Below are 58,316 nucleotides of genomic sequence, written 5' to 3'. Positions count from 1 at the left end.
CGTTCCTTTGTTCAACAAGACTGACTAAAACCTTCCCAAGTTTTAAACTTCTGCACACAAACTTACTGATTTTATATTCAACATGTCAGTGGGTAAGTATGTGACAAACATGATAATAATAATAATAATAATAATAATAATAATAATAATAATAATAATAATTATTATTATTATTATTATTATTATAAGGGTTGTAATAAAAACAGATTTCAGGCTCCAAACTGACATTTTTCATGATGTGTTATAATTTTATTTTTAGTATAATGGAGAAATTTTTCTCTGAACATAAAGAGAATTAGTTTTAGTACAGACTCATGTCAGCACATTATTAGTTATAATAAAGGCTCTTGTTTATGTTTTTCCACTACCAATAAGATTTCCTTTATTTTATTATTCTTGACAGGGGTTTTCTCTGCTTCCAGTTTTACTTTCCTAACTGGAGCCTTCCTCCTCCTCCTCCTCCTGCTGATTACGTGTTGACCGATCAGACCTCCCTCCCTCCCTCTCCTCCCTGCCTTGCTCTTTTTCTCTGGCTTTTTCCAGGCTTCATGTCATACCACGGCTAATTCCTGACATTCCTGCCTTCCTCTCGCTTCAAACAAGCAGCTCCAGGAAGGAGACGAGGCAGCACAAAACAAGCAAAGAAGAAGAAGCGAAAAAAGCTCACGGAGTTACTTTTTAATTAAGAAATAATAATAAATATTAACTCTGATATTGGTCCACTTGTGTGCAGCCTACCAGGACCTGGTGTTAGACTTTAATCAGGTAAGTTCTCCTGAAGACTCCAGGGCAGATTATTATTAATATTATAATAATAATAATTATTATTATTATTACTATGATTTGAGTTGTTGTGGAGGATTGTGTCTCTGACTCAAACCTCACATGTTGGTAACATACTTGGAATACTTCACATTTCTTTGCTTGAATACATTTTTGTCTTTATTTTAACCCGGAAGGAGCAGCTCAGACTTCCCAACACCAACAGCTGAGTGAGCAAACATTAACACCGTCCTGGAAACTTTCACTCTAACACTGACTATTGATTAACTGGGATTATTTCAGTGTTAATCTGCCTCCTTTCCTGCTTCAACAAGTGTGAGTGGACGTTTGCTAACATGAATTTCAGGGCTAGCTTTAGATTTAATTCATGTTTTCACTTTAATAACATGTAATTTATTGGATCTTGAAGCTGAAGATTTTGTCCTGATAAGTAAAAGTTTCATTAAAGTATCACTGATGCCCGGCTATTTAGCCGGGCATCAGTGATACTTAGCTGCATGTGTTATTTATTTTTTGTTCTTAAAATATAACTTTAAATGGTGTAAACGAAGCAGGTTTGTAAATATAGAATATTTTGACATAGAGAGTGCTTGTAATGATCCGAAATGGCCATTTTTCTGCATAATGATCCAGTCGGGAACTTTACTGATTATTTGGTTTAAATTTGGCCTGTGAATGCACCACTATGTATAGCAACAAAAAATCACAAATTTTCACGGGTCAGTGAACTCCCCATCACTTAAGGACACCACTAGCAGCAATAGACCTTTCATCTGCCCGTTTTTACTTCCATAATTACAAATTAAAATTAATCTGAACTGGAAAAAAGTATTATTTTAATTTTTAGCAAAAAATAGAATGGGCCAAAATCTGCATCAGCAGGTTAGATAAGTCAGGACTCAGAATCTATAACTTGACATGTAATTGTGCATTTGATAATTACTGGAACCTGCAGTTTGCACAAAATATTCTTTGAAATTTATAATCTGCAACAAATGCTGCAGAAAAGACCAGATTGTTTTAGTTTATTTTGCACAAGGCCTTTTAAACTGGTTTACGTGATTTAGATTAGCAAGGTTAGTTTGGGGGACGCATCTCACACCGTCTCTGGCTCCAGCTGTTGAACTGCATTAATAGGGTCAGAAGCGCACAGTTGAATGTGAATAATGTGTTTGAATATAAAAGCTGATCCGTGTGGACTTTATATGGCTGAAGGCGTTTGCTTGAAACCAGGCTGATATTCAAAAATTTTGGTGTTTCATCTGACAAAATATAACATGAGGAAAATGGACTTTACAATAACACTCTCTCAGCTTGCCTTAATGAACTTGCTCCCGTTATAAAAAAAAACATCTGTCTCTTTTAATCAGTCTGCCCCTTGGTAGTCCTGAACTACATAAACTAAAAAAACTACGCAGAAAATTGGAACGCCTCTACAGGAAAACCAGACTTTCAGTGCACAAACAAGCTCTTGCTGACCATACAGAACTGTACAGAACTAAACTCACCGTGGCCCGCACTTCATTTTACTCCAACACCATTGTCACTGGCGCTCTAAATCCCTGCAGACGTTTCTCCATGAATACTTTACTCAAACCACAGGACAATAACCTACAATTTTTCAGTAATTAAAAATGCAACATTTTCATGGAATTCTTCAAATCCAAAATTGACAATATCCACCAGGAGCTTTTTTCCACTGCTCTGTTTAATGCTGACCTTCCACCCGATCTTCCTCTGTCCATCCAAAATCAACTCTCTCTCTGATGACAGTTTTGGAACTCAACAAACAATTTTCCAAAATCCATCTCTCCACCTGCCCCTTGGATCCAATCCCACCCCCACTTGTAAAATCATGTCTTCCATATCTCACTCCACTTATCCTGGATATAATCAACTCATCAGTTACCTCTGGTACCGTCCCTTCGGCCTTCAAACTGGCTGCCATCAAACCAATATCTAAAACACCCGGACTGGACCACGACAATCCTCAAAATTTTCACCCTATCTCCAACCTTCCTCTAATTGCCAAAATCCTGGAACGTTCAGTGGCCTCTCAGCTATCTGAACATCTTCATTCAAATCAGCTTTTTGAGACTTTTCAATCTGGATTCCGCTCTCACCACATACAGAAACGGCTCTGATCAAAGTAACGAATGACCTCCTGGTGGCATCAAACTCTGGATCCCTCTCCATACTCCTCCTCCTTGATCTTGGTGCTGCCTTTGATACCATTGATCATTCCATCCTTCTACATCTTTTGCAATCTCATGTTGGTGTTACTGGTTCAGCCCTCTCCTGGTTCACATCTTACCTCTCCGACACATCCCAATTCTTCTCCTTAAACAACTGCAGATCTGATATCAACCCAGTAAGTTAGTAACCCATGTAATGATTTAAATTACGTGTTATTTAATAAACAATAAGGCGTAGGATTCCATAGTAAATATGAAATCAACCTTATGGATCTGAGAGGTTATTTAAACCAGAAGATTGAAACTTTTTATTGCAGGGATTAGATAGCAGCTTCGTGTTCACTCAGAGACAACAGAAGAGAGAGAGTCAAGTTTAAACGTTTAAAAATTTATTACTAAACAAATTAAACTAGACTAGCTTTAAACACCAAATGTATGGTGTAACTAGGGTGGATGAGACGGTGAATGGGGTGAGGTGTAATGTTGCTCAGAACCTGCAAATCCGAAGAAACGATTAGTTCTGATGGGAACTGAAGGCGATGTTTTCGCGTTAAGCTTTAGTTAGGAGATTCATAAACACATTTGACGTCATTTGTCAGTCTGCATACCCTGAGCGGAAGTCCCCGTCTAGATCAGGAGGTGTAAAGGTCCAGCTTGACCTCATGGAGCAGGAGCCGGTAGAAGCAGCCACGGCAGCCGACCACCCGTCTTGAGATACTTCCGGGTCACGACAATTTGTTGGCGTCTGGTGAGACCCGCCTGGGTCTTGATGGTTCAGCTTTTATTCTGAAAGGAACCGTTGCAGAAGTTGGAACAGCAACGAATTTTCCAGCTTGCCATTGGTTCTTTCGGTTGAAGAGGAGGGTTACGGACTGGCCACTCCAACAACTTCTCTAGAACGCTTTGAAGTGGTATTAGAAATAACGTGGCATAGCTTTATACTTCGGATGTTTTGGTTTATGGTCGAATGAAAAGTTGACAGACTTACCAAACACCACCAAAACCACGCCCCCGTCAGATCTGGCTGATTCTGATTGGATCAGTGAAAGCAATGTGTGATATCTTTTAACGCTACGTGAGATCAGTCCTATTGGAACATTTAAAGGGACTTTACGGAGTTTTGAATTTTTATGCTCGCTATTGCCCCCTCAGGCCAAAAGCGTAACGGCAGCTTCAATAGTAGGCTCATGCACGAGGCACGCATGCTGTACGTGCACACTCCTTAACGAAAATAACAGCTGAGACAGTCCCGTGTGTGTGTGTGTGTGTGTGGCCCGGAGGACAGAGGACAGGAGAATGAGCAGCTAATTAATTAAATAAGTTGGTTCTGTACCCTTCTCTTCAGCACAGCCGACAAAGGTTTATGATGGGTCAGTCCTCCTGCATGCTCAGATCATTCCCTTCCCTTGCTTGAAAAATTGTTCCAAAACGAAAGTTGAACCCACATCTTTTTTATCTGTGAATTCAATGCCATTCGGCGAGTCTCAAATAAAAATTTGGGCATCTTACTGTAACAAAATATACCATTAATGTAAAAAATAAACTCTAAATAAACTATGTTCACATCTAGAACCGAACTCGCGTCTTCTACACGAGAGTCCGACATCTTACTAGATGAGCTAAAGCGCCAGTGATGTCTTTTGCATCTGTACCATTTATATCGTTGAGGACAGCTGAAACAACGTTCAAAGAACGGTTCGGAGCAAAAATGGCTATTTTGTTGCTAATTTGCAGGAAATAGCTAAAAGAAAGTAGCTAAGGGTCCTCAGAAATGTAGCTTGGTTCATCACTAGGCGTTAGGAACAGCAACAAAGTCGCTGAGTTGGCATTCTCTCTCTGCTGCTAAAGCTACTGCAAATGCTACGGGCTATGCCTGAGCGTGAACACGCATGAAGCAGCCTGCTCGACCCGAGCAGCTCTCTTTTTCTGTGATTTTACAGAAAAACAGGCAATCACAGTAAAAATGCCAGGGCTCATTCTACAGGACCAGGGCATTAGAGGAGAATGTATGAAGAAGAATTGTATTATTTCTATACATGTTTTGGCTGTCAAACTTCCATACTGTCCCTTTAAAGTCATAGTACCTTTATATTCTATAGGATTATAATAAAGTAATTAATATTTTGATTTCACAGTTTGGTCACATCTTATTTATCTTATTATTACCTATTAAATATTATTATTAAATTAAATAAACGTCCTTTGTTGAGGCAACCGACCGGAGCTGTGGTCACAGGATAATTGGTGTCTGTCCTGGTGGCAACCCCCGAACCCGCTGGTGGACACTGGCGGTTAGGGATGCTGTCAAGCTGAAGACAGAGTCCTGTCAGGTCTTTTTGGCCTGTGGACTCCAGAGGCAGCTGACAGGTACCGGCAGTCCAAGCGGAACGTGGCTCGGGTGGTCGCCAAGGCAAAAAACTCGGGCATGGGAGGAGTTCGGTGAGACCATGGAGCATGACTTCCGTGCAGCTTTGAGGAGATTCTGGTCCACCATCTGGTGTCTCGTGGGGGGGGGGGGGGGGGGGGGGGGGGTTGGGGGGGGGGGGTGCTGCTGACCTCTACTCAGGACGTTGTGAATCGGTAGGCAGAATACTTCGAAGACCTCCTCAATCCCATCGAAATGTCTTCCAGTGAGTAAGCAGTCTGGGGAATTTGGGTTGGCCTCTCAAATCTCTGGTGCTGAGGTCACTGAGGTGGGTAAAAAGCTCTTGTGTGGCAGGGCTCCAGGGGTGGATGAGATCCGCCCGGAGTTCCTTAAGGCTCTGGATGTTGTGGGGCTGTGTTGGCTGACACGGCTCTGCAATATCACGTGGACATCGGGGGCAGTCCCACTGGACTGGCAGACCGGGGTGGTGGTCCCCTTATTTAAAAAGGGGGACTGCAGGGTGTGTCCCAACTACAGGGGGATCACACTCCTGAGCCTTCCTGGTAAGGTCTGTTCAGGGGTTCTGGAGAGGAGGGTCCGTCGGATTGTTGAACCTCAGATTCAGGAGGAGCAATGTGGTTTTCATCCTGGTCGTGGAACACTGGACCAGCTCTGTACCCGTAGGGGGATCCTGGAGGGTGCGTGGGACTTTGCCCAACCAGTCTACAGGTGTTTCGTGGATTTGGAGAAGGCATTTGACCACGTCCCTCGGAGGGCCCTGTAGGGGGGTACTCCGGGAGTATGGGGTACCAGGCCCTCTGATACGGGCTGTTAGGTCCCTGTATGACCGGTGTCAGAGCTTAGTCCACATTGCCGGCAGTAAGTCGGGCTCGTTCCCAGTGCGAGTTGGACTCTGCCAAGGCTGCCCTTTGTCACTGATTCTGTTCATAACCTTTATGGACAGGATTTATAGGTGCAGCCAAGGTGTGGAGGGCATCCGTTTTGGTGGCCTGAGGATCAGGTCTCTGCTTTCTGCAGAAGATGTGGTACTGTTGGCTTCATCAGAACGTGATCTTCAGCCATCACTTGAGCGGTTCGCAGCCGAGTGTGAAGCAGCCTGGATGAGAATCAGCTCCTCTAAATCTGAGACCATGGTCTTGATTCGGAAAAGGGTAGAAAGCCTTCTCTGGGTCAGGGATGAGGTCCTGCCCCAAGTGGAGGAGTTTAAGTATCTCTGGGTCTTGTTCACGAGTGAGGGAAAACTGGATCGTGAGATCGACAGGCGGATTGGTGCTGCATCTGCAGTGATGCGGGCGTTGTACCGGTCTGTCGTGGTGAAGAGAGAGCTGAGTCAGAAGGCGAAGCTCTCGATTTACCGGTCGTTCTATGTTCTTACCCTCACCTATGGTCATGAGCTTTGGGTAGTGACCGAAAGAACGAGATCGCGGATACAAGCGGCCGAAATGATTTTTCCCCGAAGAGCGGCTGGGCTCTCCCTTAGAGATAGGGTGAGAAGCTCAGTCATTCCGGAGGGACTCGGAGTAGACCCGCTGCTCCTCCACATCAAGAGGAGCCAGTTGAGGTGGCTCGGGCATCTGGTCAGGATGCCTCCTGGACGCCTCCCTGGTGAAGTTTTCCAGGCACGTCCAACCGGGAGGAGACCTAAAGGTAGACCCAGGACACGGCGGAGGGACTATGTCTCTCACCTGGCCAGGGAGCTGGCCCAAGTGGCTGGGGAGAGGGAAGTCTGGGCCTCTCGCCTTAGGCTACTGCCCCCGCAACCCGACTCATAAGCGTATGAAAATGGATGGATGGATTAAATAAACAAAAACTAAACATAAAAGATCATGTTTGGATGAATGTTTGCTGCTTTTTTTCCTTTCTCCTCTGTTACCCACGCACAGATAGGACCAATTATTTGCGATTAATCCATCTACCTTATGATGTTTGAGGAGGAAATAATTCTTGTCAGGGAAAATGATCAAAAAGATCAAAATTAATCTTAAATTTCGCATGCATGTTGTGAGTTTTATGCTTTTTTAATTGGTCCCTTTAAACTACAAACGGAGGCTGGAGGGGTTAGGGTTTGTTTATCTCAAATTTGGATTTAAAATTAATTAGGATTTCTTCTGCCCCAATCAAAGCACAGGTAAGCCGTGAGATTAAAGAACGTTATTGTTTGGAAAATATTCCTTTTGGTGTGTGAAGTTTGCATCTGTTTCCACAAATACACATTCAGCATGATTCAAATGTTATAGAGCGAAGTGTGGAAAGTCTGTGCAAAATACAACACCAGAGATTAACAGGATAAACCACCAAAGGAAAAAAGAATCATCAAATGCTGGCAGGAAAAATAAAGACTTCCCTCCACAAAAACCTTCTTGTAATATTAAAAGCTTTGCATGTCAACCTGACAAAATAGGCTTCTGCAAACATTCCTGAAGTACCCCCCCCCCCCCCCCCAGGCAGCTGACAGGAGTGTGTTTTCCAGAGCAGCAACAGGTAGACTGGACCTGAATGATGGAAGGGAGGCGACACCACTGTCAGGTTCTTCTCTGACTCCTGAGTCAGTCCAGAACAGTTTGTTTCCACATATTTGACTCTTCTGTTCTTGTAATTATTTAAAAAAAAATCCTGATTGTTATTCTGTAACTAAAGGTTTTGTTGTTTGAGTCGCGGTAGCGTGTGTGTGTGTGGGCGGCTGTGATGGAACTGGGATGTGGACGTGTTTGTGTGGGTGGGTGAGTGGAACAAAAAGGATGGTGAACACAAAAGCAGGTGTGTAAAGGTGTGTGAGAACAAAAACACAGATTTGTCCTTGTTTGAAAGTGTGTGTTTGTTGAAAACGCCATGAGACAGATGCAGTGCACTAGTGTGTGTGTGTGTGTGTATTTTCTGTGCTCATCCCACATAGCGATCATTCCTTCCCCGCTCACAGTAGAAATAATTCCTCAGATATGAGCTTGTAGAACAAAGACCCCCCCCCCCCCCCCCCCCCCCCCCCGTTCATCGGGAGCTCGGTGCTGTTTGTGTGACTTTGTTCAACGATTGCAGCCGGCCTGATCGTCTATGAGGGACGGATGTGATAGAGCCTCTGCTCTCTTTCTCTGCAGCACATTTCCTGTTGATGTAGCGAGACTGCAGGTTGAGCTTTCTGGGAGATTTTAACTCGGGTGATTTTATGTCTTGACCCAACTTTGTGCAGACAAACTCTTCTCATAATTTAATAACATTTGCACTTAAACGTTAAACATTATCAACTGGCTAAAAACGAGCTTTGTGAGCTTTAGTTGTGGGTTTTTTCTAACTAGTCAGTAAACTCCAGCACTGTCACTTTTAACACGATAGGTTTATTCCTGATGTCCTTTAAAAGCTGATAATTTTTTCTGACCTTAATTTGCTACAGAGTTTTTAGAGTATTAAGAGTTTTAGAGTTGTTGGAACTGTGAAAACAGCTGTCTGCTGCAGCTGTAAACCACAACAAGCAATAGGCAGTCAGACCCAATCAAAACTAGAAGAGTTGCTGCAGAATCTGTGAATTTTGCTGCTGCAAGTGACAATGAATCAATAGAACAAAGAGCAGGTTAACTGATTGTTGAAGTAATCTCTAGAATCGGGTAAAGACGAATAAAATCGTGCAGTCTGGATGCGTGTGAGTCTATGAAGCCCAGATGCTCTGGCTCTTTCAACCCAGTGGGATCCAGCATCAGAAAACCCAACAGAACCACCTCCATCTTGCACCCACGCACTGGTGTCAAAACATTTACTGCCATTACATTCCCAGCATGTTTAGCACAGATTTGTAAGTACAGACATGTGCTTGCATGGCCCCTCTATGAGACACGTGTGTAGACTCAGCATAATCCATAAGTGGTGGTCAGTGTGTAGATTTTCTTCAGAATATTCAAACTTAGACATAGAAATATTAAATACATGAAATATTATTTTAGCTGAATGACAACATCCAAGTACTAACTGCTCTAAGAAACAGTGCACACCTTTTCACTCCATCGATTTACTGTGATGAACAAAGTCAAATTTTAGTTGTGATTTTGTTGCTCAAAATAGAAATTTTCACAGTTTTCATGAAAAACACAAACATGAACTTGACTCACAGGTCATGGTGGTAAACATGTTTGCTAAAACGTTTCCAGGACATTCATTTAATAGCTGGTGAGAAATGTCAGTGTTATTAATGTTGGGCTCTGATCACACACACACACACACGCGCGCGCGCGCACACACACACACACACACACTCTAGCATTTGTTGTGAGAACTGTCATTGACTTCTATTTATTTCAGTGGCAGGATTGTGCCTAACCCTAACCCTAACCCCAACTCTAACCATAACCAGTCTACTCCTAACCATAACCTTAACTAAAACTTAATTCACACCAAACATCTAAAACTAATGACTAGAGCTCTGTAACATTAGTACCGAAGTGAGGACCGACACAATGTCCTCAATTTGCAGGTAACAAAACTTGTTTTGGTCCTCACTTTGATGTATAGACCGGTACACACACACACACACACACACACACACACACACACACACACACACACACACACACACACACACACACCAGAGTGTGTGTGCAGTGATAGGTGTGTTTGGTCCGGGGCCCCTGACTGCTGCACCAGCTGGAGGATTTGCCCATAGGTGAAGGGGTTGTTGGTCGGGCTTGTTTAGGGCATCATTCAGTTTAATGAACCTCCTGGATGCTTTAAGTGAGCCACAGAGCTGCACGCTAATGCCTTTCAACCCGCTGTCACTCACAGAGACAATAAAAAGTACTTTTCTGACAAAAAAGTCATCATGGCTCAATGTGTCAGTAGCTTACCAGCCACGATTACTGCTTTTTGAGAGGCATGTTAAAAATACTTGCATGAGTTAAAATTATCACGTGTCCTATAAGTCAGACGGGTTCGGTAGAAGGTGAAAGAAAAATATTAATTTGTATATTTTCATTTTTTTGCCTGTTTTAAATAAAAACGTTCAGTTTCAGATAATGGTCTGAATAATACAGATTATTTTATGTACAAAAGTTATGATATAAAAACACGCCAAGCACATCTGTCTTCGTTTACTGTTGAAATCAGTAGCTACCATGTTGCTTATCTGGAACCAGACTATGCACCAGAGAAAGAAAATATTGGAACATTAGAAAGTTAAGGGCTATGTGAACCAACAGCAATTTCTGCTTGTTTTTAAATTCTCCATTCTTATGTGTACATCTGTGCAAACACACAAACTCATGGAAGGTCAACTGACAGGGCATTTTACAGGAAGTGCTGTGGAACATCAGGGGCGTCAAAGGAAGTATGGGAGGAGATGGTCTGGGAGTCATTTCTTACTCACGTTGACACCAGATCGCTGCTGCCTCCCAACACACTCATGTTTGGAATTAGCAGCAACGTGACGTCTACTACTTTTGTCTTTATTGCCCTAAATGGACGTGGTGTTGGAGTTTCACTGTGGCAGGAAAACAGCCCATGACAGAAAACCTCTGTTCATTTTGACTCATGAGTCTGACAGTTCTTCCGTCACTGTGTCCTACTATTGTTTTCTGTGTTCTTTTTTTTTTGTGTGTGTTTGTTTTGTTTTTAGGAATTTTCTTTTCATTTGTTGATAGGTAGAAGTCCACTATTACCAAACTAGGCCAGTTTTGATGTCTGTCATCATTGGAGCTTTGACTTCGATACTTTTTTCTGATTGAACTCAACATTTGAATGGAGGTTTATACTATAGTGAATACTATAAGAAAAACTTACATGTTTCTAAAACAGCTCCAGGTCGCAGACATTTACTTGTAATTCAGATAAAAATGGCTCAAATACAAACACTGACTGAAACTCTTGTTGTTAGTGAACTTTGTTTCGTGCAGTCTCAGTTATCCATAAACCTGAGCCTTAGCTTATAAAATTCATTAAAACTCTAACTTAGAAGTGCGGAACACTGAAAACCCAGTTTTTAATTTTCATTTCTGGTTATAATTGGTCACTACGAGTTTTTCATGCAGAAAAATTAAATAGTCTCCTACACCTATATCCTGTATTAGCCTCTGAAAGAAACTAGACGGTGAAACTCTAGGATTAGAAAAGCCTGACAGATCTACGTCACACTGTCACTTAACATTCATGGACTCACCCATCTTGACTCACGACGAGGAATGCTGTAGTTGGTTTAGCATCCAGGAAACAGCAAAGATTGTCTCAGCTTGTAGAAGCTAACTGTTAGCATTAGCAACTCCACCACACAGCAGAACTCCTTCAGGCTTGTGTTATCTGTGGAGATAAAACATCAACGTTGCAAAACAAACAGTAGTAAAGTTGTGTTGCTGTTAGCCAGTCAGAGGCGAGATGTCCAAATATCAGGAAATAAGACTCAACATCCTGCCGTCTGAAGCTCAGCTGTGATGTTGTTCACTTCTAGTTTCTGAAACAGGTGCACCGGTGCTTTGTTTCCCCAGAGTACAACTTACAAGGCATTTATTCCAATAGACGACTGCAAATGTTGATTAAATGAGTGAACCACATCTTTAAACCCAAATGCATTTTCTTTTTATCCCTGTTCATTCTCATCTAGAGCCATTTTCAACATCTTCATAACCACCTGAGGAATTCCAACAGACAGGTGTGTTTGCTGCAGAGGCCTCCCTGTCGTTCCGCCGCTGCTTGCCACAGAACTCCAATCCTCCACACTTTGCTCACTGGCCTCGTTTGTGTTGTACCACCACGTCTTCTGAGTGGGTACCGGCTCCCTCCCCCAGGGGTGGGAGTGAAGAGCTGGGAGATGGACTTGACAAACCCTTGGAGAACGACGCAGAGGGTGTGTGGAGCCCTGACATCGAGCAGAGTTTCCAGGAGGCCCTGGCCATTTACCCACCCTGTGGACGCAGAAAGATCATCCTCTCTGATGAGGGCAAGATGTACGGTACGCCCATCTCTACTGTCATGCTCTCGGTTTACCTCTGTCCTTTTGACAGGAATGATGAAGCTGGAGACAGGGAATGATGAGGCTAAGTGTCCTTTGTAGTGGTGAAGATGAAATTAACTAAAGCAAACACTAGATTTACATTTTGCAGAGTTTGTTAACATAAATTATATTGTCATCACAGTTTCACTGTGTGCATCATCAATATCGCAGCAAACTGCTTTTAATTTCATATGTTTCTTCTGATAAGGCCTGCAAGAGAAAGAACCTTTTATGCAGTCATCAGTCTTTCTGTTTGACACACATCCCATAGGACATGAAAAATAGTGGCATAACGTGGCTGTTTAAATTTAAAAGTGAACATACTAGCGCGCAAACCCTACCTTGCTGTACACGACCTAACGTTGTAACTCGTTTCCACTGGGTGGTACGTTGCAGAGGTTCATAAACTTATCACTGCTTGCAAGAGACCTGAGACATAAACACCAGTGTGCTTTTTAACCTCACTTCATTGTACACAGACACGAGAAACGCAAGGAAGAAGATACCAAAGGACAGGCGCAGCAGGCAGTAGTTGGCTCTCCTTAATACATTGAACCATAAACTAGGGGTGCAACAGATCAATGATGATCCGTGATCTGCATTGATCTCTGTCTACGTTCTGGCACACACATGGTCCGTGGGTCAGTCACGTGACTATCCGAGGTGTCACCTGCTCAATCCATAACGAGACAAGCACAGCAGTGGTGGTGGTGGAGGAGGAGAGGAGCTTGAAAAACCACCTGCATTAAGTCGGATGTGTGGGAGCATTTTGCTGTAAATACAGTGATGTTACAAACTGTAAAAATTAACACACAAACACACACACACACACACACACACACACACACACACACACACACACACACACACACACACTCGCATGCCTCCAGTCTGACGGTGCAACGCCGCTCACTCGTATCTCCGATACCTGAAGGCGTGGGGTAAAATGCCTGGGACAATAATTACATTACCGTGGTTACTATTAGAAAGTATAATTAAGGATATCCGTAATCATAACTGCACTAGTGGAAATTAAGTTTGAGATATTTGAGAATCCCTAAAAGCCTAAGAGGGCCTTTTAACATGTCTTACGCAGACTGAAAATGTATTCCAGATTTCTATAATTCTGTTGTTCCTCGTAGAAATTAACATTCCAGATATCCATAAAATTCTTACCGATCATTCTAGATGGTAGGAATCATTCAGTTAAAAAATCTTTGACATTATAGATATTATAGAAAGTAACTGCGTTAAATGAGTCTCGAGGAAAATGTAATTTTGTATTTACTGTGACCTGAAAACTCAGTGATCTACAACATCAACCCTGGTCCTCATGGCTCACTGTCCTGCATGGTTTCCATGACTACGTTTACATGCAGCCAATATCCGGGTTAAGATCGGGTTAAGGTCGGTATTCGGGTTCCTGAGTTGATCAGAATAACCCGTTTAAAAGCATAAATAGAAAGAGTTACCCCTAACTTGCATAACCCGATTTAAATGCGGACGTTGGGGTAGCGTCAGGACGTATGGACTACGTCCAGACACAATATGCGTCATTTCCGGTTCTTCTTGTTCCGGTATCCGTGAAAACAACATGTTTCCCAGTTCGGAAGAGATAGCGACCGCGTTTGCGCTTTCGTTTCCTTGTCACTCCAAAAGTGTGGTGCTGTGCCGCGACTCGCCATGTTGCTCCAACTTGTTGTTTACTTCCGGAGTTCTGGCGCATACAAGACGTCTCGCTACTCAAAAGACCAAGATTCCTTGCGAACAGAGCATGCGCAGAACACACGCTTTGATGGGGATATCCCGATATGCGTGTACACGACCAAACATTCGGGTTAGAAAAGGGTTACCCCAGGTGTAGTAACCGGGTTTTTAAAAACCCGGTTATGAGCATATCCGGGTTTTTGGCGGTGTTTACATGGACCTGCGGAACCGGGTTATTGTGAATATTCGGGTTTTAAAAGGGTTACTGGCTGCCTGTAAACGCACTCCATGTCTCTGCTTCAGCACCTGATTTACATTGGCTCCTCAGGAGCTGCAGATGCCTGTTAATCCCTCATTCATTTAAGTCAGGTGTGTGGCAGCAGGAAAACACTCTGGTGTTTAAAAGGGCAACATGGAGAACAGTGTGCCCTTAGGACCAAGGTTGGGAAACACCGATCTACAAAATAGAGAGCAAAGTTATTTGTCATTTCTTTTTCCTTTCTTTCTGCTGATACGAAAATGATCTGATCTGTGACTCAAAACCGTGATATGATCCTAACCGTGAGTTTTTATCCGTTGCACCACTATCTGCAATCCGTTTATTGGAAACAAGACATTAGATTCTCCACACAGCTCACAGAGGGTTGTTTTTCTGCCTCTGCTTGTAAATGGTAAATGTCCTGCATTCGTATGGCACCTTCTTGGGGGTCTACTACCCCCCAAGGCCCTTCACAACACAATCATTCATACACCCATTCACACTCACATTAGCACACTGGTGATGATGAGCTGCAATGTAGCTACAGCTGCCCTGGGGCACACAGAGATGAGGCCTGCCAAACACTGGTGCCACGGGTCCCTCTAAACACCACCAGCAGGCAAGTGTCTTGCTCAAGGACACAACAGCAGCACTCTCTGGCAGGAGTCGAGATCAAACCTGCAACCTTCCGATTATTGGATAACCTGCTCTACCTCCTGAGCCACTGCTGCCCAGAGTTTAACAGTGCCTCCAACAGCGATAAAGGCAATCAAGGTGCTGAAGGCAGCATAAGAACATTGCATTTCACAGGAGACCAACACAAGCTCAAACAAGCAATAAAACTATAGAAACAGCTGAAATCAAGTAGTAGAAGAAAAAGCAACATTGTAGTGAGTTTTTCATGTACTACGCCGGTGCTCATCTGATAGAGAGAGGGAGCTCATTCCAGAGCTTAGGGTTCCAGAGAAGAAAAGGCTCCTCCCCCGTTGAAACCATACTTTGCCCTTGGGATCACCAGTAAATCACATTTTTGAGACTGGAGCTCACAAGAGAGAGTCTAGCAAACCAAGAGGCCAGACAAGCACATTGGTTCTGTACCTTGCAAGCGTTTAACAGCAAAAAGGAGAGTCTTAAACTGAATTCAAAAATAAGCCTTAATCCAATGTAAGAAGGCCAGAACGGGTGTAATATGATCATAGCGCGTAGTACCAGTCAGAAACTTGGCTGCAGAGTTTGGAGCCATTTGAAGCCTGGAGATATCAGCTTTGTGGAGACCAACCCAAGCATGAGGAAATTGAAGCATGCGTTACTAACTATAAATGGCCATGTGATCATTAGCTTATAGGCTTGATTTTAGCCAGGTGACACTACTGTCAAAAGGCTCACAAGATTACAAGTTTGGCTTTTTCAAGGCAAGATATGAAGACTTTTGCACACCACTTTATGTACATCACATATAAACCATTTAGAACCTTAGAGCGACTTTGTGGGTAGAGCCTTAATAAGTGCTACTTGTTTGACACAACCTCACAAATCTGACCTATGAACTAGGATAAATCACTTTACCTTCATAGATAATAAACTTTCTATTTTCTTTTTTTGGAAAAAAAAAACATTTTCAATGACAGTGACCGCTCTTAAAAATTTCCCTCCGCTGATTTCACTTCTGTTCCTCACTCACTCTCTCACACACACACACACACACACACACACACACACACACACACACACACACACACACACACACACACACACACACACACACACACACACACACACACGTTGTGTCCATGTTTCCCATGCAGCTGTCTCTCACTGAAGCTCCACAATAGAAGAAGATGGCGTGAAGTATCAGAAATACTCGGGACACTTTTGATTTCAGACTTTTACCAACAACAGAACTTCCTTAGTGAGTTTTTGGATGATGTCACTTCCTAGCAGGTGTTGGGAAGGTGAGGTTGCTGCAGCATTTTACCGAAAGATGTTTGGGGACAGATGGTTTGGCCGTAGTAAAGCCCTCTGCCCAACTGTTTGATAGTGGATCTGCTTGATGGAAAACAGGGCGGACACTTGCGGTGGAGTTTTCAGACAGCGTCTGTCATCACCTTGTTTTGTCGAGCCAGACAGCTCCTTTAAGTGTATGCTTTGCCTAGGCCAGCTCAGCCATCTATTGAGGTCATGGGCATCCTCTGATCAACTGTTAAACCCTTATAAAGGCTGTAATAATAGTTGAAGTGGGGCATTATAGGGAGGGGCAGGTGTTAGGGTCGGAATGGTCAGTGGGGATTTTAGCAGGGAAGGCACTGAGGTACCCCTTCCTCTCTGTGGGGGTCGGGGGCAGGTGATGCAAACCAGGGAGTGCGTTGGCTTGTCAGGAATGGCATGTGCGCATGGAAGTCGGAGGTTCAAGGCAACTTGGCTGTAACCCTAAACTAGAATAGTCGTTTACCCTTTGAGCGCCTGGGGGTGGGGATGGGGGGTATACGAATAAACACCAAGGTGTTCAGTGGTGTTTTGCAGGGTTTCAGGACACACCTGTCCAAATGTCTGAGAGTGAGAAAAGCAGAAGCTGTAGCTTTTTTACCTTCACGTGTTCACATCATCTCTGCTCTACAGATTTCTGTCCTACTCGGTTCTCTTTGACCTTTGTGAACAACCTCTTCTGTCATTATTGTGCGTCTGCTGTTTGCGTCGCCTTCAGCTGCTCTCTGAGTTCTACCTGACATCCTTGTGACAAATCTGGATTTATGACTTGAGACAAAAGCATGGATAAGGTTCAGCTTGGCTAGCTCTGACCCTCAAACCAACCACAGCAGCCCTTCCTTTACAATCCTCAGCCTCCAGGGCACGCTTTTATCGCCATCTCTTTGGTTGCTTCTGGTCAATAACTCAAGTCATTAAAGCAACCACAATCAATGCAAATCCACTTGGAAGGTCTTTAGTCTTGTTGATGTTGTTTAAGTGCTGATGGGTGGTCTTAACTCAGGTGGCCAAATCAAATATCATCTGAGAATGTCTTTAAATGCATACATGACATTGTGAGGAGGTGATGTAGTTTTAGAAAGGCTATTGCAGCTTTTTGCACAGCCTAAATATGGATTCACAGACAAAACAAACAAAAATATGTGTCCGTCTGCTGAGAGAGGCACGCTCTGAATTTCAGGTTGAATTCCGATGTGATAAATGAATGCAGTTCTTCGCTAAACAATATGATATTGAGTCTCCAGACAGCAAAATGCAAGGAATGTGTTCATTTTGCTTTATATGTTGTAAGCTCTTAATTGAATGGAATGTTTTTACCCCATGTTTTGGTTTTATGCCCAACATTTTCCTCATAATGCTCTGGACCTCATTCACCCTCACGACCATTAATCTACAAAACCTTGAGCACGCTTATTAGTCAGGGTGTCATGGTTATTGTGGTGCTTATGCGCTCCAGTTGTAATTTGACATTCATCTGCCAAGAAAAACATGTCCTGCCTTGTGTGGCTCTCAGCGAGAGAGTTGCCTTATGGTGCTGCAGTATTGGAGGAAAAGTCCCAAACTTGTACCCGTGTGCTGAAAGCTCGCAGGAGAACAATGAAGCCCTGGAAATATAATTATCTCCTCTGTTTATTGGCTGCCATACATCTGCCATTGTGATTTATGCGCCACTTTTGCAACTGTAATTATTTTTTACGTGTGCAGAATCCTTGTTTGATTAAACCACATTTAGTCTTGCATCACTCCATGTATCGTGCAGCTGTTTGGTTTTGTCTCTGTGGATTTCTTAGCATCTGCATGCCAAACACTTCTCACATGTTGATGCATCTGATATTTTTTTCAGGGTAAAGGAGTGGCAGTGTGAGTGAAGTGGAGGAGGTTAACACTGCTCCTTTTATTAGGCAAAACTTAAACCAACCAAACAAGAATGGAACACGCTCCCGCTAAGATTAGCACCTGAATCATTTCATCACTTTGCCTGAAGTAGTCTAGCAATACAAGGTGCAATATGATAAAGAGGTCAATGAAAAGTAGCAACAAGTCTTCACTCAGGTCCAAACTTTTACAGGAAAGTGGGAGATTCTCCATTCACCTTGACCATCTGACCTACGGGAAACATCTGATGCCTGCATGCATTATTGGTTTCTTTCCTCGGAGCAGGCTACGGATCAGTTTGGCTAACATATCAATCAAAGATTAACTTTATCCCATGAGTATCACGAGTGATTCACACTGAAAGTTTCTGAGGGATTGGGAACATGTATGTGGAATATTGGCATTGTTAAAAATGATTAAATAGTATCGTTAACCAAATAATTTTACAGTGAAATTTTGATTAGTGATTAAAAATGATTGTTTGATAGGTTTGTTTTGATCAAAATAATGAATTGTTTATTATAAATGTGTTTCTTCTGAATGACGCAGCAACTTGGTAGCCTGGCAAGCCATCCTATGTGAATATGCAGTCTGGTCACAACCCATAAAGAGAGCCTCACTCAGGTTGTCTTTCAAACTGTCTCTACATGCTATTGGACAATGAACAATCTGACTTACTCACCATTACGGAAGTCAGTCAACAGGGTTGTCTACCATACACTGTCAATGAAGATGTAAATTCATACCAAACCGAGTGCTGTGATTGGCACACCAAACAGCAAGAGCGCTGAGATTGGTCCACCAAACAGATAGAGTGCTGAGATTGGTCCACCAAACAGCAAGAGTGCTGAGATTGGTCCACCAAACCAATAAAGCTCTGAGATTGGCCCACCAAACTGATAGAGCGCTGTGATTGGCCCACCAAACAGCAAGAGTGCTGAGATTGGCCCACCAAACCGATAGAGCACTGTGATTGGCCCACCAAACCCGATACAGCGCTAAAATTGGCCCACCAAACAGAAAGAGCGCTGTGATTGGCCCACTAAATCGATAGTGCTCTGTGATTGGCAAGGCACAAGACTGTTTAGGCCTGTTGAGGCTCTAGACTGACCAACAGAACAAAGGCATTTTACTTCTGCTATGGTCTGTCTACATTTCTAGACTTGCAGCTTGTTTCTTTGAGCAAAAAACTCTACACTCATATTTATCAGTAATGAAATTCATGAGGAGTTAATGTTTATTTGCTGCTTGTTGCCTTCAGTTATCTGGCTGACATGATTGTGACCTATATAATAATAATAGTGCATTGAACTTATATAGCGCTTTTCTAGACACCCAAAGATGCTTTCCACACACTCTCACATTCACACATTGCTAGTGATGGTAAGCTACTTGTAGCCACAGCCGCCCTGGGGAGGTCTGACAGAGGCGAGGCCGCCATTTGGTGCCTCTGACCACCACTAACACAGGCAAGATGGGTGAAGTGTCTTGCCCAAGGACACTACAGCAGGATGCCCCTGGCGGGAGCTGGATTTAAACCCATGACCCTCCGATCATGAGGCAACCCGCTCTACCACCTGACCTACTGCTGCCCCACACAAGCTGCATTCATGTTGGTTTGATAGTTTGATATTTATTATTGTTGTTTTGGTACAACGTGTTAAGATGTTTTGTGGGTTTTGTCATTTAGATCTTTACTCTGATTGGTTTGATTTCTGACCCTAACCCTAATACGCTGCAGGCTCTCACACTGTAGTTCCTCCTGCTGTGGTTTAACCCCTGGTAGATTATTGTTATAGATTAGCATCACACCCCCTCTGGCCGTAAAGCATCCAGACAGAGTATCAGAAGCCATATCCTGTCAGATAGGCGTGTGCTGACCTCTAGTGGAGGAGCTACAGGTGGAAAGGGCCAATTTTAATTTTTACATTTATTTGTGTTGTAAATTTACATAATAAAAAACAGTACAAAACTATTGAATTTTATAAACTAGAGATTTTTTATTGGTATTGTTTCAAGCTTTAACAGGTTAAAGTTTGTGGTTGATTCAGAAAAAACATCTTTGATTGGCCATCTAGATATTTATTTAGCTGCTTTGTTTTTACCAGAAAATTTTCTCTGGCATCTCACATTTTGTAAAATGATTACTGATCATGTCTACCAGCCATTTCCTCAGCCCAAACAGACAAAAATTATAATATAATTGTACTACAAATGGCTTTGTAGAAGGTTTGGTAACAGGCGGGGGCGGATTTAGGACTGAAGAAGATCCGGGGCTTAACATACACACACGCTCGCACACGCACACACACGTGACACGCACTAGTCAACATCATATATATTTGTCTTGTACCACATAATTTTTAATCTGAAGCTACATATTAAGCATATTCAGGGCAGAGTATTGTTCCTGTTAGTGTTTAGTGTGAGATGATAGTAAATATTCCCTTTCTTTCTCCAACAACTTTAGCTGATAGTAAGCTGACTTTAGGCAAACCAGCAGCACAACAAATATTTTCAATTAAGACTCACAAACCTGAGTCAGCACCAGTCTCATCAAAGCTGGGGTTCTGTCGCCGTACTTTTTGTCTAAAAAAAGTCCTTATGTCCATCTTCACGCATGCGTTTCAGGCAGAGAGTGTAGAAGAAGCCGGCTGCTGAAGGGCTTCTTCTTCAGTGGTGGAGGCTCAGGCAGGCTGTATACAAACTACTGCCAGCTGCTCCCTCTCTGTTGGACTTTGGTACTGCATGTTACATCCGCGATTTAGATCCGGGGCTTTTCATGAAACATCCGGGGCTTCAGCCCAAGTAGCCGGGCCTAACGCTGCCCCTGGTAACAGGTTTCATTTTGTTTCCAGGCTTTGAACGCTTGAACATTGCTGTTTGCGAAACTTTTCTCTCTTTTGCCAAACAATCACTATTACATGTGTTTTTCTTGGGTTCATTGTTGTTTCACAGCCACAGCCTCATTTTTCTTTCATTTTATGAAATGACTGCAAACGTTGTGGCTTCTTTTCTTTCCAGCAAAGATTCAAAATCAACAAGTGGTTTCCTGGCGGTGTTTATGAGTTCTTTATTTATTAGTTTATTTGTTTATATCCTTTCCAGATATTGGCTTATCGTTGCCCATGTGATGACTCTGACACGGTAAACCTTCCACTCCACTAATAATTTAACATTTTTGTAAACCATAGCATTCACAGAGATCCCAGCGCTGCACACCCCAGAGGAACCTCTTCTTAACTGAGAAATTCCTTGATAAGATTAGAAAAACTTCAGACATGGATGTCAAGGTTTTTGACAGATGTATCAGATGTGTGAAGGTTTTGAAACTCTTTTTATATTCATGTTTTCCAACATTATTAATGATTTTATTTTCGTCAAAAATAGTCGACCTCTGCCAAACATCCCTTCAACCTTAGAATAAAAGCTAGAATCAGCCTGCCTAATTGTCCATGCATATTGCTTATTTCTTTGTTGCAACACCCACTTACCTGGAGGAGGAAGTAACAGAACGCACCAAAACGTTTGACTGTTTAAAGGGTTTTAGAACTAATGTGATGCTTAGCTGGTCGCTGAAATAAAGGCTCAGCAGAGGCATTTCAGAGCAGCTATTGGGGGGGGAAATAACATCCAACCAAGACATTCCTGTAACCTAAATGTGACCTTTGTTTTCTTGAGAAGTCACCCTCGGTCATGTGGACAACCTAGAATTGTGACCCTGGAAGCTACTCAGATTTATGTTTCTGTGATACAGCACCTGGTTTCAGAACATCTGTTGCTGTATTTCTGACACAAGCCTACATGTTAAAGTAATCGAAATGTAATGTTTGGCTCAGCAGAATCACTCTGAACCGGCCAATAATGAAGAATGTCAGGAATGTAGCGAGAGAAACTCAGATGAAGGGAGGGTGAGAGATCAGACAAGGCCAGCAATGACCGCAGCTCGATTGAGGAAGGGTAGATTTATGAGTGGCCCGGCCCAGGGGCTGGCTTTGAGGGGCCTTTCCTAACCCCATCCACCTCTGCCTGACCTCCAGCACCAGCCCAAGATGGAAGGAGAGGACTTGGTATACTGCTGCAACAGCTGTTTCATTGAGAAAGTATTTTATTCAAAAGCATGTAAGGTGGAAATGTACAACCGGCCACTACTCAAATTCCTCTAGAAATTTTGTTGTGTTTCTTAATCAAAAGTTTTTTTCAATAGGGGCAATCGCAGCAGAGGAGTTAAGTGCCTGCCCTATAGCCGGAGGGTTGCAGGTTCGAGCCCCATCTGTGCTAGTCGTCATGTCATTGGGCAATACACTTCACCTGCTTTGCAACCTCGCCTCTGTCGGTGCGCCTCAGGACAGCTGTGGCTACATTAAAGCTCATTACCGTCAGTGTGTGTATGTGTATGTGATTGGCTGAATGTTAACTAATTGTAAAGTGCCTTGGGGGGTTAGAACCCTAGAAGGTACTATAGAAATACAGGCAATTTACCTTAAAGAGCAAGCCACCTCCAAATCAACCCTTTTTTATGACAAACTATATAGACGAGTGTCTAAAGCCCCCTTCAGACAGGCCATGAAAAACGGAAATGTTCCGGACTCTGTCCGTAAGACCTTTCTGTCTGAATACAAACATCCGGATAACGTGTTCCGGAATTTATCCGGACGAAGCCCCTAGTAACAGGTCCGGACTTGTCACGGACAGGGTGGCTGCTTCAGACTGGTGAGGTAAAGTTCCGGACAAGAGGGAGGGAGAGGAGGAGGGGACCGGGGGACAATGTGCACACCTAGATAGCCCGCTGCTGTAGCATGCGGCGAATCACGGCAGCTCGCCTCCTACGGTACCGTCTAGACGCGCGACGGAGCGCTTCACACCGCTTCCGTGATTCCTTTAACCATTGAGCTTCATCATCCAGGTCTCTTATGCATCTTCGTGTGCGCAGAATTATGCTTAAGCGCCTCGTGATTTTTATCTTGAGAGGCGCTATAGAAATGATGTTTTCTTCTTCTTCTTCTTCTTAACATGAGTCCGATTCTCTCTCCCCCCACCACCACCCCACCGCCGTCAGACATCTGGAACTTTTCCCTGCTGTGTGAACGCAGCCGAAAGGACAAGTTCCGGTACAAAAGTGGTGTGTCTGAAAACACAGTTCCAGTTAAAAACCGGATTGAATTGTCCACAAATGTTCCAGAATGTCAGTCTGAAAAGGGCTTAATTGTGCTGCAGACACGTGTAGTCAGTAATCTGACACTTTAGTGCATCTTAGTTAAAATTGAAATATTATGCCTAAACTGTCAGTGTTGCACCCTCTTCAGATAAAAACTCTGCGATGCATTTGAATTTAAATCTGCCATTGCTATTGGCTAAGAGGTACCCTGTGGCGTTAGCTGGTACCATACGATGTCACAATGCCGTTGTGAGCCTGTGCGTTATTTGCAAGTGGCTCCACCCACTCGGTCTGCCAGGCAACACCATTTGTTGCATTTTTCTAACAGGAAGTGGGAGTGGAGAAAGACTCTGGTAGAGAGTGACTTGCTCTTTAACAACTAGACAGCCTCCTGAACTGTTTAGAGAAATGGGACTGAGAAGCTAATGGCTAGACAGACTGTAGACAAAGGTTTTAGTAGCTCTTTTAAACAGTTTTAAAATTTCCCAAATCACTAATGCAATTTTTTCTTTAAACCATTAACTTCCAGTTTTGAATTAAAAGGTTAATTGTATGGAATTTTGTTGTTTTTCAGAAGAGGAACGTGAACTTCACCTCCAGTATTTCTGGTGCACCCAGGGTACAGGGTCCAACAAGGATCTCTAAACCTCCCACAAATATATAAAATGTATGGTACTACAGCTGCTGTCAGACTTGTCATTAACTTTATTCAAAGGGTGTTACAAAAGCTATCCACAACAGGAAAACATTGTGTTTAGAAATTGGGATACATAAAAATACTCCAAACTGGCCCCAAATTTCGTTTAAGTTCCATTGACTCAGTTCCATGATACAGTATGAGGGGGAAAGACGTTAACTCTGGGCAACGGGAAGGATTGTTTTTGGATTGAAATGTGGCGTGGGCAGAAATGCAGACATGAGAAAGGTTGATTGATACAGCTTTTAGTTTAGCTTTTGTCATACATGATAAGTTAGACTCTTTGCTAAAAATGTAAGCTGTGTAGTGTAGTATTTTATTGCAACACTTTTTGGGCGTGTGTGCTTCTGGTGATATTAGTAATTCACAGCTCCTTGGTTCTCAGAAGAATACCCAGCTGCATACTCTTGGAAACCCAGACTTTGTGTTGACTGCCCTCAAGAAATGTTTCCAGAATCAGATCCACCCCCCCCCCAGACAGATCCATGACTGCAGGCGGTGTGATAAACAACATCAAACTGTGGAGCAGTGGGTAATCATATATAGTGTTCCTACTTTGCTGCAGCCTTGGCCGGCCCAGGTCGTGTCTGTGCTCTCCCCCATTGGACATCATGATCTCATCGTTGTGTGACCGAGTCGCCTCTGATCTCATGGGTGTGTTGGAGGGTATTTTTGACTAGTCGAGCACTCACACCAGGAGTGGCAGGGCATCTGATACGAGTGCATCAGGCAAAGCGTCTTTGACTTGAGAGTTGTTTAATGCCTGAAATGTGAACCTGACTTCTTTTAAAAAGCATACAGTCACACTGATGAAAGCAGTTTGTCCTTCACTTGGTTGTTGGTGGAATACTTTTAAAAGTAATTTCTACTGAAATGAAAAAAAGAAAGAGAACAATACAGTTCTGCCTGGAATAATGAAACTCCAGTGTGTGTCCTACTTTTTAAAACCTGGTTTGCAGAAATGTTTTACTTCACAGGTGAATCCAGTTTGATAACAACTTGTTTCCAGAAGTTTTTCTAATCCCAACAATGCTTGAAAACGTTTTCAATTCCCTAGAATAATGTCATTCATCTGTGCCCTGCTTAGAGAATCCTGTTGGATGTGCACTATGAATCGTACCATAGTGAAGATAACCTGCAGGGAGCTGAAGGGAACTGCAGCTGTAACGTGAGGAACTCAATTCGGGCAATGTGGTGTTCATTTGAGGTCAAGTCCCTGTGAGGACTTTGACAAATGTCCTCTTTTCTGCTTTTCAAGAATTGGATTGGAAGGAACATTTTCTTAATCCGTTGGGAATTAAAGAAATGTGGATTTAGCGGCTTGAACAATCGTCTGGGAGGTGCACCTCCTGATAAACACGAAACGGCTGAACAGCTCAGTGTGAATAAACTGGGCTGCAAGACATCACAAAGCAGGGTTTAGTCCACAAAAGCTTCAGGATAAAAGCAGCCATACAGTCGAATTATTGGTGTGTGTGTGTGTGTGTGTGTGTGTGTGTGTGTGTGTGTGTGTGTGTGTGTGTGTGTGTGTGTGTGTGTGTGTGTGTGTGTGTGTGTGTGTGTGTGTGTGTGTGTGTGTGTGTGTGTGTGTGTGTGTGTGTGTGAGAGACGCTCTTCACAGCAAAATTCATGCGTCTTGGTTCCGTGCTGAAATCTACTATATTATAAAATCATCTATAAACTTTTTTGAGAACATCTGATAAAAAAATGCTTGAAGGAAAAACAAAAAACGTCTACATTTAACAACAGTTTTAAAACACTGCTTTGCACCGACTCTGCAGTTTTTGTTTCATCTCAGTTCTTCTTAAAGCCTATAATTGGGAGAAAATATTTATTTTAATTTTCTAGTTAATTAAAAGAATAAAGGTCTGCCAGAGGCCATCTCTGTCACTAACAGAGTTGGATTTTTACAAAATAAATGGAGCTTAAAGTAATCAGATTATAATAATATAACTGAAAAATGAAACAGTTTATCACATTTGTAACAAAAATTTGAACGTCTACTTGGATCTATTAGATCTGTTTGTATGTTATTTCCATTTCTTATTGTTACAAATTCCCACAAAGATATAAAGTTGTAGCTCATAACAGTTTGGATTCCCTGTGGTATTTTTAAGACCTTAAAAGTGCTTGAACTAGCAAGAAACAGTAACTGGAATTAGCAAAAGGTACTTTATTTTATTTAGCCGAGGAATTAATATAATCATTTTGAACATATATGTACTGGTCACACATGCTCACCAGAGTAAGATGCTGGAAAAACTATAAAAACTATCACAGTAAATAGCCTTCAACAGGACACATACTTCTGTAACTGATTTACTAGTCACTGGTGTCTTTTCAATAATTATTAACAAAACATGAACAATTTTTTTTAAAGAACCGAGACTTCACATCTGAGCGGGCATGAAGGTTGGACTCTCAGTTTCACATGAGCGGCTCACGTCTTTTTGTAATCCATCTAATATCCGATCACTTTAGCTGACGAAATTCCTGATGTGGTTTTGGGGCAGGTGTCGGGGGGTCAGCTGATTGAAAGACTTACGGAGCGTGCTATGGTCTGACCAAAGCATCACCATGTCAGAGAAAATCTTACAACTTTGTACCAAGGTGTGTGTCGTGACCAACCCTCGTGTTAACTCACATGAGGCCGTGGTGCCAAGAGGGCAGTGGTTGTGTTTAAGAGGTGGTGCGAACCCAAGGAAAGGAGGGGAGGGTGGTCGGCCATTTTTAGAACTTTTTCAATCGGTCCCTAAAGGGTCCAACATTTTAAAGATCATCATCAAATATATATTTTTAATCACAGGATGGCCTAAAATGCAGGGAAATATTATTTACAGTCAACATTTAAAGAATTTTACAACATTTTGGACTGTGATGTACTTAAATGTGTGTGTAGGTGTGCAGCAGAAGACATCCACCAGAAACAGAGTAAATATTTTATCCTGTAGCTTTGGTGTGTGCTAGCTAGCATTAGAGCAGGGGTATTCAATTCCAGGCCTGGAGGGCCGGTATCCAGTACGCTTTAGTTTAAACCCTGCTTCAACACACCTGATCAATCTGCAGGTGATTAACAGGCTTCTGCAGAGCCTGATGAGCTGCTGAACAGGTGAATAAACCACTGAATCAAAAGTGTTGGAGCAGAGAAACCACTGAAACGTACTGGATACTGGCCCTGACCAGAATCCAATACCCGACATTAGAGTGTAAACTAGTTTAAGACTGTATTGATGATCTGTCAGATGGGTTTGTTTAGAGATGTTATTTGGTTTTAATGCTCTGAAAATGTAGTTTTTCTTTAAGGGACTTTTAGGTCTGACACAGATCAGGGGAACCACATGGACGTTATCCTCTGGAGTGACTGAAGAGTTATATGGTGCAAGTTAAACATTTACTGAAAGATAAATGCATATTCTATGAACACTGACACTTACATATACCAAGTGACCCCCCGCGACCCCACTGGACCTGCCCACCTGTCACCAGTCTGTATCATGTGTGTCCTGAGTCCAGTCTGAGGATTGCATGGCCGAAGCCTCCACCTGCTCTGCCAGTGTGACCTGTCTGTCAGCAGCACTCATTGCAGAGATATGAGCTCAGCGAACGCTCAGGGGCCTCAGACTGGTGCAAGCTCTCACTCAGACAGGGGTGTATACTTAGAGATAAACCAACATGATAAACTTACACTTCCAGCGTTCAGTGTTGACACTCTTGACAGCCTCGTTCTTGATTTCTGCACGTGTGTTTGCACACTTATCTGTTCACATGTGCGTGCAAACACTTAAAATGTGAGTGCAAGCAACGTTTGTCAGTTCATTTATCAAATCAGACTGTTTCCATCAGAAAATCCTTTGTATTTTAATTTTCTCTTCTTTGGCCAGGCAGACTGAAGGTAAAAGTGGGTGTTGCATCACTTTGTCACTTTCATCAGTTCATAATTGTTCCTTTCTGTTTTTTTTTATGTATTGAGTGTTCCATTTTTCAAAATATTCATTAATTATTTATTTAGTCCCCGTCTTTTGTCCATTAACGTAATTTTTTCTGGCCTCTCGCAGGACGAAACGAGTTGATCGCTAGGTACATCAAACTTCGCACAGGGAAGACACGAACCAGGAAGCAGGTGAGTTCTCTGTAAATGCTATTAGCTGCAGTCACTATTTTTGCACTTCACTACAAAATCCTGTTGAGTGATGTGCCAACACGCAGTGGAAACCCCTCCCCCCACACTCTACCAGCCCCTCCTGTTTGGACAACCAGAGCTGATGATAGATTTAGGGTCGGGGCCCAATGCACAGATGCTATAGGATCATGTGTCGGTGTTGTTTCTTCAGCACCTCATGGATCTGTTGCTAGTTAGAGGGGAAGAGAAACTGGGGCATACCGTGCTCCAGATGGGAGATGAAGGAGGACTTGGAACTTATTTGTACTACGGTTTCTGTTTTGAAAGACCTGATGAATGAGGCGGTGATGGATGTGCTGAAGAAGGGGGACTGCTAAGTCATCTGACAAGAATGTATAAAAGAAAAATGACAAGCAAAAAGTAGCATTGACGACTCATATGAGAGCTTGATAGTGACATAATCAACAGCCTGATTTCTAAAGCATAGAAGGAGCTGGGGTTGAACCAGTAACCCACCGATTAGAGTACAATTCCGGTCCTGGAGGGCCACAAACCTGATTTCAATCTGCAGGTGATTAACACGCTTCTGCAGAACCTGGGTATTCAGGTGATTCAACCACTGAATCTAGTGTGTTGGACCAGAGAAACCACTAAAACTTGATGGATATGGGCCCTGCAGGACTGGGATTGAATAGCCCTGTCCGGACCTATGGATCTCTTATTGTGAATATGAGTCAGTTATTAATGAAGATGCTCAATATTGGCTTTTTATTCTTTTTAATATTCTTGTTTTTGCTTTAGTCGTTTATCACTGCAGGGGAAACTGCTACTTCACAAGTTGTGCCAAATAAACTGGAATGTCTCAAAAACCTTTCCTCAGATCTGTCATATTTGGACATTTTGATAGAGAGGGAGGAGAAGTAGCTTAAGAGTTTAAAGTATAATATGTGTATGGTATGTGAAAGTTAAAAGAGCCGACATTTACCAATATTACATTTTAATGACGATATCAGCCAATATTAATGCTGAACCAATAATATTGAACATCCCTAATTGTTGACGATTGTCAGATTTTTTTCATTGCTGGGTAGCAATGACCTGGTTGCGGACTTTAAAACAGTTTATCTTTTAAAAACTGATTTTTGAGGCTCAGATATGCATTTAGTTGGACAACCATTGAATTAAACCACAAAATGCTTTTTTTTTTTTTTTTTTACAATATCTGCAATTGAACTAGTCTGTTTTTTTTTTTTTTTGCTTGTTTTCTGCTGTTTGGTCTGAGAACCTTGACCCCAATAGAAAGGTCCAAAAGGCTCTGCTTAATCTCAAATCCCAATCTGTCCTATGACTACAATTCAGTTATAATAATGTATCAAATGATAACAACAGAGTGAGGGGGTCAGTCATACTTGTGCAGAGAATTATCACCTGAATCAACAGCTTGGCGCAAGTCCACAAAGCTTAAAGGTGCAGTATGTACGAATATTGTGAGAATTTTACAATGAAAAAATCCCAAAAGAGTCTAATGTTTCAGTCATTTTGGAAGGAAGGTTATACTGAAACATATTCATATCCAGCTGGCTGTGGGGATGGGCAGTTTTTCTCCTTTCAAAACAAAGGAAGGAAGAAATGGTAAATGGCCTGTATTTGATATAGCGCCCTCTAGAGTCCAAGAACCCCCCAAGTCGCTTTTTAACACAATCAGTCATTCACCAGTTCACAAACACATTCACACACTGATGGGGATGAGCTACGATGTAGCCACAGCTGCCCTGGGGTGCACAGACACTGGCACCACCGGTCCCTCCGACCACCACCAGCAGACAGGGGGGGGGGGGGGGTAAATGTCTTGCCCAAGGTCACAACGACAGTGACAAACTGAGCAGGACTCAAACTTGCAACTTTATGATTACGGGGCGAGCACTTAACTCCTGTGCCACCGTAAGGAGAGACACAGCTACTGTTTACCATCAGTGAGTGTGGGGTTGCCATGTCTCCTGCGAGCTAATGCTGCAGCGCCGACAATAGTAATTTGATGACAGCCAGCAAAAAGCTCCAGAGTTGTTTAAAGTGGTTGCAGTAACCAAAATTTTCCACAGGATGCCATGTTTACTTCATTTATACTATACATAATACACCTTTAATAGTGCATTTAATTTTATAGTCTCTGAACAGCTCTCAAAAATACACTTTTAGGTCACAGTTTTATTATTGTGTAGTTTTCTGTAACAGAGGCTAGCGGATTCACTGGTCCGTACTCTTATTTATGGTACTTTATGGTTACTCTATGGTTTATACTTCCAAATGGCAAAAACAGAACTGTTTCTGGAAGCTTTACTTTATGTTTCCTTACACAACTTTCTAAATTAATCCGACCAGAGCTGCTTGGAGCTTTGAATAACTGGGCAAAGTCTAAGATGAGTGGGTTAGTGTGTGACGTTGGTGAAGTTTCCTGCAGTTGACCAGTACAGAACACAGCTCTAAAGTATGTGCTTGTGTCTTCCAGGTGTCTAGCCACATTCAGGTTTTAGCCCGACGAAAGGCCAGAGAGATCCAGGTGAAGCTGAAGGTACGCTACGTGAGTCACCTTCTATTTGTTTTTATATTATAAATAAATTACTTACTGTTTTGTTTTGTTATGTGTCTTAAAGCTGTAATCTGTTAGCCTAGTGAACTAGACCAAATTCTTGCTTTGCAAAGTTTGGTCTAGGCATGCTCCATTGGAACCTCTGCAGCTCCTACCAGGACTCTGGCTGGCCAATCACAGCTCTCTAGAGGGGTTTCAAACACATAAAGAGCTGTGATTGGTCCATTCGGAAGGGTTGTACACGCTTCAAACCCCTCGCTTCACAAACAAACACATACACATGTGCACACACTCACATGCATGCACATATGCACGCGCACACACACACACACATGCATGCACATATGCACGCACACACACACACACACACACACACACACACACACACACACACACGCACACATGCATGCACATATGCACGCACGCACACGCACACGCACACACACACACACACATGCACACTGATACACACACACGCATGCACACACACACACACGCATGCAGGTACGCACACATGCTCTGTGTGCTGTAAAAGCATGGACAGCGGGGTGGGGTGTGGGGTGGGTGGGTGGGGGGGGGGGGGGTGACAGCTTAACCCTTTGATGCATGAATTATGATATCTTCAACCATGATCTTTTTTTACATTTTTTTTCATTCGTCTTTAGATGTGGATGAAACAAATTTCAACCAATATTTTTTGTAAAAATTTATAATTTACAAATAATTTATTACATGTCCACCTCAGTGGACAGCGTGCATTCTGAGCATGAAATATGTTGGTTTGGCTTACTCAAGTACAAATGGAGGGGATCAAATGCAAGAAAGTCTTCAACAGCTGTGCTTAATAGCAAAAATAAATAAATAACAATTTTGAGTACCTGTCCACTGTAGTGACCATTATGCACCAAAGGGTTAACTTAAGTTGATGACTCTAACTTTGGTAGTTGCTTTGGTTTCTCCATTCCAACGTAACCCTGTAGGGCGTGCTGGGACCCGGGGTTCATTCGTTGATTGACAGCGCCCTCTTGCCCATACACAAATCTGTTGGTCAGTGCTCTGTCACATTGCATTATTCTTTTATTAAATTTCATTCATTGTATGAATTTGAGCTTGTAGCAGTTGTAGGCATCGGCCAACATCAATAGTGAAACAGTCCAGTGTGGAAGTGAACATATTTCACAAACACTGTATCCTGCTTTCTCTGACTATAAATAACCTAACGCATGTGTCATGAAGCAAATGAATCCCTGCATTATTGCTTTTTGGCTTTACATCTGTTTTATTGTACAGTGAAGGTTTTTCCAAGTGCCATGTTGAAAGCTTACACATCCATGTCTCCCCAGTATTTCTCAGTTTGCATTTCACATATACGCACACATGCTGACAGCCACAGCAGGCGGTCCTGCTCTCCCTCACCTTGGACGGCAGCCACCAGGGTTCAGCTGGCAGAGCTCTGTGCCGGTCACAGGGTTGGCTCCTGTGATCGGCCTTTTTAAAAACATCTATAATGTAACTGAGAGCTCTGCCACATGTACCCAACCCCCCGTCCTCCCATGTTTCAGCTATGCCCTTGTGTTAGCCAGTTCTGGGAAGAAGAATGCTTCGAGTGGCCTTGCCCAACTGTTAAAAATCCAACTTGCAATTTGTCTGGAGAGCTTAAAGTTTTAAGTCAGTTGAACGTTTTAACTTGCAAAATGTTACGGTAATACAGAAAAAACAAGCACCTAAAAAGTTGACTGAACTTAAAATTGTATTGCAACTGGTTGCTTTACTTTTTTAAGTTCACTGGACTTTTTTTTACAGAGTGAAGTGGGGCTCTGAGATTTGCAGACCGCTGAAGGAGGAGGTTCAACTCTATCACCCGTTTACCTCGACAGCAGAAGCTCAGCAGACAGAGCGGGTTTTCTTGTAATTGGTAGGCTGCGGGTTTGAACCCGACTCCCACCAGAGAATGCTGCTGTTGTGTCTTTGGGCAAGACGTTGCCTGCTGATGGTGGTCAGAGGGACCAGTGGCGCCAGTGTTCAGCAGGCCTTACCTCTGTCAGCGCGCCCCAGGGCAGCTGTGGCTACATTGTAGCTCATCCCCACCTGTAGAACCCCAAGAAGAGGCTATGCAAATACCGACTATTTACCATATTCTCTGTATGAAATCTGTTTAATGACAATTGATTGTTGCTGGTTTGATCCCAGTATGAGGAGAGTATTGATATATCACCTTGATGGTTGCCTTGACCTCCAGTGCAGCCTCTAACAGAAGCTAGTTGTCATCGCAGGCTCGCCCCTGCCAAAGCAATAAACTTAACTCCTGACCCAAAGGCCCTTGACTGTAATAGTACCTTGTTTCCAGCTCTCTGCCTGGCAGGGATTCACCAGTGATGCAAGACGGCCTCAGCCTCTCGCTTCCCCTTTTTTTGGGCTCTGCTTTTATTAGCAAGAAAAGTTGGCTGTTGACTTGAACGGAGTAAGATGAGGGCTGTCCTTTTGTCAGTTTATCTTAATGCTTACCCTCTGTCCCTCTCCGCAGGACCAGGCTGCCAAAGACAAGGCCCTCCAGAGTATGGCCACGATGTCCTCAGCTCAGATCATCTCACCCACAGCCTTCCAGAACAAGATGGCTCTCCAAGGCCTCTCTAGACCAGCGTATCCCACTACTGGTGGGGTGAGTCCTGTCCATCATGCCAGTCACACCAAGCTTGGCTCTTTTTTATTTTACTGAAAACATGGCAATCATCATGAAGCCATTCAGCTTGAAAGTTCAAGTGCAGTTAATGTGATTTTATTTTTATTTTATTTTTGAGAAGTGTTTCAGATTTTTCACATTATTTCTACAAATTGGTCGAACAGATCCTCGTACTTTGGTTTTATTTTCTTTGACAATTTATCTTTTGCAGCATCTATGAAGTTAAAACGTCTTATTTAACGGATCCACGACTACAGTTTAGACAGACTAAAACTTTTGTGATAACCTCTTTTGTTATATTGACAACCACAAGAACGATTTGACATCACATTTACCCTAAATACATTATTGTCAGATGCATCCTTTAGCCAAAACTTGCATTTAAAATGCTAATCAAACGAACTTCTTGTGCCTCAGCAACTGTTTGGAATTATTTTATCGAGGTTAAGTTCTTTTGCTTTTCCCAGTTCTGGCACGGGACACTTCCGGGACAGCCAGGAGGCCACGAAGAGTAAGTACTCTTTCTGCTTCCTCTACGGTGCTGTCCATGAGTAATTTCTCATGCGATTAGCTTAACAATCATCAGATAAATTTCAGTCAAGAAAAGAATCTGAGAACAAATCAAAACAAGTCAGAGCAATTAGAAAGAGAAGTCTTCAGCTGTCTGACATTCAACAATCCTCTGTGCTCCCCGCGTCCCTCGAGGTCAGGCAGTCCAATTAGTACATGAGATGGGGTCATGAGGCAGAGTCGGAGAATAACATGCCTCTCCCTCTCTCGTCTGTCTCCTCTCCCCAGCATTAAGCCCTTCTCCCAGCAGAGTTATGCCATGCAAGCATCAGGCCCGGTCCCAATAACAGGTGGGTGCTCCCTCTCCTCTCTGTCGCGTTGACAGACGCCTGTCATGTCAGCAAAGTGATGCAAAGCTCAGAAATGACTTCTTTTTAAATGCATTTTTAAGTTAAACTTGGCCTCTATAAAACAGCACATGTGCACATTCTCTGTCATCTGTTGTTTGCAGGTTATGAAAGCACTCCGGGGCTGTCCATGTCTCCTGGTGGCCCCCCTTGGCAAGGTCGAAGTATCGCCAGCTCCAAGCTACGAATGCTTGAGTTCTCCGCCTTTCTGGAGCACCCTCAGGACTCAGAGACAGTGAGTGTAGCTCCATCCATCTGGGACTATGTGGGAGTTATCATCATTTAAAGCCAAAATAATAACTTTAAAAAATATTTAGACTGCAACAAACCTCTGATTACTTACATTCACCACATTTAAGCCCTCGGGTGGACTCTGTCAGCAGGGATCCTACACACCATATAAGGAATGCTAAGTGAATATTAGCTAGCTCAGCCATTAAGCATTGAGGTTCAGCACCTGAAACCATCTTTGTCACTATAAAATGAATTCATTCATGCAGTAGGAAGGATTTTGAGATAGTGAGAGGATTTTACTAAATGTAGGATTTATGGTGGCAGCAGGTCGAGTTGGATAACTGCTCTTAGCAAACTAGGTATGTTCCACATTTTGTCATCTCAAATGTTCTCTTTCCATTTCCAGTTCAACAAGCACCTGTTTGTGCACATCGCCCAGTCCAACCCGAGCTACAGTGACCCCTATCTGGAGTCGGTGGACATCAGGCAGATCTATGACAAGTTCCCAGAAAAGAAAGGGGGCCTGAAAGAACTGTTTGACAACGGGCCACACAACACCTTCTTTCTTGTGAAATTCTGGGTAAAGAACTTTTTTTAAATCAGTGTACACTGCAGTACGCTCAGCATGGGATTCTGTGTGTTCTAAGTTTCACACACGGTCGTATAATCCTCCTCAAGTCATGAGGGTGAGGCGAGCACACTTGTTAATGTTTTGTAGCACCTGTTGGCTGTTAATGGCCTAGCGGTGTTGAGACAGCTTAACCATCTAAGTTGAAGGCATTTAAGTGCGATTTAGGGCCAGAATGGATGGAACGTCACGGTTCTCATGGCCTCCCTTACTGGTGGTTTATGTGCCAACCAAGTGAACGTTGGTGCACAGTGCAGCTTTTCCATTACTGTATTTGTATATGTCTGTGGTACAAGTGTGTGTGACAGCAGCCTTGGGAAGAGTGGCAGGCCTGATCTTTCACCAAAAGAAATGGGATCCCAGACACCTGTTTCTGCACGATTAGACAGGGTCCAGCCTTCATGCCCCCTGTGTTCTTATTTATAGATTCCTCTACGAACACACACACACACACACACACACACACACACACACACACACACACACACACACACACACACACACACACACACACACACACACATTCTCATGCATAGATGACCATGCAACCCTCTCTACTCACTGTCAGAAGATGGTACCTTTACAAATAAGGTGGCTTTGAGTGAATCAGTAGTCTGCTACAAGGTCAGTCCCTTTGAGTCAGGGTGTTTCTGTTTAGATCAAACAAAAATAAATAAATAAATTCAAAGTCATGCAGTCTCTAAAGGTTATCTGAGGTAAACGATCATCTGCCGAACCATGACTTGTTGCTTTCTAAGGAAATTGCAGAGGTTAACAGATCAGCCACAGCAGAGCTGAAATCTAAAACACATCACATTGGGAAGCAGGCTGTATTTGCCAAGGGTGGACCCTCATTTAGAATAAAACTTAGTAACTGTTTGCTGCTCTGAACATCAGAGAGAAAAACACAGTTTTTGCATTGAGCACATATTTTAGAACCTACAGATTAGTTAAAGAGCAAGTCACCCCCAAATCAACTTTTTTTTTTGCTGATAAACTATATAAATGTGTATCTAATTGTGCTGCAGACATGTGTAGTCAATAGTTTGGTACTTCAGTGCATCTTAGTTAAAATTTAAATATTCTGCCTAAAACTGTCAGTGTTGCGCCGTTGTCAGGTAAAAACTCTGCACTGTATTTGAATTCAAATCTGCCACCGCCATTGGCTAAGAGGTATGCTATGATGTAAACTGGTACATTATGATGTCACAATGCCGTCGTGAGCCTGTGTGTGTGTGTATTTGTTAGCGGCACCACCCTCTCGGTCTGCCAGGCAACAGCATTTGTCAAACATGAAGAGGGAGTGAAGTGAGTTTCTTTTAGGGGGTAACTTGCTCTTTAACATGATAGTGCATTCAGCTCGGATTGTTTGCAAAACTTCATTTGAAAAGACACAAAAAACAAAGAATGCACTCGACTCAACTAGCAAGTCATAGAAAAAAGTTTGAAAGCACAAATCAAGAGTAAATATTTGTTACTTTGTGCTGTTTATGTATACTCACTTTTCTAGTTGCTAAATAATGTGGTGACATCAATGTCCCTGTACACAGATAAATGAGACAATGGAGATGACAGCCTATCAGTATCACAGTATGTTTGGCTGTGATCATAAATTAATGTATCATTTAACTTTAGTCACAAAAGACCTTACATGCTGTTTGATGATGATTCTTCCCACCACATGCCGTACCAAAGCTTTAAACCAGGATGATATGCTGAGAAATAAAGAAGTAATTTATCTATCCATCCATCTTCAGCCACATATCCGGGGTCGGGTCATGGAGGCAGCAGCCTAAGCAGGGAGGCCCAGACTTCCCTTTACCCAGCCACGTGGGCCAGCTCCACCAGGGAAATCCTAAGGTTTTCCCAGGCCAGCCAAGAGACATAGTCCCTTCAGTGTGTACCGGGTCTTCCTTTAGGTCTTCACCTGATTGGACGTGCCAGACAATCTCACCAAGGAGGCATCTTAACTAGATGCCCGTGCTGTCTGGCTCAGCTCTCTCTTCACCATGACAGACCGTTACAACGCCCACATCACTGTAGACGCAGCACCAATCCACCTGTCAATCTCACGTTCTGTTTTTCCCTCACTCGTAAACAAAACCCCAAGATACTTAAACTCCTCCACTTGAGGCAGGACCTCGTCCCTGACCTGGAGAAGGCATTCTACCCTTTTCCGACTCAAGACCGTGGTCTCGGATTTAGAGGAGTTGATTCTCTTCCCAGCTGCTTCACACTCGGCCGCGAACCGAAAACCGGAGATCACGCTCTGATGAAGCCAACATCATCTGCAAAAAGCAGTTATTTGATATTTGTGTTTTATTTAAATATTGAAAATGACAACGTGGCAAGAACTCGTTCAGTTTATTAGCACTTAGGTGGGTCGTGCTACAATCTGAAACTGAGTTGTACTCATTTTTGAGTTTGCCAAGGAAAGTTGGCTCTGGCAGCCATCTTCAGTTGTGCTGTCTGCAAAAAGGACTCTGTAGTAGATATTAAGTTTAATGATATGTTTTTCAAAAATCATCAGGTGATCCATGTGATATTTGCAATCAGAAAATTAAATTCAAGTTTATTTATATAGCGCCAAATCACGACAAGAGTCGTCTCAAGGCACTTCACATAATAAACATTCCAATTCAGGTCAGTTCATTAAGCCAATCAGAAATAATGTTTCCTATATAAGGAACCCAGCAAATTGCATCAAGTCACTGACTAGTGTCAGCGACTTTACAGCAATCCTCATACTAAGCAAGCATGAAGCGACAGTGGAGAGGAAAACTCCCTTTTAACAGGAAGAAACCTCCAGAGAATCCTGACTCAGTATAAGCAGCCATCCACCACGACTGTCATACTCGAAGACTGGGTTCGGGAGTAAGAGCGTTTATTATACAGACGGTTGGCTGAAAGCGGTGCTGGAAAGGCTGACGGATGAGGTCTGAGGAGGAAAGGTGGAGGTTTAGCTGTAGTAGCTTTGGAAATACTCTGATCATGGATCACGGTGGAACGATGACTGAGTTAAGAGCCGGTGTAGCGTCTTCCATATATAGACATGGATTGACGCAGGTGAAACGTGGAGGGAATCCCCGCGAGGGGCATGCTGGGTAATGTGGTCCAAGACGGAAGCCGGTCAACTGGGAGAGCCCGGCCTGGGGGCTTGGACTCTGACAACGACTCACTGGGGATCGAGATGACAGAGCAGACACACACACACACACACACACACACACACACACACACACACACACACACATACACACACACACACACATGTAATGTGTCTATAGTTATATTGTGATGTCTTAGTAAATATTCTATTTGGTGAAAGATAAACTTTATTGTATTTATCCTAGTGGATCTATAATTAAACAGATAAACTAGTAGTAGCACATCCAACGTCAAGGAAAGCAAAAAGTTATTATCAGGAGAGGGAGAATGTTTTAGTGGTTAGCAGCAGTGTGCTAGACGATGGCCCCCTCCATGAGGCCACCACAGCGACAAACGATGCTGAGTCCAGACAATAAAGTCAGGAACAAAAATTCAAAAAGCATCACAATAAATCCCAAACCTCTCGAGTCGAAGCCATTTTTATGTTTGCCGGTGTGGAACTAAGTTGACTTCAAAAGTTGCAAAATAGCAACCAATAATAACCACAAATCTGTCCAATGAGCAATCTATTTTTCTTCTTGCATTGCTGGATAAATGTAAACATCTATTTAATCTAAATGTAGTTTTGATGTCTACTTAGTCCAAAATTAGACTTGCTGATTATTGCTTTTCAACCTAAAAGCACACGGTGAGAAAGTAAGACAAGACAGGCTGAAACGAGTCATTCTGTCCTCCATAGATCCTTGTCACAGCTGGAGGCTCATGAGTAGCAGAAAATATTTATATGCGATTGGGTTCACTCACTAAGCAGTAAAATATAGCTTTAACACTTTGGTTGAGGGCACAGGACACTCTTAAAGTCAAGTTCAAAGCCCCGCTGTGAATCTCATACCACCTGATGAGTCTGTATGTGTGGCACTACCCGTCCCACATGCTTGACATCCGCATTATTTATTGTAAATAGATAAAAGACATTGGCAAGTGGCACCATGTTGGAAATGGACTTCTGCGGTCCTTGGGAAGAGCAGCTGGTCGGACCCATGGCATTTGGTTCCAGGGTTAAGGTGGGGACAGGAGTAACCACACCATATATCACGGCTAACATGAGAGCAAGGCAGCAATAAAGAGCAGCAGATCCAAATAGGGATGCAGACAGTGTGAACAACAGATCCGGATTGCAGGAGAAATTCTGGGTGGCGTGTTACCGACGAGCCGTTCATGGGTGAAATATTACTCTCTTAATTCATGTCTGAGCCTGGTGGAGTCCACGGCTGCGACATACGCGGCTCTGTGCCATAGGAAAAAACAAGCTCACGGCACTGTCCGCCCTTCGGTTTGTTCATCTTTTCGTATCCCAAGGGGGTCGTCCAATTCTCAAGGCATCCATGACAAAACACACAGCTGGGCATTTCAGCACTACTGTTGGGCGGAAAAGGCAGCAATAATCTTAGGTTTGAAAATAAGCTAATTAAAATGTTTGGCAACCCCCCCCCCCCCCCCAAAAAAACCCCCTCAAATAACCCATTATGAAAGAAGTGAAAAGTGGATTTGATGCAGCCGCTGCCACAAGGAAGGTCGTGACTTGGGGGTGTGTTGAGGTGCAGGTTGGCATGGTGACAGTGACAGGCAGCTGACCAAAGCTATGGCATTCTAGATTGAATTTCGTGCTTACCCCCCTTCTCCCTTTGGCCACTAGCTACCCCCCCCCCCCCCCTTCCTCCCCCGCTCCTCTTCAGTGCCCGTGGTCCTGTCCTAACGGATTGTCTCGCGCCTTTGAAGTGCACGGGGAATCCGATTTGAAGCGGCTCTGCTAAATTGTTACACAGCTAGCCTGCCCACCATGATCTAATCAGCCAATTGCACGCTGATGATTGTAATTGGATGAATTCCCTCGCAGGCTGTTAGGGAAGCAGGGAATGGCAGTGTGGGGAGGGCCACTGGGCCCCAGGGATGAAGACAAATAGAGAAATTACATGAGCAAAGGATGAAGACAAACAGGGCGATGAAGACATGAGAGGAGGCTGAGCGGTGTCTCAATTGCCCATTAGAAGACAAGAACCCAACAGGGGAAAAGGTAAAAGAGCCCAGCTGTCTGACAGAGGAGATTTCACCTCAGTCTGATCCAAAATCAGATTATACCCACCTCAGTTCAAAGTTGAACCAGAGAGAAGAGAGGAGTGAGCCCGTATTTATGTTTCTGCACATTTTGCACACCACCATTTTATTTTAAACAGGTTAGAGCAGTCTGGACTGAGTCAGGAAAACAAACAATTGAAATATTATTGAACACTGTGATGAGATCATGCTAATACTTTTATTTTATGCTCCTTTTATGCGACAGCAGTAGCTCAGGAGGTAAAACGGGTTGTCCAGTCATCGGAAGGTCCTAGGTTCAATCCTGGCTCCAATCAGAGATTTCTGCGGTTGTGTCCTTGGGCAAGACACTTTACCCACCTTCCCTGCTGGTGGTGGTTGGCGGGACCGGTGGTGCCAGTGTATGGCTGCCTCGCTTCTGTCAGTGCGCCCCAGGGTAGCTGTGTCATGGTCTGTGTCTGCGTCTCCCCTCATGTGTCTCCTTGTGTTCCTCATTTGTCCCCAGATCTGCAGCCCTCTAGGTTTCCCTCCCCAGGTATCCCCCTCCCAGGTCCAGTGCTCCCGTGGTCCCCCTTAGTCACGCCCCTGTAATTTTTCTTTCTGTAGTGTTTTCCTTTAGTTTCAGCTGTTCATTTCATTAGACTCTGGTGTGTTTTTCCCCACCAGTGTTTGTGGTTTTCCTCCCCCTTAGAATATTAGTTATGTTTGCTGCTCTTCTTGTCTTTAGGTTTTACTCTTAGGTCATGTTAGTTTTCTCCCTGATTAGTTAATTGCTTTCACTTGGTTTCTCTCCCCACACACCTGCAGCTCATCTCCCTCTCATGCTCCCCAGTGTATAAAACCCTGTCTGTGTCACAGTGTTTTGTCGGTCCATTGTTTGTGTCAGCGTTGTTTTGTTACCCTCCACTTGGTCTCTAGGTTTGTGCTCTTTAAGTGAGCTTTGGTCTCCCGGATTTTAGGACATTGGTTTTTTTGGCTTCCTACCCTTTTGGATTTTTTGTTCCCATCCTAATCAAAGGTATTATACTTTACCTGCCTCATGTCATTTGGTGTTTCTGCATTTTGGGTCCAAACCTCCTCCTGGCTCATATCGTGACAAGCTGTGGCTACAATGTAGTTCATCATCACCTGTGTGTGAATGGGTGGATAAAGGATTGTGTTTTGAAGCGCCTTGGGGGGTTGTAGAACCCTGAGCGGAACCTTTAGAAGAACCCTTATGGGCCATTCCCATCTGTACCGGGTCAGCCCGGGCCGGGTAGCCCCAGTCGGCCCCAGCCTGGCCTGGTTGATTCCACACATCCTTGCCTTAAGCCCATGTGGGCTGATTCTACCCACCAATCAGAGGCTTGCTCTAATGGAAGGTGTGAATTTGCTGTCAGCAGTGGGCGTGTTGGCCCTGGTCGGCCTGAAGCAGACCCCCTCGAGAAGAGGGCTGAGAATGAGCCTTGGTTGGCCCGGAAAAACACCAGGCCACCCAGATATGTAAACAACCTACGCTACCCGGCCCGGGCCGACCCGGTACAGATGGGAATGGCCCATAAGTGGAACACCATACAAATAGACCATTTTTTATAACTTGAGACTTGTTTCAGGCAACACCATCAACTTAATCAACTGGTCCATTTGATTTGCCATCCTTTATACTACTGGTAATTCCCATATTCCAATATCAGAACAATAGAAATGAAACCAAAATGTGGTTTTTAATGGGTTTTTAATGGATTGTATTAAGGGTGAGAGGAAATCCAAACCAACTAGTCCAGCCACATTTATGGGAATCATTGCTTTCAAAGTTGTGGGTACACTGTCATTGCACACTATGCTTTAGGAAGACATGGTTAGCATTTCTCTCTTTCTGGAGTCAGGTGGTTTAAGAACACATGAAGCATTTTGCTGCTTCTTTGACTTCTGAACAACATATAAGGGATCAAATGGAGATCTAAAAAAGATCCCTGAAAAACGGGTCAAAGCGACTTCAACCAGTTCTCTAGTCCAGCAGCATGACAATGTTAGAGTTTTGTGACAAGTTGTTGTTCTTCTTGTTGATCCTGTCACGTTTCTCTTTCAAGGCGGACCTGAGTGTGAACCTGCAGGATGATAGCAACTTCTTTTATGGTGTGTCCAGTCAGTATGAGAGCTCTGAGAACATGATCATCACCTCATCCACCAAGGTCTGCTCTTTTGGAAAACAGGTGGTGGAAAAAGTGGAGGTGAGATGAGAATATACCCAAAAACCAACCACTCATGTGTCTAGCATATACCTTTTCAGGGCTTCAGCTGTCTTATTTGTTTTTGGAAGTAAGAAAGCATTAAAAAGTGTTTCCCATCAGACTTGTGCTGTTTGTAATCCCCCATGACTATTATCAGTCAATTATTTATAGGAATTAGTTTTACATATTGGGTCATAGGAGCGTTAAAGAGTCATGGTCACATCACCTCCCTGAGTGAACGATCTCCTCTGGCTGAGATGGATTCCAGTCAGTTGGAGCTGATCTGTGCTCAGAAACCTGACTCACAGCCTGACTACGGCCTGCATTTCCTGCTTGCTAAACACAGTTGTTTCCCTGCCCCCACACACAGCTGATGGATTGAACAATATTAACACACACACTCAAACACAAACACACACATCCCTTGGTAGAGCCATCTGCCTCAGTAGGCCACATGATGATATTTAATGGCTTCATCATTTGATTACGGTTGTCACAAGAAATATGTTTATTGCCAAATCTGGCATGCCATATGCTGAGTTAGATTTATTCCATTGCTCACATTACAGCTTATCACGCGCATCCACAAGTCGTTTTTATGTCTGGACTGCAAACTTTATCCTTTCATGTGCTTTAAAGTCTCTAAAAATATAATAAATGCTATTTTTATTGGACTGTCTATTTATAAATCTTTATTTTCTGCAGACGGAGTATGCACGCTTTGAGAATGGTCGCTATGTTTTTCGGATTCATCGATCCCCGTTATGTGAATATATGATCAATTTCATCCACAAGCTTAAACATCTCCCTGAGAAATACATGATGAACAGCGTACTGGAGAACTTCACTATCCTACAGGTAAACGTTGGGAGGAGGGGTTTGGAGTTCTACTTCCTGTCTACATGCAATGATGTGCTACGATGATAAAGCATTTGTTTCTTAAAATGGTTTCATTTCATAGTACTTATATAAGCAATAACTTGTGTGTGTGTGTGTGTGTGTGTGTGTGTGTGCGTGTGTGTGTGTGTGTGTGTGTGTGTGTGTGTGTGTGTGTGTGTGTGTGTGTGTGTGTGTGTGTGTGTGTGTGTGTGTGTGTGTGTGTGTGTGTGTGTGTGTATTTTCAACATTTCAGCACACCTCAAACAAACACTGAGGTGCTAATCTAATAACTGCTCCATAGAAGCAATCAGATTTTCTTCTTCCAAAAGGGTAAAAGAGGGATGTAGCGAGCCTGCGAGGTTGCCGAGGCTGCGCCAAGCTAACACTGCAGTGCCAGCATTTGTTACTCGACATTAGCAAGCAAAAAGTTTCAGTTGTTTAAAGAACCAAACCCACTAAATAGGAGCAACCCAGACGTAATTTTTAGTAGCCACAGCATTTTCTTTCATTTACTTTAACTCATTCACTGCCAGCGTTTCTCACCGTTTTTACTGTTTTTTTAAGAGCCACAGAACGTTGCATGCTAGGATGATGTCAGCGCCAAAACAACCAAAACAAAGCAGAGACTCACCTCTTACATCAGGAAGAATCCACGCGTTTCAAGCTTTATCCGTTCTTTCATAATCCGTTGTTGAATTGAGATCGGCAGAAGCTTTTCCGGTTCGTGCCTCACTTTTTTTACAGCAGCGTCCCAAAACGATCTCCTAACACATGGATGTTCTGTTTTCTGATCACGACGTGTGATGTATACGGATGAAGATCGGCTTTAGAGCTGAGAAGTTTGTTCTCACGGTGCGGGGGCTCGTTCCAACGCCCACACAGTAAAAAATGCCAATGCACTGAATGAGTTAATATCTGTTGAAGAAGGCTAGAGGCTAATGTTGAGATAACAATGCTAACAGTGGATTAGAAGCAAATGCTCAACTTTAAAAATATCTCAAGCTATTTTTTCAATTACCAACAAATTTATACTACAGTGAAATGTATGTGTGAAGTGAATAAAGAGTAAATCATGTTGTTTCACCTCCTTTAATGAGTTGTTTAGAACTTTAACAGCAAGACGACAAACAACTGCACTCCTTTTTAATGTTGGACATTTTACCATAATAAGTGTATGCAGTGGCGGCTGGTGAAAAATATTTTTGGTGGGGCTGTGCTATTTTTTTTTAAACAAACTTGTGCTTTCTGAGCTTTGTGCACAACTTCACTATTTCCTGAATTAAGCACAGCTCTTTTATTTCCTGTCTTACATCATTGGACAAACTGATTAATCCAGGTGTGTCTGACTATTGGCACACTGCCTTGCGGACCAAGGTTGAAAAATACCTCATTAAATTACACATAAAATAACATAACCATAAATGGTAAATAGGCAATGCAAGAGGCAAGTAACAAAAACATTTTTTTTATTTCAACATTTGAACACGAAAAATTATGAGCAGGTCACTGTTACAGTAATGGTAGTAAACACTACTTAGACAAAATGCCAGAAATTTACACTGTTAGGACTTATGGAAAGTGGAAACACTTTCATAGGAAATAATGTCATCAGTATCCTCTTACAAATGTTATATTTCCCAGTTTTTGGGACAATAAAACATTTCTGATTCTCAATCAGATGTTTTTACATTTGAAGTAAGAACATCTAATTGAGAATCAGAAATGTTTCATTGTCCCAAAACCTGGGAAATTTGTTTGCTGCAGCAGAAGTGTAACAAGTAAAATGGAATCAGATTGATGTATGTACAAATTTACTTGAAATACACATTTACATGATTAAATATGTATAATAGGTATGTGTGTTGAAATTAGTTTTTACAGTTATTGCACATTAAACATGTTATTAAACAAATGTCCCGGTTTGTGGGACAACCAAGGATTTCTGATTCTGATTGTCTTGTTTACAGAAATGTAATGTACAGCTTACCTCTGCACCCAGCCGTTGTTCTCCCTGTCCAAACGTCCTCCGTTTCTTTGTTGGCTGCTGCACTGATGCGCTGCATTCCTCAGTCAGAGAATGAATGGAGTCCCCAATGAGACACAAGTTCCACATCCACCTTCTGTGGATCCCAGCTGTTTTGAATAACAAACACAGAAAGCAAAATAACGCATTAGCGTGATTGCATCCAGCTAGCCACTGCTTCCTGGTGTACCAATTTTGGGAGAAGCGTCGTGTGTACAGTTTACCTCTCTCCTCCTCCTGCTGGCTTATCTTTACGTCGGGCTGATCTGGTCCAAGCTCTTTGACATTAAGTTTTTCCACCATAGTTCTCCTCTCGAACTGGAGAAGAGACCGAACTGAATTCAGTGGCTGCTGAGATCCGGTATCCATGTTGTAGGCGCACTGGCGTCCATGTCTACGTCTGCGTCACGACCGTCACGACCAAAAATGTGCTGGAGTCGAGACTCTCCGAGTTCTACCGAACACCAACGAAAGCCTTGGCGGTAGCTCTATCGCCCATCATGCTTCTGAAACGTTCTGAAACAACGTCAACGCCGATTGAATACATTCCCATTCCTACCCTTTGATTTTCTTGTCAGCAATTGGACAACTGGTCCCATCTTGTTTGGGCGATTGAAAAACAGCACACAGCCTCCACCGCTCCTCAGAGACCAATATATATATATATATATATATATATATATACATATGATTTTTTTTTGTTACAAAACACACAATTAACTTAGAATATGTGATTATTGTTAATTTTATTTATTTTTTAAAATAAAAATTAAAAACACAGGGGAAACTGGGAGGGCGGCGCCCTATCGCCCTCTACTGGCCAGCCGCCACTGAGTGTATGTTCTCATTACCGTAAAACATCCATGAGTGATAACACCAGATATGACGATGTATCCACTTATGGGCAGCAGTAGCTCAACAGGTTGAGCGGGTTGCCCAGTAATCGGAAGGTTGCAGGTTCAATCCTGGCTCTGACAGAGAATTCTGCTGTTGTGTCCTTGGGCAAGACACTTAACCCACCTTGCCTGCTGGTGGTGGTCGGAGGGTCGAAGGGACCGGTGGTGCCTGTGCTCGGCAGCCTCGCCTCTGTCAGTGCGCCCCAGGGCAGCTGTGGCTACATCGTAGCTCATCACCATCAGTGTGTGAATGTGTGCGTGAATGGATGAATGATGCACTGTAGTGTAAAGCGCTTTGGAGTCCTTACTCTGAGAGGCGCTATACAAGTGCGGGTCATTTATCACTATCATTTATCAAACTAATGTGTATGACTTGTCTCATGGAACAGCAGTAAGACTGCAGTACCCAGACTTGACCACATGATGTCATTCTTCCTTCATTTTTACATATTGCACCTTTAAGAGGTTTTGATTAAAGGGCTGCCTGGTGTTGCAGTTGGTAGCACTGTTGTCTCGTAGCAAAAGGGTTGTTGGTTTTGACTACACAAGTATAGTTCTTTGATGTCAGTCTGAACTGTACACAAAAGAAAAATCGTTACAGGCCATGGAAACTAAATTCCATTTCTATCAATCCTTGTATTTAAAATTACAGAAGCTATCTCAAAAGGCTTAATTTTAAACTTTATATTTGTTTGAACAACTCAAACCACCCAGCTCCATTTGTGGAAACACGCTGCTGCTGACGTGTTACTTACCGTGAACCCGGAGCAGCTCTGCTCAACTTTTGTGAATGAGCTGCTGTGCTTCTCAGACAACAAACACAGGGAGGAAAAAGGAATTGAGTGCATCACGTTACCATAGCAACCAAGTTATCCTCAACAACAAGGTTCAAAGAAATTTGTGTTCTTTCTATTGATGGCTGCATTCCTGCAGCGCAAGCTGGGAGGACAATGACCATATTGAGCCCACGCTGGCGACCACATGGCAGCATGTCATTAGGTGTCTGAATGGGCTGATTTAGCTGATCTTAAACCAGCTCACAGTCACATACAGGCAACAGATACATGGAGACACAATGAATCAACTCTTGAGACAAGTGGTGCATTCAAATCAACTCAACAAAACAACGATTTATCAAGTTTTCCACATGTTGACTCGTTGTCCATGCACTAAAGCTGTTTAAAATGTCCCAGTGGTTCATCCATTATTTTATGAACCTTTAGTTCACAGAAATCACCTCTGCAGCTCCTACCTCTTTGTGAGTTTCAAGGTTTTAGATGCTTCTAATCTTCAAAAATGTGCTCAGACCCTATTTTACTTTGCAGTCCCATGAGCCAGCTCAAAACACCTTTAAATGCCATCAGCTTCACGTTACTTGGTATGTGGAAGTCTAAATGTCAGCAGCAATAGCACTTCCAGTGTATCCAGCAGATATTTTGTTTCTGTTCTGCTGAAATAACGGCTGAAAGCCATCTAATACATGTAAATCTATGTTATGGCCAAGACCACAGACAGCGCGCGGTCCTGGGACAGAATCTACTCACGTCCTTGTGAAACGTCATCAACGATGACTCAAGGACTGTTCCAATCCTGAGTATGCATCATGGAAAGTTTGCTCAAAGCTTCCAGATGTGTTCTTGCTCCGCCAATTGTATCGAGGATACATCAACGCAGCAACGTTTCCCATAATGTATTGCGTCGCAAACCGTTAAACTCCGAACATCAGAGGAGAAAGCTAATAACTGTAATGTTTGATATTAAAATTAAATTAAATTATATAAAGTTGTTTGTTATTGTAAATAATCATGTGTAACTGTAAATTTTGCTGTGTGTTTGGGTTTTACTCTTCAAGATCCTTCAAAATGTTACAGTGTGTGTATACATGTGTATGTGATAGGGGTTGTACGAACTAGTCGACTAGTCGACTTCACGGCTCTGTAGTGACTTTTTATGCCTGTCATCAACTAGTCGCTGTCACGTGATAATGACTGACAAGATGCAGTCCTCGGAAAAGACAGCAGGTGATGAGCCCCTGCGCGTCTGGATCGAGGCGGAGGCGACGCTGTGCGGTACTGACACCGGCGGTAAAACGGACATTTAACCAAACTGTGACCTTTTCCCTCTTGCAATTTAACCTTCCCCTCACCCCCATCCTAATCTTAACCAGTTTGCGCATGCAAAGCTCTGATCGTTGACGCGCTCCAGACATTGCGTCCTGAGCAGCGCCAAATCAGGTGTCACCACCTCAAAAACAAATTAAACACGCGATCATTCATGTCGGCTCATTTCCTTTCATGTTTTCTGTCTGTTATTTGTGCCTGATGCATTTCGCTGCTGCGGAGCGAGGTGCATCACCTGTTGTCCTCCGGTGACGCACCCCCAAGATTCCACTATCTCCACTCCGCTCCGCTCCGGCATGAACTCCGCAGCAAAAACGGTCCCGTTGTAGTCGGCCGGCGAGCAGCGGCACTCCGCTGTTTTTGTGGTCGGTAGATCTTTTAGAACTGCAGTTCAAAGGTAACTCATAAGGTGAATATATATGAACCCAGGTAGCAGTTTTTCTTTAGGATTGAGAGGAGATGCAGGAAGATAATAAACAGGCAGGACAGAAAAATAGTCAAATAAAAACAAGTTAGTTTTTGTACCTGGTGGTTGCAACAAACAGACACCATTGAAGGTCATCAGAAGTGAGGAACAGAAAATGAAATAATTATTTTAATGTTTAATGTTTAGGATCTCCGAGAGGCTGCAGGCGCATCAGTGAGTTTGCGGCTGCTGCGCAGGGGGAGAGGACTGAAGTAGGATGCAGAAACTACCGTTGTTAAAAGATGTGTTTACTTAGAAAATGTGGGCGCAATTTTAATTGTCAAAAACTCCAGCGAACCTACCGACCGACGCCCCCCCCCCCCCCCCCCCGCCGCCGCTTCCGGCGTACGACGTCATCAACGACTAGTCGAAGTCGACTCGACTTTCATTACTTAACTGTCGACTTAAAAAAAAATAAAGTCGTGCAGGCCCTAGTATGTGAATACATATGTATATATATATGTATACATATGTGTATATGTATATATATATGTGTATATGTGTGTATATGTATGTATATGTGTATATGTATGTATATATATTATATATATATCAGTTTCATTTCATTGTACGATGGCCTGAAAGGACACCCCTCAGAAATAAAAAAAAATTGCATATAATTTGTGAGGAAGCCATTTGAGTGTGTGGGCTCTGGTACAAAGTGAGTAGCCACGCCCCTGTTCACCATAGATAAAACATATCTTTGATATGGTCACATGAGCCAAAACTATTTTTTTACACCTCAATATAATTTATAATCCATTGCAATGTTTAATGACTCAGAAAACCCCCATTTTGGTTGAATTCATCCTTTTTCTTCCTATTGTTGCAGTTGGACATGTCCTAAAATGCACTCTGTGTTTATCTGCAGGTGCTGACCAACAGGGACACACTGGAGACCCTGCTGTGCATAGCTTACGTCTTTGAGGTGTCTACTAGTGAGCACGGCGCGCAGCATCATATTTACAGGCTGGTCAAAGACTGACACACCTCCAAAGTTGGGACTTACCAACTCTAGACCCGCTTTGTAGCTGAGCAACAACACCAAACAAAGGACTAAAGCTGCCACAAGCTTTAAAGCTGGACATTTTCAAGTTGGATAGGAAACACCAGCTGTGTCAGTGCGAGTAGGAACATCACCACTGCTGAAGAACAGGAAGTGCATTTGAAAGCTGAAACAAACTGTGTGAAACTTAGTATTTTTAAAGGAGGACCATTAAACACTGTGGTCTATACCAAAGCAGCCAAACAAAATCTGCATGAGAGAGTTGTCACTGGTGGTGTTTTTCATCTCGTTTTATTGGAGATAGTTTTTCATTCAGCTTCTGTTACACACATGCATGTGCAGGAGGTGTTTGCAACAGAGCTTGGTTGCCTCATGGTGCCATCTAACAACTTTAACAAATGTTAAAGTGAGAGAGTAAAAAGGACTGGAGATCCCTCTTTTGCACAATCATGCAGTATCACTGTCTGTGCCAATGTTTTGTGTTATTATAGCATTTCATTGATGATGTACAGAACATCGTCCATCTCCTAACAGAGTTGTGACAGAAGACTGGACCTGGTTTTAAGAGCTACGTTTGTTTGAAGTTTATCGTTGAATGTTTCGTGTTCTTGTCTTTGAGAACTCTGACTACTGCGAAAGGCACATTTAACTCTAACTAACTTGAACAGGGTTGGGACTGGATTACACAAGTTGTCTGCACATGTAAGCTGCCATGTTGGATGAAAATACAAGTGTTTTTTACCTAACACCTTCTGTGGCTGATTTTATGAAGGTAGTGTGTTGTGATCACTTTATTATTTTTATTATTATCATGATTATTATTATTATCATTATTATTATTATTATTGTAACCATCATTAGGACATTTAGATTTTTATGTAGTTATATCTGATTTTATCTGATTATATCTAGGGATGCACCGATCAGGTTTTTTGCTGCCGATCACCGATACCGATATAAAAGAATGCTGATCACCGATACCGATCACCGATACCGATCACGTGGATTGGCCAGAAATTTTCTACATTATAATGAGTGCTACAAACTACATAATCTGGGAATAAAGGAAATGTAACCTAATCTAAAATGGTCTGTATTAAGGTTGTCACGGTGTGAAAATTTAACCTCATGGTTATTGTGACCAAAATTACCACGTTTTTCGGTATTATCGCGGTATTTTTTTTAAACGTGCTACATTTTCACACAATTAAATAAACCCTGTATATCAGGAAAATATTGTCCTCAATTTGTGTCTAAATTTTGCCTAAAATGTGTTATTTTGTAATTATGTTGTTTACTTTTTTACATTTTTTCCCTTTAGTCTTTAAAATACCAATATTTGCCCATAACTTCTTATTTTATGTCTGTTTGATGTCATCATTTAAAAATATTAGATCAGATGATACTCAGTACTCAAGTAGCCTTCTAATCAGATACTTTTTTTTACCCTTACTTGAGCAATCCGTATATCAGGAAAATATTGTCCTCGGTTTGTGTCCTTCCAGTGAGCTTTGCAGATGTGGGAAAATGTCATCAGGCAGTAATCGTTGTTAAATTCATAATTATTCTCGGAGAGAGACCAACTCTTATCTGCCCCTGGGAGCCCCGTAGCATCATTTCAACATGGCGGTGTCCGCGACACGGTTTATATGCAGGTAGCGGCGCTGCGGCTGCTTTATATAGCGACTCGTTGCGTTCTCCCTCAACCCAAATCCTCGGATCACGCATTTTAGCTAAAACGCTAACGTTAGCTTGCCTTGCGTTGACTGCAGAGATGTGGGTGATGGTCACGCAGATGTGTCATGAGATATGAAGCGTTGCTGCCTTTCACAGACACTTTTTCTGCTCGTGCTGCAAACAGGATAGCCGTCCGTCTTCTATAAACTCCCTCGGCATTCTTCATATATCCAAAAGATGCCCGTACTTCCGACTTTGTCTTCTTTGAGGGATAATAAATGCCCTCCTGAGCGCTGCCGTCTCCTCCTTTGGCCATTATTTCAGCTTTAGCTTCAAGAAAGTTTTGTTGTAAACAAAGCGTGCATGTGCCGCCGGCAACTTCAGCCGATGATACGGTGGCTGGTAAGGGTCACCGCGCCTACACCGCAGCCGCGGTAATCCACCAAGATAATATAGTTTTTTAAAAAACAAGACGGTTATTATTATTGTCAACTTTTTTTTTACCGGGGTTTACCGCTACACTGGTTACCGTGACAACCCTACCTGATCGGTTTGCTTTAATCTATTTTGAAAATTCCGATCAAAACCGATAGGGGCGCTATCGGACGATTACGATCAAATGCCGATCCATCGGTGCATCCCTATTTATATCTGCCTGCATGACTTTCATGTCTCAGGAAATCCTCTAACTTTCCTTCAAGAATGAAATTAAATCTGTCTAAAAGACGAAAAACAAGATCGGCAAAAGATGGCTACAGCCAAAAAATTGGCAGAAGAGCTGGAAGAAATTAAAAAATCCTTGAACTTTTTGTCTGAAGGAATTAGCAAGGTTGCTAAACACCACGCTAACCTCATGGGCCTAATGGAGGAGCTACAGGAACTGAAGGCCTCAATCAAACAGAAGGATCAGAAGATTGAGAGGATGGAACAAAGAATTGATGATTTGGAACAAAATGCTCGAGCAAATGATATACTCATCACTGGGCTGGCAACTAAGCATCGCAGTTATGCAAGAGCTACAGCGGGAGATCAAGAAGGTGAGGAAGCACCACCTGAAGAGCTACACACACTGGAGGAACAGGTTGTTCAGTTCTTCAGCGTCAAGAAGATTAACCTAAATAAAGAGCACATCTCAGCTTGCTACACTATTCCAAGAAAGAATAACAGAAACAAGTCATCAATTGTGGTACAGCTTGTAAACAGAAAGCAGAAGATTGATATATTGAGTCAATCTAGAAAGCTAAAGGGTTCTGGTGTTTATGTAAATGAACACTTGACAAAAAAACTGCTGAAATAGCCAGAACTGGCCAGATACTAATGAAACAAAAGAAAATTCAAGTGACATGGGTGAGAAATGGAAGAGTGTTTGTAAAGCTAAATGGATCACCTGAACAAGCAAAAGTGGTTATGGTTCGAAGCCTCCAGGAGATGGAGCAATACAGATGAAGAAGATAAAGAACAAAAGCCTAAAAAGATTACAACGTTGTTTGCTAAAAACTGGACAACATATGGTTGCATATGGTTACATTTCCGTTGTTTCTAGTACTCTTTTTTTTATTCATAACACTTTGGTTCTGAAGAAGGGGATACCATATTACCATCATGAAGAAACAGCTAGCTTGGAAATGGAGCTGGACAGAAAAAGGATATCACACATTTTCTGGTGTGTGGAAATGAATATAGAGACAATGCAACAAAATAATCTCATGGATCAAAAGACTGGAAGACTGAAACAAAGAACAGAAGTCTATAAAGACATGAATCTACAAAGTGCTGGGGTGGAAACAAGGCATCAAAGTCATCTAAGAACTACAGCTAAACATTTACAACGTGAGGATGAAGCCCCTGAGGAGGACACCACAAGGGAGGATCAGGTAGCCCAAGTGCTTCAGTGTTATGAAGATCATGTTTTACTGGAAAACCAATAGTTAAACATCTAAAAATGGAAATGACAATCAGAAAATTAAGAAATGCAGACAAAATTAAGCCTAAAAGGGTCAAATGTATCTGACCAGAAATTATTTGGTTTTGAAAATAATATTGATCCAGAGGTAAATTTTTACAATCTAAACAAATCGAAATCAGAATATTATTATGAAGAAGAGTTAAACAAACTTAAAATAGAAGGACTCTCTATCATACATTTTAACAGCAGAAGTCTCCATACACATTTTACTCAAATTAAAGATTTGTTAAGGTCACTAAAATTTAGATTTCAAATTATTGCAATTAGTGAGACTTGGCTAACAAATGAAACAGATTCATGCCTTGAATTGGAGGGTTATAATATGTTTAACGTAAATAGGAATAATAAGAAAGGTGGGGGTGTGGCCTTCTATGTACAGAAGCATATTGACTGTAAAGTAATTGATAGTACAGTTATTGATGACATTATGGAGAGTATAATAATAGAAATCAGTTTCACCAAAAGGAAAAGAATTATTTTGAGTTGCATGTATAGAACACCAGGTTCTTGTGTTGAAACATTCATACAAAATACTGCTGATATATTGCAAAGGATTTGTGCTAAGAAACATGTATTTGTTTGTGGTGATTTTAATATTGACTTGATCAAATGGGAGGAACATAAGTTAACCTTAGATTTTTTGAATATGATGTTTAATTTTGGTCTCTGGCCTATGATTGATAGGCCAAGTAGGATAACTAAAGATAGTGCCACATTAATTGATAATATATTTACAAATGTTTGTGGTCAATCAACAAGTGGTTTGCTAATAAATGATATTAGCGACCACCTTCCTGTTTTTACAGTTTCAAATATGGACATTTTTAGACCCCTACATAAGGAGAATGATGATTCTACTATATTGGTGAGATGGAAGACAGCAGACAGAATTGAGGCATTCAAAGCAGAACTTTTGAATTACAATTGGGATCAGGTGTATGTAGACGATACAAACCAAGCATATGATACATTTCTGTCAATATTCTTAGAGGTGTATAATAAAAATTGCCCTATTATAGAATATAAGACAAAGAAAAATTATAAAAGAAAGCTGTGGATGACAGATGGTCTGTTAAAGGCATGTAAAAAGAAAATGGTATTATATGAAAAATCATCAAACATAGGACAAGTGAAAATGAAGACAATTACAAAAAATATAAGAATAAATTATCTACAGCTATTAGGATCAGAAAGAAGCAATATTATGATGAAATTTTAGATAAAAACAGAAACAATACTCGAAGGACGTGGAAAATATTGAATAATATAATTCAAAAAAGGATGACAACATTGGAATGGCCAAACTACTTTCTAAATAGTTTAAATCATAAAGTAAATGATCTAATAAATATAGTGGAAGAATTTAACAAATTTTTTGTAAGCGTCGGCCCCTCATTAGCAAATGAGATAGCAGTCCCACCTGATGCAAATACATTTAACAATCTGATAAATAGTAATATCAACTCAATGTTTCTACATGAGATAAGTGAGACTGATGTTGTAAATACAGTAAAAAAATGTAAAAACAAAAAATCCACAGATGTAAATGAAATTGACATGGGAATTATAAAAGAAGTTATATTCTCTATTGTGAGACCATTGACATATATATATATATATATATATAACCTATCACTACATAAAGGTCATTTTCCTAAAAATCCCAATATTTAAAACTGGAAATAAGCATTCTATGGAAAACTATAGACCAATAGCAATTATTCCACAATTTTCAAAAATACTGGAGAAATTATTTGTGAACCAGCTTGACGTATATATTACTAAAAATAAATTATTAAGTGACAGTCAATATGGATTTAGAAAAAACAGAACCACTACCTATGCGATAATGCAGATGGTAGAAGAAATAGCCCAAGCAAGTGAAAGCGAAGAACTCTCTATTAGCATATTTGTTGATTTAAAGAAGGCTTTTGACACCATTGACCACAGGAGATTATTGAAATAGATGGAAAATTATGGCCTACGAGGTATAGCGAAGTCCTGGATAGAGAGTTACTTAAAAGACAGACAACAGTATGTAAAAATTAAAGATATAAAATCTGGATTTAGAGAAATAAGTTGTGGCGTTCCACAAGGTTCAGTAATAGGTCCTATATTATTTACTTTATATATAAATGACATATGTAACGTGACAGATTTTTTCAAATTTATAATGTTTGCAGATGATACAAATTGAGTTTGTTCAGGTAAAGATGTAAAAGAACTTTTAAAGAAGGCCGAAAAAGAGTTAAATATCCTCAAATCTTGGTTTGATGTAAATAAACTATCACTGAATATAAAAAAGACTAAATTTATGATTTTTGGAAATAAGAAGGTAAAAAATGGGGACTTTAAATTAACAATTTCAGATACTGAAATTGAAAGAGTGTCTGAAATAAAATTTCTTGGTGTTGTGATTGACTCTAACTTATCCTGGAAGCATCATTTAAATTACATAAAAGGAAAAATTGCCAAATTTTTGGGTCTATTATATAAGTTGAAGGACATACTAAACCATTAGGCCTTACGTCTAATATACTGTTCATTAATACAACCATACATGGCATATTGTACAGAAATATGGGGTTCAAATTTTATAACATATATACATGAAATAAAAACTATACAAAAGAAATCTATTCGAGTTATAAACAAGAGCAATTATTATGCTCATACTGACCCGTTGTTTTTAAAATCACAGATTATGAAATTAGAAGATCTATATTATTATAAAATAATGCAATTTATGTTTGGAGTAAAATTAACGGCTCTGCCAGAAAATATACTAATGTTTTTTTGCAAAGAGGGAAAGTAAATATGATTTAAGAGGTGTATGTATGTTTGTTCTACAAAAAGCCAAAAAGGGCATGAAAAGTAGATGTATCTCTGTAATGGGAGTTAAATTTTGGAATGAGGCTAAAATAGAATTAAAATTAGCAACTTCTCTTTCAGTTCTTAAAAAACTTATCAGTAAAAATATTTTTGAAGAGCATTAATTTGATGTTGATGGATGGATTTGTGTTTTATTTTTATTTGGGTTGTTGGTTCATTGCGGGAAGTTTAAAAATTGTTTTGTAAGTAGGTTAGGCAATTATATAAGCTATTGCTTCTGCCTAAACCTATTCAGTCATGAGATACCAAATAGACACCATATACAAATGAAAGCATATGTTAGTGAGAAATGGTATTTGTATCTATTTGTATGACATGTTATTGTACATTATCTTAAAGGAGACATAACATGAAAAACCCACTTTTTTATCCGTTAACACAGTGTGTTTCACATTTTAAGTGTCTAAGTGAGCAAAAAGGCTTATATTATTCACTGGAGTTGCTATTTAGATATTTAATAATTAAGTTTTGGGCATATTTGTCCACCCGTTCAGTTTTTCAAATTATCTATTACATCAGTAATTTATTTCGTCAGGATAACTACCAAATATGGTAATGGCCCTCGGCTAAACACAGAGCCAATCCGCCATTTTTTTCATCTCGCTAAGATTTTTTGTAGTCCTATTGGAAAAATGCAGAATGTCTGGTTATTTTAACCACACACAGCTCAAAACTGTTCCTCGTTTTAAGGAAGGGTGGTGTGGCAGTATTTAAACCCAGGAGCTGATGACATTACTGCTAAAAAAAAAAACAGAAGAAAAAGTAGTGTGTGTGTGTGTGTGTGTGTGTGTGTGTTTGTGTGTGTGTGTGCGCGCGCGCGCGTGGTTCGTTCGTGTCTCCTGGCTAGTAAGTACCGAGGGCTTCATCTATCTAAAAGGAGTCATTTCCATCTGAATGTGGCAGCACCGGGACACAGCAGCAGAGCGGTAAGCTTCATATCACTCTAAAATGTCGACAAACTTTACTTTAGGTTTACGGGCATTAGCAGCACTAAAGCGTTAGCATCCGGCTTGCTATCGCTAGCACAGTATGCTAGTAAAGTTAGCACCCAGATTAATGTGGATTTGGCTGATTTTCGTGGAATAAAACGTGATTTCTGATCAACGCCTTCTTTTACACCAGATGATAACCTCCCACTGATTGTAGCAGCAGAGAGCCTGTGTGTTATTCTACGTGAGTGTGATGTAATCTTAGCATCCAGTAAATAAAGTCCCATATCAGCTAAAATGCAGCGTGACAAAGTCATTAAAGTGCGTCAACACAGTGGATTTAATAGAGTTTTAAAGAACAATCTCTGAGTGAAGTGAGGTTAATTTTTTGTCTCACTGCAGATATAAAAACGAACTCTGCATCAGTCAGACGCAGCAAAGCTCACCGTCTGTATGAGCGTGAGCATCGGAAAGCTGATCAAATCAGCTGTAAAATAATTAAAACAAAGTAAAAATGTTCCTTTGCTTTTTACAGTCCACATCCAGAAGGCTGGAGCCGTGTTTCACTGACAGGCTGTCAGACTAACGCCCTGATGAGCTCAGCTGGGACAAACTGGTCTGATGTTTAGGTAAGTGAAGATCTGCTTCTCCAAGTCCTTGAGATGCTAGTAAAAATAATTTAGCCAGCTTGCTAATGTTACTTTTCTTCTCCTCTAAGGAACACAGAACGCTCAGATGTTGGAGCTTCATGTCACCTACTGAGGAAGGAGACCCACCAGTAAAGAGACGGTCTGGACCAGACCAAAGTGAGTGATGACACACCTCAGCCACCCTCATCATTAAGAACACTTCACCCCCTGAATCACTCCGTCTGATGACA

The 58,316-nt window shown here is 42.0% G+C and overlaps 1 protein-coding gene and 1 long non-coding RNA gene across 6 annotated transcripts in view; both read left to right on the top strand.

The window, feature by feature from the left end:
• Window positions 1-12,056: 12,056 nt before the first annotated feature.
• LOC107388431 (transcriptional enhancer factor TEF-3) lies at window positions 12,057-50,718 on the top strand. Of its 5 annotated transcripts, none has more exons than XM_015963959.3 (11): window positions 12,057-12,283; window positions 28,060-28,124; window positions 30,631-30,693; window positions 33,236-33,370; window positions 33,859-33,902; window positions 34,190-34,251; window positions 34,413-34,543; window positions 34,949-35,122; window positions 42,442-42,582; window positions 43,288-43,440; window positions 49,838-50,718. In XM_015963959.3, the coding sequence occupies exons 1-11, from the start codon at window positions 12,277-12,279 to the stop codon at window positions 49,949-49,951; spliced, it is 1,089 nt and encodes a 362-aa protein (XP_015819445.1). In that variant the 5' UTR covers window positions 12,057-12,276; the 3' UTR covers window positions 49,952-50,718. The 5 variants fall into 5 exon arrangements, with proteins under 5 accessions (XP_015819445.1, XP_015819444.1, XP_015819446.1 ...); XM_015963958.3 differs by having other exon boundaries at window positions 30,631-30,702; XM_015963960.3 differs by having other exon boundaries at window positions 12,139-12,278; window positions 30,631-30,702.
• Window positions 50,719-57,880: 7,162 nt separating this feature from the next.
• Window positions 57,881-58,316, top strand: part of LOC139061547 (uncharacterized) — a 995-nt gene continuing 559 nt past the window's right edge. Inside the window, exons 1-2 of the long non-coding RNA XR_008559626.2 lie at window positions 57,881-58,065; window positions 58,155-58,242. This is a non-coding gene — a long non-coding RNA (uncharacterized lncRNA). The remainder of the gene's footprint in view (window positions 58,066-58,154; window positions 58,243-58,316) is intronic.

Source organism: Nothobranchius furzeri, chromosome 4 (assembly GCF_043380555.1).
Source record: "Nothobranchius furzeri strain GRZ-AD chromosome 4, NfurGRZ-RIMD1, whole genome shotgun sequence".
NCBI lineage: Eukaryota > Metazoa > Chordata > Actinopteri > Cyprinodontiformes > Nothobranchiidae > Nothobranchius > Nothobranchius furzeri.
The sequence above is the reverse complement of the archived record's forward strand: the minus strand, read 5'-3'. Positions and strand labels throughout refer to the sequence as shown.

Excerpts from the sequence above, each read along its gene's own strand:
- LOC107388431 (XM_015963958.3), top strand. Across the intron at positions 28,125-30,630 it reads AGACACGAACCAGGAAGCAG|GTGTCTAGCCACATTCAGGT; the intron begins GTGAGTTCTCTG and ends TGTGTCTTCCAG. Across the intron at positions 33,903-34,189 it reads CAGCCAGGAGGCCACGAAGA|CATTAAGCCCTTCTCCCAGC; the intron begins GTAAGTACTCTT and ends TCCTCTCCCCAG.